This window comes from Adiantum capillus-veneris, chromosome 19, assembly GCF_014529385.1.
Source record: "Adiantum capillus-veneris isolate H3 chromosome 19, ASM1452938v2, whole genome shotgun sequence".
NCBI lineage: Eukaryota > Viridiplantae > Streptophyta > Polypodiopsida > Polypodiales > Pteridaceae > Adiantum > Adiantum capillus-veneris.
Window position 1 is genome coordinate 115,068,349 of NC_140949.1, and position 72,089 is coordinate 115,140,437.

At 41.7% G+C, this 72,089-nt stretch overlaps 2 protein-coding genes across 2 annotated transcripts; both read left to right on the forward strand.

Moving 5' to 3' along the window:
* The first annotated feature begins 24,054 nt into the window (after positions 1 to 24,054).
* On the forward strand, positions 24,055 to 25,808 carry LOC147434701 (chlorophyll a-b binding protein P4, chloroplastic-like). Its single transcript, XM_086491150.1, has 3 exons — positions 24,055 to 24,388; positions 25,009 to 25,424; positions 25,607 to 25,808. Exons 1-3 carry the CDS (start codon positions 24,183 to 24,185, stop codon positions 25,744 to 25,746), a joined length of 762 nt encoding a protein of 253 aa, XP_086347276.1. The 5' UTR covers positions 24,055 to 24,182; the 3' UTR covers positions 25,747 to 25,808.
* Positions 25,809 to 47,643: 21,835 nt separating this feature from the next.
* Positions 47,644 to 48,018, forward strand: LOC147434702 (sugar transport protein 9-like). Its single transcript, XM_086489667.1, has one exon. The coding sequence runs from the start codon at positions 47,644 to 47,646 to the stop codon at positions 48,016 to 48,018; it is 375 nt and encodes a 124-aa protein (XP_086345793.1).
* Positions 48,019 to 72,089: the final 24,071 nt, after the last annotated feature.

Consider the following 72,089-nt stretch of genomic DNA (forward strand, 5'->3'; position numbering starts at 1 on the left):
CAAGCTTTAGGTTTCTGTATAATTGTGAGAGTTCCGCTAAATTTTCTGAAGAGATGTTTGCGTTGGTTTGTGTCACAAGCGGCAATCGCAATGCAGAGTGTATTGTAGTGCCGCCAACATTGAATGCTGCTTTTCCTGTATATGCCATCAACAATGCCGCAGGGAGCTCAACGTCACCCTCGATACCTAGGTTGTAGTGACGAGTCAAGCCTTGAACTATAGCTTTCAATGTGAATGTTTTCCCTGTTCCCGCACCTCCAGTAAGGAAGAGGTGAATGGGTTGGTTTGGCTACAATCATTTTCGAATCATGATGTCGTCATAGAGGGCTCGTTGTTCTGTGTTCAAGGTTGCAACAAGTTTGTAATACTCTTCGTTTGGCAGTGCAAGGTTTCTGAAGAATGGCAAAGATCTTGTTGTGGTTTTAGTTCCTCGAAGATCAAGACCCAACTCGTAGTTGAAAACTTCTGGATGGTGGGAGGAGGATGTATCTGAGCTCATCTCTGATGTGCTCGAGGCATGGACGTCTAGCTTCATGAATTTCTGATGGTTTTCAGTTATGGTAGTGTTGTTAGTATTGAATCTTTCACACCAAGACTCGCACTCTGATTCAAAGGTGGCTTCATCACCAATGAATGGAAGAAACAAAAGACAAAGCTCGTGATAGTGAAGTTCTGCGTCTTGTTCAAGACTGAAGTTGGCATATCTAATGACACGTGGTTTTTTGGACTTTTGCAAGCGTCCAAAGATAAGTTGAAACTCACTAGCGTACTCAGCCAAGCATAAATTTGCTAGATTTGTTGGATGTTTTGTGTATTTTGTGACGAGGTAGTCGAAAAAAATGTTTGCGTCCTCAGGGTGCAAATCGTCTAGCATCGCTCTACGCTTCAATAACAATGTCCTTTGTGAACTGAAGTCTGCATTGATGAAAACAATTTGTCTGCTTGCACTATGCAAAGGCAAAGAGAGCGCTATGTACGTAGCTTGTTGTGATGTCATTTCTTGTGTGTTGATCAAGGCACTCCCAATTTTTCTCAAGCGCTCAAGCGTTGGGAGGTTGGTCTTCTTGCAATTTTCTAGAATGTTCTTGATTGCCTTGCTTGATGAAGTATCATTTTTTGTCATGTATGAAGTGCAATATGCAGCAGCTCCATGACCATTGAAAATGAATTGAATGTCAATATTTGCATCCCACAAAGTACATAATTGCTTATTGAAATTGTTTGTGTAGATGTCTTTTGGGTCTCTCTTCAAGATTAATGTGGGTTCAACAATTGTTACAGAAATTGATTCCATGTAAAGATCCTCATCCATGCCAATTGTAGCCAACCAAGTATCAAAGGAAAGGTCATTGTCGCGAGGCAAGGCAAGCAGTTGCTGATCAATGTGTTTTTTGTTCTCAACAAGGATCTGGCGCCTAGAATCAGGCACAGAAAGGGGAAACATGATTACTGTTTTTCTTGAAGGTGGCCGCGGAAATCCAAATCTACACAGAGTTTTTCGTTTCTTACATGTTTTACGATGAGAATGCGTCTGCACGCATCTGAGCGTTTCTTCTAAGTCATCTTTGTTTGTGCTGATGTACAAGTCGACAAACGTTATTATTTCATCAGTTGGTGCAATATCGAGAATGGGTGCATCCTTGATCCAAATCAATCCATGATCATGTTGGCTACCTCTATGCTAGAATTCAGTGACGAAGAAAAAGTCAACCACTTCACCTAGCAAGTGTTTATTGCGTCTCAGCTCCTTCTTTATCTCTTTGAATCTATGCACGTACTATCTTGCAGTTGTAAGAGGATCTGAGCGTACCAATGCTTGAAGGTAGGCGCTCGTATTCGAGTAGTCACTCTCTACAATATGGGGATTTAGGGTAGACAAGCAGTTTTTAAGAGGCTGCCATCTTTGCTCAGCACATGAAAAAGTGAGAAAAAATGTGGGTTGACCCAATTGTCGAATCATTGCAAAAACATTACGTTTAAGTTTTGCTTTATAGTCAACAGATGTTCTCAATGTCTCAAAGTCATGGTAGCCAAGTTGGGATGTAAGTAGTTGCTCTATGTTAGTTGTAGATTGCACATCTTTTGCTTGCAGCTTGCGACCTTGAAGCTTCCCTTTCCGAAGGCGAACCCAAATAGAGCCAAGAACTTTGGCAATTATAATTTTGATTGTCTTAAAGAAAAGATTCTCAATATCAACAGCAAAGCGTCTGTCCTCGTTTTTTAATTCCCACTGTGTCACTTTTTGATAACTTTGCTTAGCCAACGCGAAATATTTTCTGCTGTGACCATAGAAAAGTGTTGGGAATGACAACTCTTCACAAGCTTCATCATCAAAAATGCTTAAAGGACTAAATCCTTCACATGGAGCCACACTTGCCACATGTGCATTATGGTCCACTACTTGACTAGATGTATAAAGATTGTGCAATAGAGTGTCAGAAGGATCAATCGGGTCTTTAGCGTCATCTTCACCAACGCATGTTACGAGGTCTGCACTGAGTGCAAAGGCGTCACTCCATGACCTATTGATTGTTGTGCCATGTTCAATATACAATGGTGTTCTCACAAGTTCATGCAATGCTTTCATCACACATGCAGGCCGCACAACACCACTAAGATAAGCATGATCATATTCGAGTTTTTGTTTGATCTCCACAAGAACTGTAGCTTGGTCATTTGCAAAGCGTGGAAGCATGTTTTGCACTTTAGACAAATCTGACATGACATTCACCACACTTCCTTTGAGTCCAAGCTGACCTTCAAATGAAAGCTCTCGTATTTGGGCAAAAGGTATTCGCAAAGATACAAGACGACGCTCTATATCGTTAAGTTGTTGCACAACTTCATTTTTTGAGTTAAATTTCATCAACCCATGCATGCAAAAGAGAGGCTTGACATTCTTTTTTAATGCTGTTTTGCAAGTCTTACAGACTCGAACAGCCACAAGTGGAACACTCTTGGATAAATTTTTAAATCTCACCAAGGATGTAATCTCAATAGGAGGTAGAGATTGTAGAGTTTTACGAAAGACCAAAGAACCACATGAACAACAAGAAAAAGAGGGTGTGTCTTGGATAGCTTTTGCAAATCGTGAAGTATGAGAGCGCAATTGGGTTGCTGTTTGTACATTGTTTTGTTTTTTCCAAATACTATAAATCTTCGTTTGAATTTGTTTCTTGGTATAGGTAGATTCATGCACATTTTGAAAGATTGCAGTGATTTCAGGGGCACTTGCATGCGAATACTCTCGAATTAAAGACATTAAAAGACTTGTCACTTGTTCTGGCCACACACAACGAATATGCTTTAGACGCTGTAGAGAAGCAGGAATCCAAACAAAACTTCCCATTCTTTGCAACACAATCACCTCATGCAAGCGAGAAGAGGACGCATTATTCACTGCTCCATACCGCACAAGACTTTTGAAACGATTCTCCTCTTCAAACAAGAGAATGCTACATGAGTTATTCGTTAGCTAACAAACTAAAGAAACCAAGTGCATGGATAACATCTTTGAAGTGGACCGCGTTTGAAATAGAGAGTAAAGGTTCCTTTTTAGTGTTACAACACTCACGTTCATATCTACATGCCATGGAGAAATCCAAACGGAAAGAGTGTCAACATCTTTAGCGAAAACCTTTTGTAAAATCATTTCCATAAGTCTATCCTCAAATGCAAGAGACAAGCTTAATCCAAATCTAAACAACACTGCTTCCAAAACATTAGTATTGTTAGGAAAGCTAGACAAAAAATTTTCATCAAGGAGAACATTTCGCCTATTTACCCTTAATACATTAGGCATACCGTCCATCATTCCAAAATGTCAAACAGAGTGAGAACTCATAGACACAAGGCTGTCACGCTCGTATGAAACTAATTATGTAGCCTTGCTTATCTATCTCAAAGGTGCCAACTTTCTTAAAAACAGCCAAGGAAGCTTTCAAATCCAAAAGATTATGTTCATATATGTGCATGAAAGGTTGTGCAAAGCCAAGCACATCGTCGACGAGTCCACCTTGCAAGTTGATTGTTATGGCTTCTCCACCTTGGACAATCAGCTTTGCTTGCAACAAATGAGTCTTGGCAATAGATGACCTCTTGCCACATGTGTAACAAAATGGATTGGAAACTTGGCGACTCACGTTTGTGCCTTTGCAAGTCTCACATGTGTGCTGAATATCGAGGCTGTTGAGGTTGACAATTTCCAAAGTGCCAAAAATCTACAAGAAACAAGCATAAGAAAAACCAAACTTTAAACCCAATTAAAAAGTGTCATAATAATCAATATCTAATTCTCCTAAATGATTTTCTCATATTAAACTGATCATTTAATGTGGGGAAGTGCCAAGGGAGAAAAAGCTAGAATATTGGTTAAGTTAGCAGACCGGCCATAGTAGGGATCCAAAGGAGGGAAAATAGGGATCCAAAGGGGGGGCCATCTGCAAAAGAGCCATGTGAAACAACGGGCTAAAAAGACCCTAAGGTTCAGCCCATTAAGACTTCCAAAATGCTAAGGTTCCAAAATTCAAAGGTTGTGTCCAAAGGTCAACCTTAGGGAAAATTGGATGCTTAGTGTGTGTGCCCAAAAAGTCTTTCTGCATCCCTACATGGGAGGGGGCGAGCCCCAAAGCTAGGGGATGAGAGAGAAAACCACACACACACACACAGGCTCCCTTTACACAAAGGGAATGAGGGACACATGTCAGCTCCCTAGGCCAGATGCCCACAAGGTGTGCCCAATTCCTATTGGAAGACCCTTGAAGTGGACCAATGAGAATTAAGCTAGAGTAAATCTAGTTTAATTAATTTAAAAACATTTAATAAAAGAAACCAATAAGAATTAAGTGTCCTAGAAGACTATTGGGCAGTCTCCCAAGGGGTCCAATGAGCATTCAGAAGCCCCATGGCTTGCCTGATTCCTATTGGCCAGGAGGCAAAGGGGTCCAATGAGAGTTTAGTTTAATTATTTAATTATCTAAAGCTCTCACAAAAGGGGAAAGGGGGACACATGTCAGAAGGCTATCACTTATACTGCTTAATTCCTATTGGCTTGACCTGGGGAGGTCCAATGAGGAAAAAGCCAGCCTAACTTAGCAGCTAGGGCTCGCCCAAGAGAGAGGGGGGGCTGATTTTTGCTGGGCATTCACTCTCACACTTGACCATGTGTGAAGGAAAAACACTCTATCTCCTCCCAAGCTTTAATGGAGAGCTCATCACCTACTCCAAGCTTGTGAGATAGAAGCCTACATCAACACTCTCTTGGCATGTGGATGCAAATCCAACCAAGAGCCAAGCTTCAATGCATGCTCATCTTCTCTACCAAGCTAATTACTAAGCTAAGCTATGCTAATATGAGTGATTATGTGAGGAGATGTACTTCTTTCTCGTAAGATACTTCTTTTTCCTCTCAATCTACTCTCATACCCTGCTAGCTCTCACCATCTTCGAAGGTGTGTGAGGTCTTGGGTCTGAGAACGGGGATAATTCAAGTTGTGTTTGATTAAGTGTTTTGCTTGGTGTATGAAGCTTCCATCTTCATTGCACTAGCTAGTCTTGAAGGAACACAAAGAATTGTATTGTACAATGTCTCTCTTGATGGGAGAAACCATAATACAAAGCCTTTTGGAGGGGGGACCGGCTCCATGCAAATCCGGTCCTCAACTGTTGTCAATAGTTTAATTGCTCTCTCTTTTGAAAGTATTGTCGATGCTATCTAACTAGGTGTTATGCTTTTTGTTGCTCTCTCCACCCAAGCACTCTTGTAATTATCATTAGGAATCTATTCTAATGAAATGCCCACTATGTTCATGCTAATTTCCGCTACAAATAAGATTCTAGGCCATTAAATGTTACATTGGTATCAGAGCCCAAGGTTTCTCTTTTCTTGCTAAAGAAGGGAGGTCCTCAAGCTAGCTACAAATGGTTGGTATTATTAATTGCCTGTGAGTAAGTAGAATAGGGATTTTTCAGCCTTGCAGTGCGCCTGCCTTTGTGCAGTTAACGGGGCATCACCGTCGAGAGCTATGGTCTTAATAGTGGAGTCCTACGGGGCTTGCCTACGGCTTAACCACTATTGAGCTATTAGAAGCTTGACAGGAGCCGGTGCTGTTTTGGTGTCGAAAGACCCTCTCTTCTATTCCTTGCAATTAATGGTATTCGAGCCGCGGGTACAGTAGCTTGAGTGCTTTTTCTAAAGGGGTAAAGAGGAGTAGCAACTAGGGCTTGAAGTGCCAAAGTACACCTAAAAAGTTTACACCTAAAAATTGTTAGAATGGCTGACAATATTAAAGAGAGTGAAGTTAATGTTGATAACTTTGATTTTGCTCATGAGCAAGCTACTAATGATGCTTCAATGCTTGTTAATTATCTTGTTTCTAGGCTTCAACAAGCCATGGGCAATCCATCTCTCCAAAGTGAAGTGCAACGGCAGCTCCGTGCTCACGGGATTCTCCAAGCTCATCACCATGACGAGAGAACACCTAGGAAGCCTCCTTGTGAGACTACCAAAAGAGGTCTCTCTCCGATTCGGGAAGAAGAAGAGAATCCATATGAAGGGCTCAAGAACTTACTTCTTGATGATGCATCTCCTTCCCAAAGGAGAACTCAAGAGCCTCCACCGAAGGAACGAGAAAGAAGCGAGTCTCCCGCCACCTCGGCGGAGATGGCTCCACGAAGACGGCGGGCTAAACGCTCTCCATCACCACCAAAGCGGAGAAGACCATCACACTCTTCTCCACGCCATAATTCAAAGAGGGATGATAAAAAGCAAGAGAAGAAAAAGGCGAGAAAGAGGACACCCTCTTCTCCATCTTCTTTATCCTCTTCCTCTTATGAAAGCTATGGTGAAGACGACAAAGATCAAGACAAGAAAAAGGCGAGAAAGAGGTCACCCTCTTCTCCACCTTCTTCAAATTCTTCATCTTCTGAAGAAAGTGATGGTGCAACTTTTGAACCATCAAAAAGAAGAGGCCATAGGAAATCCTATGCCGCATGGAAGAGGTCGTCCAAGCTGAAGAAATTCAAAGAGGGAGGGAAGAGCATCTCTTTCCTTACCTATGATGGTACCTTTGGTGCTACAGACAAAGTTTTGGCCTTTATCCAGCAATTCGATGCGGCGTTTGGAGATGAGGGCTTCACGGAGTCCTCTAAGCTACGCCATGTAGCTATGCACTTTCAAAAGTCCGCCAGACAATGGTGGTCTAGCCTACGAGCCAACGGTGAAGCTCCACGAACATGGAAGGCTTTAAGAACTTCCATTATGAAGCAGTTTTTGGCCACCGATGCCAAAGACAAAGTACTCACCGAATGGCAAAGCTTAAAGCTCTCTCCCAATGAATCCATCCACAAATATGTAGACAAGTTTTGGGACTTACAACTCAAAGCCACTGTCTTCAAAAGGTTGGATTTTGGAGAGCAAAAGCAACAATTTTGTGCGGGCTTAACCGAAGAAATGGCGGAGTATGTCAACTCCCAAAGGCCACGTACCATATCGGCGGTAATACATCATACTATGGTGGCCTCGCGAATCAATTTCCAAACGGGGGGTAAAAGAAATAATAAGCCCCCGGAAAACAAGGGTTCCAATGAGCCTAAGGGGAAGGACAATGTCCAAAAGTCTCCTAAGGGCAATTCCAACAAAGCCAAAGAGAAGGGAGTTTACAAAGGAAAGAATAAACTCTCTCCTGAAGAGCTTGAGCGTTATCGTAAAGATAACCGGTGTTTCAAGTGCGGCGAACAAGGGCATGCGTACCGCGCTTGTCCCCAAAAGAACAACCGCCAAGATCCTCCTAGAGCTTCTTTGGTTGAAATCCAAGAGGAGGAGATTCACCAAACTCACCACAAAGGATCTCCTCTATGCCATGCTTGGGGAAAGGTAAGAGAACATGATGCTTTTATTCTCTTTGACCCTGGTTCTACTCACAATTTCATATCTATGGAGTTAGCCACCAAGCTAGGCATACAATCCTACGAGATGGGAGATATCCTATCCGCAGACAGTGCCTTCAAGGGGCAAGAAGCTTCAGTCACTCCCTTAATCGGGAAATTGAGGCTTCATGTCCAAGGCTATGTGGACAAAGAGGATTTCTTTATCTCTCCTCTCAAGCATGAGGATGTAATCCTAGGGGCACCATGGTTTGACCGTTTGGCTGCCCATGTTAAATTTCCTGAAAGGAGAATCTCCTTTAAGTTCAGGGAAAAGGACATGTATATAGATGCTAGGGAGATGGGTAACACCATCCCCATTGTACATACACCAGCTTTCAACAAGTCAATAAAGAGCTCTATTTCCGTGTACATGATTTTTGTTAAAGATTCTCAAAATGAACCTAATGCTTTAGCAAAAGAAAATAAAAGCAACCAAAAGGAATTAGAGTTATCCAATTTTCTCAAGGGGTTTCAAGATGTCTTTATTGACGACATCCCTTCTGAGCTACCTCCTAAACGAGGTAATGACGACCATGCAATTGAACTTCTTCCAGGAAGTTCACCGCCTAACAAACCTCCTTATAGAGTTTCTCAAGCTCAACAAGAGGAGATTATGCGGCAAGTGCATGAGTTAATTGAGAAGGGCATGGTTAGGCCTAGCTCATCTCCATTTTGCTCACCTGTGCTATTAGTGCAAAAGAAAGACGGCACATATCGTATGTGTGTCGACTATAGAGCACTAAATAGGATCACTATCAAGAATAGGTTTCCCGTTCCACGGGTAGAAGACCTATTTGATAAGCTACAAGGATCGACCTACTTCAGTAGGATTGACCTAAAAAGTGGCTATCATCAAATAAGGATAGTTGATCAAGACATTGTAAAGACCGCATTTCGTACTACATTTGGTCTTTACGAATACATTGTCATGCCTTTTGGCTTGACTAATGCACCAGCCACATTTAACCGCTTGATGGAGAAGCTGTTCAGACCTCATCGAACCTTCACTGGAGTGTTCTTTGATGATATTATCATCTACTCTAATTCATTAGAGGAACATAAGCAACACCTCCAGGTAATATTTCAAGTTTTAAGAGAGAATAAACTTTATGTTAATCGAAAGAAAAGTGAATTTTTCTTGCAAGAGATTCAATATTTAGGTCACATTATCTCTCAAGATGGAATCCAAATGGATCCATCCAAGTTAGAGGTAATAAAAGGATGGCCTAAACCAAGGAATCTTCATGAACTAAGAAGCTTTATAGGTATGTGTGCATACTATAGACGCTTCATAGAAAAGTTCTCACAAATTGCGGGACCATTACATGACCTAACAAAGAAAAATGTTAGGTATACGTGGTCTGCTAAGGAGAACAATGCTTTCGAAAAGCTTAAAGAAAAGCTTATCTCTCAACCTGTGCTTACACTACCGGATCTCTCAAAACCATTTGAGGTCCAATGTGATGCTTGTGGTGATTGCCTTGGGGCTGTTTTGCTCCAAGAAGGGCACGCCATAGGCTATGAAAGTCGAAGGCTCGACCCTGTTGAGCAAGCTCTAGGCATATACGAAAAAGAACTCCTTGCAGTTCTACATGCCTTAGACTCATGGAAGCACTATTTATTGGGGACTCCTTTCATTCTGCGAACGGATCACCAAAGTCTTAAGTACTTCATGACGCAGACCAAGCTCTCCGACAAACAAATGAGGTGGGCAAATTTCCTTTCGCAATTTCATTTTCATATTGCTCACATTGCTGGCAAGCATAATCAAGTAGCCGATGCACTCTCAAGACGACCGAGAGTGAATGCGGTTTCCATAGCAACTCACAATGATCTATCTTTAATGATAGATGAGTATGCTATTGATCCCGATTTTAGAGATGTGATTTCAGCCCTTGCCTTAGGGAAGAAAGAAGAACCATTTACTTTACAAGATGGCTATCTTCTCTATGGCAATAGACTCTGCGTTACTAACTCACTACGTGAGAAAGTAATGTATGAATCTCATGCTCCCCCATATGCGGGGCATAGAGGGATTCAGTCTACCCTAAAGGGAATTGAAACATATTTCTATTGGCCTACCGTGAAAGTGAACATACATGAGTATGTTTCCAAATGTGTGGTATGTCAAAAGACAAAATTTGATAGAGGGAAGCAACTTGGATTGCTTCAACCCTTGCCAATTCCTAATTCACCGTGGGAGAGCATATCCATGGATTTTATCTTTGGATTGCCTAAGTCTATCCATGGGAATACGGGAATATGGACGATAGTAGACAGGTTCAGTAAACAAGCTCATTTTATACCTGTCAAAAAGACTATCAAAGCCCATCAAATGGCAACCCTCTTCATTTCACAAATTTTCAAGTACCATGGCTTGCCAATGTCCATAGTGTCGGATAGAGATCCTAGAATGACCAGTAATTTCTGGAAGGGTCTCTTTGAGAATTTAGGAACAAGGCTAAACTTCTCTTCGGCCTATCATCCACAAACTGATGGCCAAAGTGAAATAGCTAACCTAACTATTCTCGATCTACTAAAAGCCTATGTAACGGAAGTAGATCAAAGATCCCAATGGGAGAAGTACTTACCCTTAGTAGAGTATGCTTACAATAACACTGTACATACTTCTACAGGAAAAGCACCTTTCGAGGTAATTGAGGGAAGATCAAAAAGTCCCTTGCTTCTTAAGGTACATGGGAAGATCTTCGCTGCAGATGAGTATAGCCGAGACCTACAAGAATCTTTCCAAAAGATTAAGGATGCTATCTCTATCTCACAGCAAAGGCAAAAGGCTGCTGCTGACAAGCACAGAAGAGCCCAAGCCTTTAAAGAAAACGATTGGGTCTTGTTAAAGTTTCCCAAGGCTCGATTAAGGCACACGACGGGCAAGAATCCTACGGGCCACCAAAAGTACTATGCTAAACTAGCAAAAAGGTACTATGGTCCCTTCCAGATTCTTAGGCCAATCAATGAGATGGCCTATCAACTTAAGTTGCCCAATCATTGGCTCATACACAATGCTTTTCATGTGAGCCTTTTAAAGCCTTACAAAGGAGAGCCACCTCAAGAACCAACTATTGAAGACCCATCGGAGATCGAGGACCACGAGGAGGTGCTGCAGCCCGAGTCCATTCTCCGACATGAAGACAAGGTATTAAGAGGCGGTAAGACTATCAGACGATATCTTATTAAGTTTAAGAATTATCCTTTTGAAGATGCTAGATGGATGCAAGGCATACAATTAAAGGATAACCTAAACCTTGTCAATGCTTACAATGCTTCCCAAGAGTAAGCAAATGTACAAAATGTTAAAAAAATGAACAAAAATTTTTGTCTTATAAGACTCTCTTTTTCTTTAATTGTGCACAAAAATAAAGTAGTATGCATGCTTAGATCAAGTTTGTGGAGACGACGTCTCCCAAACACCAAGTAGAGCTTGTCACTCTACTATGGAAGACTGATAGGACTAATGTGCAGACATGCTTGCGGCAGCCTCAGGCTCTCAAGCGCCAAATGGACTAGTCATCCATTATGGAATGATGTCGTAGGGTAACATAGGGATCCTCTACCCGCTAAGAAAAGGACTCATGCATATGCTTTATCTTCTCTACACCATAGTCGAGGACGACTATGATTTCAAGAGAGAGGTAATGTCATAATAATCAATATCTAATTCTCCTAAATGATTTTCTCATATTAAACTGATCATTTAATGTGGGGAAGTGCCAAGGGAGAAAAAGCTAGAATATTGGTTAAGTTAGCAGACCGGCCATAGTAGGGATCCAAAGGAGGGAAAATAGGGATCCAAAGGGGGGGCCATCTGCAAAAGAGCCATGTGAAACAACGGGCTAAAAAGACCCTAAGGTTCAGCCCATTAAGACTTCCAAAATGCTAAGGTTCCAAAATTCAAAGGTTGTGTCCAAAGGTCAACCTTAGGGAAAATTGGATGCTTAGTGTGTGTGCCCAAAAAGTCTTTCTGCATCCCTACATGGGAGGGGGCGAGCCCCAAAGCTAGGGGATGAGAGAGAAAACCACACACACACACACAGGCTCCCTTTACACAAAGGGAATGAGGGACACATGTCAGCTCCCTAGGCCAGATGCCCACAAGGTGTGCCCAATTCCTATTGGAAGACCCTTGAAGTGGACCAATGAGAATTAAGCTAGAGTAAATCTAGTTTAATTAATTTAAAAACATTTAATAAAAGAAACCAATAAGAATTAAGTGTCCTAGAAGACTATTGGGCAGTCTCCCAAGGGGTCCAATGAGCATTCAGAAGCCCCATGGCTTGCCTGATTCCTATTGGCCAGGAGGCAAAGGGGTCCAATGAGAGTTTAGTTTAATTATTTAATTATCTAAAGCTCTCACAAAAGGGGAAAGGGGGACACATGTCAGAAGGCTATCACTTATACTGCTTAATTCCTATTGGCTTGACCTGGGGAGGTCCAATGAGGAAAAAGCCAGCCTAACTTAGCAGCTAGGGCTCGCCCAAGAGAGAGGGGGGGCTGATTTTTGCTGGGCATTCACTCTCACACTTGACCATGTGTGAAGGAAAAACACTCTATCTCCTCCCAAGCTTTAATGGAGAGCTCATCACCTACTCCAAGCTTGTGAGATAGAAGCCTACATCAACACTCTCTTGGCATGTGGATGCAAATCCAACCAAGAGCCAAGCTTCAATGCATGCTCATCTTCTCTACCAAGCTAATTACTAAGCTAAGCTATGCTAATATGAGTGATTATGTGAGGAGATGTACTTCTTTCTCGTAAGATACTTCTTTTTCCTCTCAATCTACTCTCATACCCTGCTAGCTCTCACCATCTTCGAAGGTGTGTGAGGTCTTGGGTCTGAGAACGGGGATAATTCAAGTTGTGTTTGATTAAGTGTTTTGCTTGGTGTATGAAGCTTCCATCTTCATTGCACTAGCTAGTCTTGAAGGAACACAAAGAATTGTATTGTACAATGTCTCTCTTGATGGGAGAAACCATAATACAAAGCCTTTTGGAGGGGGGACCGGCTCCATGCAAATCCGGTCCTCAACTGTTGTCAATAGTTTAATTGCTCTCTCTTTTGAAAGTATTGTCGATGCTATCTAACTAGGTGTTATGCTTTTTGTTGCTCTCTCCACCCAAGCACTCTTGTAATTATCATTAGGAATCTATTCTAATGAAATGCCCACTATGTTCATGCTAATTTCCGCTACAAATAAGATTCTAGGCCATTAAATGTTACATTAAAAAGCACGTTAGATATAATCTAACCTTCTTGCCAAACCCTGAATTTGATACTTGTTTAGATAGATGTTGTCTAAAAACTGTCTCTAGACCAGTAGGCAATGGTCACAAGATAGTAGCATCCACAATAGAGAGTGTGTTTGTTTGTTGCTTGAACACGTTTGTGTTGCGGGCCACACAGGAATAATACCCAAGATCGTTCACTGCATTTGCAATTCTGTGATAGTCTGCCCGTCTAGAAGGCACAAAGAGCAACTACAAGAACAAGAGCGATTAAGGCAAATTCTTGCATACAATAAAGAGATGATTAAGAGATGAAATATACTTACACTTGCTCTATCGATGACAGCAGACCCATCAGCTATAGTCAACCGGCAACTGAAAGTACCATCACTTTTTGTAGCAGCATCAACTTTCACCACTGTGAATGCTATAGTGGGGATGAACTGGGCCAAAGCAGAAGTAGGCGCAGCCAATAGCTCTCTTATTCTGTGCTCTGGATAGAGAACTAAAGAACAACTAAACGAACTGATTTTCACCAATATGGTTGTTGCATCAGCATGTAAACTCCATGGACTTGTCCCTCCATCTCTCCACACCCTTCTTTTCAAGCTAACTCCTTCTAAACGAATGTAATCATCTACTTCAAAGAGATCAACGAAATCTGAAATGTAAATCTCAGAAACCACAAAGGTAACAGTGTGCTTAGATTCCTTATCTAGCAAATCTGCTCTAACAAACCGGCCAAAAGCTCCCTTCTCAATCTTGAAGGTCCCATATTTGCATAGCACCTTTGCATCTATAGCAAATCGAAATGTGATTGTATCTGACAACTCTGATATGAGTAATGGTTTTACAGGGGGAACCAAAGCTAGCTGAGAGTTGAAACTCTCGATGCTTGGAGTCTCGTTCAAACCATGCTCCACCTTCTCTGTGCTAGTAAAAGCACTACTTTCACCTATATTTCTCTTTGCTTTCTCTATCCGAACAAAAGCAAGTTAAAATCTGATCATGAAAATAATTCAATTACAAACAAATGTTACAAAGTCCACAATTACCTCGGACAACCTTTAAAGCTTTCCTCAAAGAAGACGAAGGAGATTTACGAAGCTTCAAGTTGGGAGAGAGTTTCTTGTCACGCAGGGCTTCATTTTTTAAAAAGGAAGGTGACATACAATCAACATTGCGCTTAGGAGAGACAGGACCACTCTTCGAACCTACGGAATTAGTTTCATCCTCTTCAAAATCATAAATAATAGCATCTGCAGATTTGAATCAGAAAAAAAATCAAGAACAAGAAGTCTCATGCTCAACAAGACAAGATGCTCTTTGAAAGCTTAGTAGACATACCAGCCATGTTTTCATCCATGCCAGCAGAATAGTGAGAAATACCACTATAGAAGAGGGGAGAGGTTGTAACAGAGCGCTTGTTAGTTTCAGAAGCGCTGAACAAAACATAGGTGATATTCAATGTGTGAGAGCATGAAGCAAGAGCACTTTTGAGGATGGCAAAGAACGTAAATGACATTTCTTACTGTAGCCTTATATAGATGTGTGGCAGATGAAGGGACATTGGGTAAAAGACATAAATGAAGAACAATGAGTGAGAGGAGAGGCTAATAGGAGAAGGGAAAAAGATTGTTAAAAAAAGCTCTCTCTCTCTCTCTCTCTCACACACACACACACACACACACACACACACACACACACACACACACACACACACACACACACACACACACACACACACACACACGAGAAGGGGAGAAAAGTGTCTAGAGACACTATTAGAAGAAAGGAAACATGAAAGTTTCACGTCCTGCAACGTAAATCAAATGATGAAATATATTTATCATATCAAAGCAAATCCTACAAATAAACACACAAATAACTACTTGCAATCATGTCTAGCCGGCCCTAAATTTCAACCAAATATTCAATCATGAAAGCCAACAAAGGGGAAACTGCAAAATTTAATGTTACATACAAACCGTAGGTTTCAAGCAAATAAAACAACAGTTAACAGTTCTTTTCAAGAAATATTTACCCAAGCCAAAATCTTGCTTAACTGTTCAGTAATCTTAACAATACCTTCCCAACAAACAATGTAAGGCCATGCAAAACTGATGAAAACCATGCAGCAGTGATACTTATGGCCGCCATACAGATCCGATGATTAGTGTAACTTGCAATAAAATTGAATCATGTGAAAGCATAGCATAACAAACGGTCCTCTATTGAAGAGCTCCGAAGTTAGCCAATCAAATTGAATCACGGGAAGGCTACAATATAGCAAACAAAACTTGTAAAGAAAGTACCAAATGCTGGTTAACAAAAGCACCAAACTGAAAGGAACACAGATAATCAGTGTTTCCGTTATCAAGGATTCTAAGGCTCTGCAAACACAAATCGAAAGAAGAATGTTCACCAACACGATAAAAACTCGACAACCAATTTGACCAGAACCTACAGCCAGGTCAAAACGACTCCATTCTTTTCATTCAAAGAACACTAGCCGAAATGTTAGACAACAGGTCAATTATACGTAAGAAATCCTGTAAAGAGGTAGAACCCAATAAACCTGAGCATAGACTCAGTTAGCTATGAACCGTGAGCAAGCAGGAAATGACAGCTGAGCCACAAGGGAGATGTCAAGCTTGACATATAATCTTCGTAGATGTAGTAGTTTTGCTATAGAAAATACCAGAAACTAAAAGAGTTGCGGCAGAATGCAAACACAAAAAAGCAGCACTCATTGCCAACAGAGCAACCAAGAATCAAGCCCGGCCGTTGCAGAATGCAGCAAAAACAACTTCCCAATCTGTGAGCACGCACCCATTTCAACTTCTAGACTCGCTCCACAAACAAAAAAAGGTCGGTGTATCCAGACAGGGGGCCGAGCAGAATCCTATCACGCCCACTTGTATCAATCTGTCGGCATCCCAAGCTTCACAAAAGCAAACAATACGAGTGAGCATTTACTGTCAGACACCAGAAGAACAAAACCTACCAAGCTGGGAACGTTACTGAAGCATCACAAATTACCTCCTGCTCCTAGCGACAGGTCATTGTCGAGGCCAAGCTCGCTGCCCCAACATGGCTGAGCGGGGCCATGGGGAAACGGCAGCAACAACAGCTCGGCCATACTCAGCGCAGCAATGCTGGCTGTGCTGGCTTTTCTGTGCTAACGAAACCCAGCAGGTCGTGAGGCAACAGCGGCAGCAGCAGCTCCGGCCTACTGAGCGCAGCAACGCTAACTGGGCTGGCTCTTCTGTGTTAACGAGACCGAGCAGGAGAAGAGGCCAAGCAGCCTAGCCTCGCGTAAACCGTGCGGGTGCGAGGCAGGAGAGAAGCAGCAGGTCCCTCCCACTCAGGCCGGCAACGCCCTCTAGCAGCAGATGGCGAGCAGCAGGTCCCTCAAACGCAGGCCGGCAACGCTCTCTAGCAGCAGAAGGCGCTACTCTGTCCCGGCACAAGGCAGTAGAGAAGGCGCTACTCTGTCCCGGCACAAGGCAGTAGTGGCAACACTAACCCCCTAGCCCAAGCATACAGCAAGCGGTTAAAGGGGAGCAAAGGGGGGAGAGCAGAAAACCGAGCAGTGGAGAAGAGGAGCAAGGGGGGAGAGCGTGGCAGAGGACACACAGATCCGTAGTAGGGAACTCATGAGGAGCTACCCAAACCCTAACTCCTCTACGTCTAGCCTCCAACTCTGGCTCCGTGAAAAGATGACTTCGAACCCTAAAGATAGGACACTATGAAGATAAGGCTCAAAAACAAGCCACGTATTTGAAACCACACCCTCTCTTCTCGATCCTACAACCACCCACTTAGGATTCCAATTTCCACCTTCTTGCTGTATCCGCGTATCCACCGTTCAACCAGCCTTATCATTATACATAGTCTTCAAAAACAATAATACCGCAACAACTAACTTTGAATTTTTAAAGTTTTTATGTTACTTTTCATTAGCAACAACTTACCATCATTATCAAGCCTTTAAGAAGACCATCATTAAATTTTTTCTCAACCAATAAGAATTTTTTTTGAATAGCAAAAGTACCTAAAATAGCATCCTCTATTTTTTTCCTATTTTTCATCAGCAAAAAGGATACCCATCTCTATAGCCTTTGCCCTTTGGGCAGGCCAAAAAGTGACTCTTGGGATTTGTGGAGCCTCTAAGCTTTATCATTTAACATATAAGGTTGTCAACGTTTCATGCTTTCTAAGACATTGGGCAACACAAAATCTTTTCTTTGATATATGAGAGTTCATTTCATTTTTCAAAATTAAAGACAAGTCCATTATTAGATTTACACACTTTTCATTTCAACAAGTGTCCACTATCTTATTTCAACCAATCAACATTTTAAGTCTATCAAAAAATACTTGAAAATACAACTCAATTTTATTCCTATTTTAGTCAGCAAAAAGAGAAGTGATCTCTATAGCCTTTGCCCTTTGGGCAGGCCAAAAAAGGATTGACTCCCCTTTTGAAGGAAGGTCCTTATTTCCTTTTGTATTCAGACCCATGTCACACACGTCCATCCGAACATGTGTGCAAATGAGTTGGCAAAAGAAGATTGATGGGCTGCAGTGTCTGTCAGAGTGCGAAGGCATCCCGGATGAACCCCTCGCCCATCATGAAAAAGCAGCGGACATGCACAGAAAATGCGCGCAAGCGGATTTGCGAGATTTGAGTTACGCACATAACAGTTGACTGCGTGTAGCCTTCGCCAATACATTACGTTTGATTGGTGACTGATAAGGTGGAAAGTTTATATATATGTTGACGTCCGCCTGTGTGTGATACTACAGGCGCCCACACATGCGCTTGTTGAGCTTGTCTGGCACTCGTGTGCGACAGGGGCCTTAGAGGGCTCTCCCATAGGCCCTTTAAAGGTGCAAATAGGGGGGCCTTAAAAAAAATGTACCATGCCCATACTCCCTTCAGAGTGGTATGTCAACCGCCTTTCGCAATCTAGGCGATGACTGCTACATTTTCGCTGGGGGGTGCCTCTACCACCCCCTACATTTGAGATCCACCATTTGCAACTGCCTACAATAGGTGAACCGGTAGCTCCCCGTGATTGACGCCCTATAAACGAAAACTTCTCACCATGCAAGACTGACGCGTTTCTCGCCTCTGTTCATATCGCAAGTGAAGGGCCTTGCTCAACATGCAGGTGATATTAAATTGTTGAGGTAGCATACCTTGCACAGGCTGAGGCATCTTCTCCAAATAACGAAAAAAACAGAGGTTGTCCTTCAAGGTATGATTTCTGAGTATTGCAGGTAAAGCTTTTATGTGGAATTTTGAAAAAAAGCTTTCTCTCTTCTTTCTATGTGCACCTCTAATTAATTTAGAGATTCATGCCTCTCCCAATTTCTGTTCTATGTACAGGAATCAAGTTTCATGGCTTCCAATATGTGTTTGATTTAATTATAGGCTGCTTGCTTGAGATGGGTTCATCTTGAATTGGTACTTGCAGAGATCTTAAAACCTATCACTCGCTTCCGATGGCTAGCCATGGTGCACCTGTCGACCTCAACAATGTGTGGATGGAGGACCCAGACATGGTGCCCTCTTTCGTCCCAGCAATGGATACGCAAATACATGAAGGAGTTGACCTTGAAGCAGTGGCGGCAATGCTGGGTATGCAAGACTCACCAGTTACCCCATTCTTCAACACTAGCGGGGTGGAGCGCCATGATCACATTACCTTCCCAAGACCTGGCACACAAACCAGCCCCTTCAATGTCCTTCCGGCAGCAGCAGCTAGCACAACCAATCCACTGTTGCACTGCTTGACGCCGGCGCGCACAGCTCCGCGTATCGTAAGGCCTCCGCCTACCCCTGCTATGCGTCCGCCCTTTCCCCCCACTACCTCTCAACCAAATCAACATAGGCCTCCTCCCATAGCACCACCTCAACGGGGTGTTGCTCGTGTTGTAGTCTCAAGCGATGCAAGCCCGGCAATGGAAGGTGCTACTGCACCAAATCCTTCTCAGTCCACATCTCGTGTCAATTGGCGCCTGCAAGAAATCATGGTCCTACTCGAGGCAAGGAAGGACTTGGAAGTGAGACAAGAAGAGGGTGGTATTTACATACGCTCTCGTGACCGTTGGCATACGATTGCGGAAACGTGTCGCATCCGTGGTGTTCATCGTTCTAAATCCCAATGCAAGACTAAGTGGGAGTGTCTTCACACACTCTTCACTAGGGTACGAGATCATGAGAAGAAGATCCCTTCTGGCACCAATAGCTATTGGTAGATGGATTTTGCCGAAAGGCGACTGAAGGGACTACCTACTGAAGACTTCCCGTTCGAGGTTTATGACAAGATGGATAACCTCTTTGGTGATCGGCGAAATGTTGATGTCAACGGTCTTTTGTATGATTCCCTTGATGACGATGTGACACCTTTAGCTGGTATGTTGTTGTTTCCCTGAAATTGTAAGAAGTGCATGTTTCCTTAAAAAATCAGTTTGTAAAGTAACATGTGATTAGCATAGAAAGTGTTATGCTGTTGTTTTCTGAAATTGTAAGAAGTACATGTTTCTTGAAAAAAAAAGTTTCTAAAGTAACATGTGATTGGCATAGAAAGTAACATGTGATTGGCAGGTGATGAGGGTGACAATCCCAGAAGCAATGATCAGCCCACCATGGACCCGCAAGCCCCTCCTCAACAGAATCCGACGGCGACGGCAAGTAGTGAAGCCACAACCGATGCACAATCAGCAGGGATCGCAAGGAAGAAGAGAGAGAGGACGAATGTCAGTAGCATGAAGGACATTGCAGAGTCCACGAGAAAACTTGTCTCTCTCATGGACAATACAGAGGGGAGAAAAGATGCACGAGACAAAGCTAGGGGGAAGCAGCTTGAGGAGATCGAAGTGGCACGAGGACATATTTCGCGAGAGAACACACAATCAATATGCTCTTCTCTCGACAACCTGGCTGATTCGATTCGTTCGCTCGGTGGCCTTCGAGACAACCTTCGCAGTCAGCAGTGATCGGTTTTTTAAGTTCGGTTCCATACTACATCTCTCTCTCTCTCTATATATATATATCTGGTTGATATGATCAATCCAATTTGCTTCTAGCCAATGGAAATGTATAGGCACAATCTTATATTGGCCTTGTGAATTGCCCCTCTGCAAGCTATTTGAACTGGTACCAGTTAAGTTTGTATAGGGACAATCATTCCAATATCCTTTTGTTTAAGCAATGAGTATTGTCCTTGTGCACTTGGATGTGAATCACCATTTTAATAAGTGTTTTGTACTCATGATTTAATTTATTGTATGGTGAGGCTAGTTCAGTCATTATTGCGTGCCTATTGACTGAGTATGCTGTAATGATAATCTTGATTGCGTGCCTTTTTATTCTGAACAAACTCATGATTTTAAGTGGGAAAGGATGTCATTAATTGGAAGTGCTTTTGTTGATATATGTTGACATCACATGCAACGATGTTGTATGTCCAATCTAATGAGACCAGTATTGTATATCTTTTGCCCCATAGTCCAACATAGTTTTCAGCCTGCCCTGATTTCCTTACGTTATGAAAGTTGTATTTGGCAATGCACCATCTGTGACTATTGAATGTTAATTTGCAATATGCACCCTTTATTCCTACCTATCTACTAATTTCAAGTGAATGAGAGGGCGAGTTACCAAAACTTGCATGATCGATACTAAGGCTGCCTCAAAATGCAATACGTATTGACAAACCTACGTTTTAGTACTCCTTGGATGCACCCTCCCCTTCTCTCACACGGATAGAGATGAATAGACTTGTACGTATGTGAGGATGTGATTGAAGTGGATACCAGGAGAGTGTTTGGATTTCTATAGAGAGCAACTTCGCCAACTAATATGTGATCAGACCGACCTATATGGAAACTCATTTATCCCATGGGATATGATCTGTGATTGCATCAGTTAGACATTGAGACTAGAAGAGTACTAGTAGAGGCCAAGATTTGCCAGTTGTGTCAATATATAGAGCTAGATTACAACACATTGGTCATTCTCTTCATACTGTGTGGTACGAGGCCGCTTTTATTCTCTATTCAGAAAGGAATTTGGACTATTGGCTAGAGACATGAGATATCACGATTAGAGATGCCAAACATGCCAAACATCTCTCTCCCTCTCTCTCTCTCTCTCTCACACACACACACACACACACACACACACACACACACACACACACACACACACACACACACAACCAAGAGAATTATAATTTAGACCCAACATGAAGAAACCCTTTTTATGGCATGGGAAGCACACAATCTCCAAACACACAACCATGTACAAAGCATCAATCCATGTGACCTGCTCGCATGTATGAGAATAGGACTTCCCTAGTGTCATCTAGTATGGCCTCCTCTGCCCTTGGGACATGCATCGTTTGCTCCTCGACTATCTCAGGCTCATCACTATCATACGTGACTCCTAATTGCAGCCAAATATTGTGTAGAATGCAACAAGTAGCAATTATCCTAGGCAGCAAATCTACATCTGGTTGTTTGATCCGCTGATGTAGATAGCCCCACATTTGCTTGAGTCGACCAAAAGTTCTCTCCACTACAATCCTAGAGCTTGAGAGCTTGAAGTTGAACTTTTGTGTGTGCTCATCAATGTTAGGTCCAGGAAATGGCGTGACCAGCCAGGGCAAATTCAGGTAGCCCCCATCACCAAGTATATATTCCTGTATGCGACGTTGCCTCCCGTACGGAATGGAAGGCCCATTCAAGATAGCATTACTTTGTGCCCGCATGTACAAATTGGAGTTTCTTAGGATGCGTATGTCATTGCAGACTCCTGGCATGCCACACAAGATATCCAAGAATCGCATGTCACTATCCACCACAACTTGCAATGTCATAGAGTAATTGTGATTTCTGTCATACCAATGTGCTTGCACTTCTCCAACTGGAAGTTCCATGTTAATGTGGGTGACGTCAATTGCACCACAGCAATTGGGAAAACCTTGCTTTGCCTTGAAGCCTCGTTTCACCTCCTCAAACTCGACAAGGTTCCGTGGCCAGTGTATGAAAGTAGACTTGTGTTTCAACATAGCTGTAATGAATTGGCGGAACACTCTACTGATCGTAGAGCGACCCAACCCATACATGTTGGCGACATTATGTATTGGCCCCCCAGTTCCTAGAAGATGTAAGGACATGGCCACCTTCCTCTCCACAGTCAGAACTCGAGAAGGAACAGCTTCCACAATTTGAGCTGGGATGGGCTTTTGTTGCAAGTCGACTGCCACCAAGTTGCAGACGTAATTGAAGCAAGCTCGAGGGATTCTCATATTCTCCTCGAAGCGGATTTCGTCTCCTTCAGTGTAACTGAGAAAGGTTTGCCAAAAGTGCCGACTGCGTGGCTTCACGTACCAAACTCCCACGGCGGAGCGCTTGCGAGCTCGTTGTGCAAGGGCACATGCAGCCGCACATAGCTGAACCACCGAAAGAACAACCTCGACGACGTCCTCATCATCTTCGCTGTATGTATCGAGCTCTACGAGCTGGGAGTCGCACTGCAGGTAAGACATTGCTTTGAGCCAGTGCGTTAGCACTATTCCTGTAGCCATGATCACTACGCCAATGGCTTGCTCGACGATTAGCAGCACATCCATAAAACAGTAGTTGGAAAGTAGAAGAATCTGTTTAGGAATAGATTGATGCTCCTTGAAATGTTGCTGCATGAAATGAACGTAAGTTCTCTGTGTGTGTGTGTGTGTGTGAGAGAGAGAGAGAGAGAGAGAGAGAGAGAGAGAGAGAGAGAGAGAGAGAGAGAGAGAGAGAGAGAGAGAGAGAGAGAGAGAGAGAGAGAGAGAGAGACGTGCTACAGTGCTTGCACGTAATCTTAATTTCTTCTCAAGAATTGTGTGTATGTGTGTGTGTGTGTGTGTGTGTGTGTGTGAGAGAGAGAGAGAGAGAGAGAGAGAGAGAGAGAGAGAGAGAGAGAGAGAGAGAGAGAGAGAGTCGACGAGCTACAGTGCTTGCACGAGATCCTTCTTCTCATGAATTGTGTGTGTGTGTGTGTGTGTGTGTGTGTGTGTGAGAGAGAGAGAGAGAGAGAGAGAGAGAGAGAGAGAGAGAGAGAGAGAGAGAGAGAGAGAGAGAGAGAGAGAGAGAGAGAGAGAGGTTGACAGTAAACGTACCCAGAACAACAGGGTGAGGTAATCGAGGCTTTGGCAGAGTTGGCGAAAAAGGTAGGAATTTTTACTACAGTATAGTAGGCAAGGTAATGCTTCGAAGGCAAGCTGAAGGTTGAGCTGTAGTAGCAGGTGATCCACGAGCAATAGTTGGTGGCTGGAAGGTGCTGGTGGTTGACTACCGGCTACGCCAACAGTATGGGGCGCTACCCTCCAGGTAAAGGGCCCTCAAATTCCCCAATGGCCATTTAAACGGACCACCCTTTAAAGGGCCTATGGGGGAGCCCTCTTAGTAAGTTTAGTTTGACTCTTTAGCTTTCCAGATTTCATCACGACTACTTTTGAGTTAATTCAAATAAGTAATGCCACTAATATTCAACAAGTAGGGGGACCCGGCTCTAAATATGCTGAAAATAAAGTTTGATCTGCAAAACATTCTGCTTAAGAATTGCCCAAAAAACAACACGAGTGCTTGTGAGTGGTGCACTTTGCAATTTTCGCATCAGGTATGAGCCACGAAAAAAAAAAAAAGCTCTAGGTATGAGCACGAAAAATAGCAGGGGACCGGGGAATTTTGCAGAAATATCTGGGTTCTGGAGGATAGAAAATGCGGATAGGGACCGGACGAATGAGATTGGAGGAGACAGAATGCGAGGGCCATACTTGCTACGCAGCCACCACAAGTTTACGCGGGCCTAGCTCAAGAAATAGAGGGAGATTGGATTTCTCGGTCAGTGCCGTTGCTTCTTCTTCGTCACGACTGTTGGGGAGGTAGCTTAAGCTTAGGCTGTCTTTGTTTGGGCAGTTGCACATCGTAGAGCGGCTCGCGACAGGTCGTGGATATGGCAGCCATGCAGGCAACCCTGGGTGTTTCTAGCCCCTCTTCTCTCTGCAAGTCTTCCTTCCTGGCCGGTTCTAGCTCTTCCCGCCTCTTGCGCTCTGCCGGTTGTGGAAGCCTTTTCGCCCCTTCATGGAGGTCTCTCAAGGTCGAGGCCAAGAAAGGAGAGTGGCTTCCGGGCCTCGCCTCGCCTGCCTACCTCGACGGCAGGTCGGTGCAATTCTGTTTTGAAGTAGTGCTCCTTTTTTATGAGTAATTTCTGTGATGACTGGACAGTGTGATAAAGGGTTGCATAAGCACTAGTGAATTTATTGAGGGGGAATGTGTTGATTAGGCGGCTTCTGGTTCGTGTGTGCAAGGGGTTTATCACAAGAAGATTTAGAAATTTTCTCATGTAGGAAAATGGAGTCTTTTTCAGTGTTTTTCCTACAATGCATAATATTATGAGCTTCTGCTCGTGAGGCACCACATACCTAGCTAGGTATGATTGGGGGCAGGTGACCACCGACCCCCCCACCGGGCCGGCGGTCCCCTGCCCCCAATCGTACCTAGCTAGGTATGCAGTCCCTCCCTCGTAGAAGCTCATGATGTTGATATAAGTCACAATGTGAGAATTATTGTGAGAATCTGTCCAAAATTTCTTGTGTATATATGTTGCACAAGCACATGGTATGTCCATCAATTTGGTCATGACTAGGGGTTGTGTACTCAGTGGTGGTTTTGCTGGGAATGATGAGTTGACGGTAGTTGCTCACACATGATGGTGTGTTTGTGCATCATGCTATTGCAGTCCTTATTGCTCAGGGCAATGTGTATTTTTCCTATTGCAGTTTGCCTGGTGACAATGGCTTTGACCCTCTTGGTCTTGGCGAAGATCCGTCAAACCTCAGGTGGTTCGTCCAGGCTGAGCTCCAAAATGGCAGATGGGCCATGCTTGGGGTCGCTGGTATCCTCATCCCAGACCTACTCACTAAAATTGGCATCCTTAATGTGCCAGCATGGTATGATGCTGGTAAAGCGACATACTTTGCACCTGCCTCTAGCCTGTTTGTGATTGAGATAATTCTTTTCCACTATGTGGAAGTTAGAAGATGGCAGGATATCAAGTTCCCAGGAAGTGTCAATGCAGATCCCTTCAACCCTCAACTCACTCTTCCACCCGGTGAGGTTGGATACCCTGGTGGAATTTTCAATCCATTAAACTTCCCAGCATCTTTTGAGTACAAGGAGAAAGAGATTGCCAATGGTATGTTCATGGGTTAATTCTACTTTCCATTGCTGTTGTTTTTGCTGTGCAATTAGGTTATTTCTAATGTATGTTGTTAGTTCAAAATTCTTAAAAGAAAGAGAAGTTAAATTGTTAGCTGTGTGGAGGGTTCTATGTAGCTGAAGCTATGGTCTAATGATTTTGTCTTGTTCTTTCCACAGGCCGCCTTGCCATGTTGGCCTTCTTGGGATTCCTGGTGCAGCACAACTTAACAGGAAAGGGCCCGCTTGATAACTTGTTTGCGCACATTGGCGATCCTCTCAACAATACCATTGTTCAGACCCTGCAGGGGCGCTTGTAAAATATTTGTTAGTGTATGATATGTTTTATTATTATGTAAAATTGCTGCCAAATCTTGCTCTATTGTGGTGTTTCTTACCTTACTATTCAGGTAAGGAATAATTGTGTCCTTGAGATAGCAATGTATGGAGAAAGTAATGTTGGTCTGTTGATTGCCAAGCAAACATACATGGCAGAAAATGGCTGGACTTTTGTGAAAGTATAAGGGTGTGTATATCTGTAATAAGCTGTGGACTTTTGTTGAATTGATAGTATCATCTGCTTTTTTTGAGGGGTAAGAGTGCCTTGTGGGTTAGGTCTTATGTACGGCTACCTATCTTTCTTGAAAGGGGGTGCACATGCATATGCAGATGGTCTTGAAGACGCTGGGTTGATTTGCATCGTAGTGTTGCATGTGTGAAAGTAGGGCTGTTAAGACTACTTGCTGTTGTGTAACCTGTGGATTTTGATGATGAGAGTGGAGTTTCAACATTGCGAAGGGTTTACGCGTTCGCGTTGCATTCATGCATCCGACGTTGTGATATGAATCTCGTGGCCAACTCAATGTTGTAAAAACAGTGGCTGTATGTGCCTATCTTTATCATGCTTTAACTCCCTCCAACTCTCTCTCTCTCTCTCTCACTCACTCACACAGGGAAGTGCTTGTTGTAAATTTTCCTCAAGTTCTTTTCCAATCGCTCCTTCAACGAAAAATGCAGCCTTTTTTTGATCAAGTAGACAATACTTCACTCTTTCGATCATAGCTTCTTCATGTGAAATTTGGTTTGGATGATTTATAGTTTCAAATGACTAGCACAACGCCCACTACGCATTAATTTAAAGACAAATAAAGTAATAGGTATGAAAGACATTTTTGTAGCAACATTTTTGTAGTGAATAAGTTCAATAAGTTGGCTCTCATCTTTTATTATACATACAATGTTGTCCGGGCTTCTCAAAGGTTCTTCTTCTTCAACAAAGTCCACAACCATTTGAGAAATGATTCAAAATCTCTTAGTGTGGAAATTCTAATACAGCCACTCAACCAACGTCATCAAAAATCATTATCATGACATTTGTGATATTGTTTCGAAAGATCGTAAACAAGCAAAGCGAATATTTATGAGCACTAGCAATGGAAAATGACACACTAAGGGTATTTGGTTAAGAACGAGGATCCGAAGTGGGTGATGAGTTGCAAACGATGCGTTTGATGCAACTTGAAGAGGACGCCAAGAAATATATACGTCCTCTTGTGAATCTAAATGCTTTGTAGCAACGCATGAGCAAAGTAGACCACGACCATGTATTGGAAGAGAAAAAATTTGACACCATGGGTTGGGATCTATGCGACATGAAAAATATATGCACAAGTAAGTTTTGGACTCAAGTATGTGGTAATAATGTGGTTCCTATTTCCTCACTCATGCAAACTATGGTTCAAACAAAGAATGTCGAGAATGTGGATATGGAGGAGTTGAAGGAATGGCAGCATTGTTCCAAGAACATTGTTATTCGTTGCATACCCGAAGAAAAGTTAGAGACACTTTCTCTTGCCATTGTTATCGAAGCTTTCTTCAAAACTCACTTTGACATGTTCGGAGTTATGGCCTTTGGAACACATAGAGTGGGGAAGCAAGGAGCTTTTAGCTCGAGAGAATGGCCAATTGTATGCACCATGTCGGATGAGACTAAATGAAATATTATCCTTTAAAATAGTTAGATCTATCTGAATGATACAAAATGTTTTGAATGTGAAGATCATATTATTAAGCAACAAAATATTTGTTTTAAAGCATATGATGAAAAGAATAAGAAAAACAAGGAAATCTCTCACGAAGAAAATGTGTCCACGGAGGAGGGAAGTCTCTCGAGCAAATAAGGATGTATGACCTATCAAATCGATGAAAGTATACTTTTGGAATTATAATGGATACTCATGGAATGCGAGGGTTGCCCACTACAAGAGTTTATGTGCACTTGTGACGCTGTTAGCGACGAAAATACATTGTGTTTTTATACTACTCGGCGTCGCTAAGATCGTCGCTAATAGCGTCGATTCGAGAACGTCGCTATGAGCGTCGCTATAGCCGTCACTATATAGCGACGCCTATAGCGACGATCATAGGGACGCTTACATGCCACCTATAGCGATGTTCGTAGCGACGTTGCAGAGCCTTATATAGCGACACTTAGCGACGTCCGAGAGAAAAAAAAATATGTGACAAGGTATTGAATGCACTGCCACCTATTTACCATATTGAATGTTTCAATAATAGAGTAAACCTAAATGAGTCCAAGATAAACACAAATTCACCTTTGAAAGAAAGTGAAAGCTTAGATATAGACCCAAAGTAGTTACCCACAAGACAATATAACCATTAACTCCATCATCCATAGTATTGTTTGCAGAATAAAGATATAAAACTGACAAAAGTAAATTGATGAAAATAAATCATTGACAATTGTACACATCATAGGCAAAATCACTTGATTGTTAAACTTTGCAAATGTAATAGTTACAACACCATTGTCATTTTTGAAAACATATACATGGTTTTCTAATAGTTACAAAAAGACGTATAAACGTCATCTCATAATACATATGCTATGACAAAAGGAAACTAATTCTATCTAGCTACGGTTAGACTGACGTCGTTTAATCAAACGTCTCATCGCGTCTAAGCGGCGTGTCTGTCAGATTCTGCAAAAAAAAAACAACAAAACAGCTATTGTAAGTATAAACATATAATTTACAAAACAATACAACAAATAGAAAAGAGTAAACCCTAATACTAACCATGCCGTCGCGAGAACTTAGAATGTCTATTAGGGCGTTAAAGCTCTTCCTGCCTGCGTACTCGTGCTCGTACAGTGTGGGATCACGTCCTGTCATCGACCACTGTCAAAACATACAAAGAATCCATTATGTTAGAATTTAAAAACCCCTAAACCTTAAACTATCAAACCTAAAGAGCAATGCGAAAACAAAAATCGGCCTCAAATGATGCCCACCCGCCGCTCCCTAAGTGGTGCGAGCTCCCTGTCTCTACTCACGCTTTGGCTGTCTCCTTTTGTTGCTTCCACTTGTCAGGATTCTCGCGCGCTGCTTTCTTCGTATTTTTCCAATCTGGTCTGTTCACCCATGCTTTATTACTTTTTGCACTTCGAAACGCTTGTGCTTGTAGTATTCGCACATTCGAACCTTCATTAGGTCTTCATTGAAGCGATCATCCCGTTTTGAAACGAAAAACTCGTCATGCAGCATGCTGATGACTCTGTCTTTTAAATCACTTGGTACTTCACTCCAAATGTTTAGTATGTAGTGTCTAAACACCTAAGAGTAAAGACGATGCATGCGTGAGATCACCTTCTTGCCTTTATCATCCAAGGTGATGCCGCCGCTGAAGTTGACGGAGTAAGGCAAGCCCTCTCGTCGGTGACGCGTGAACCTGTGTGTTCCGGTAGGGGTCTCTAGCGGCGTGTCGATGGGGGTACGAAGTCAAGTGTCTCCACTGGAGTCTGGGCCTCGAAGCGAGGAGTGTCGAGACTGGGGTGACTCTTGGAGGAGTAAGTAGTGGTGTATAACTGCTAGGAACAGACGTCATCCTCGCAAAACATGGCGTGAATGGCGATGTCGTGTGGCTGGTGTGGGGGCGGGCAAAGAAGGGAAGGGTAAAGAGTCTCGTCGAACACGAGGCAGTGTTGAGGCATCGGCGGTGGCATCCCCACAACAACCACCGTCACCACCACTAGAGCATCGGTGCCTAAACGAGTGTGAAGATCGTCTTATCGACACTGAAGCTTCGGAGCGTGCCGAATGCTCCGAAACAGAGGAAGAGGCTAAAGGAGTAAGAACGCGTTATGGTGCTCCAGAGCGATGACGATCCACGTACCACTGCCTCTGCTGGGGTGACAAAGAAGAAAGAAACTCATCATCGTCCATACCTGCATTAAACACACGAAGATTTAATCTTAATATTGAATGAATGGAGAAGAAAACATGGACAAGTAGAGAGAGAGAGAGAGAGAGAGAGAGAGAGAGAGAGAGAGAGGACTCATAAAGAGGAAGGGATTCCTGTGTAAAGAGATTTCGTTGAATTTCTATGAATTTGTAAAAGCACTGCGCGTGCAATGGAGACTAAAGCTGCAATCGCGAAGGTCTGATCATAGATGCTGCTTGTCCCACCACTAAATCTAGTTGATCGAGTGAAAGAGACGCTAAGAAGCAGTAGTAGTGCTTCTTAGCGTCTCTTTCACCCGATCAACTAGATCTGGCGGTGGGACGAGCAACTTCTATGAGCAGACCTTCGTGATTGCAGCTTCAGTCTCCATCGCACTCGGAGCGTAGTGCTCGTCGTCCTTGTTTGTGAGAACATACCTAGAGCATACGTACCTAGAGTGGACGCAAAGACCATTAAATACAATGACACATATAGACAGGAATGGACAAAAAGGCACGTGAATACAATATATATTATAAAACGGAGCAAAATTCTTCAAATACAATATTTATGGCTTTAAGAGGTCTCTCTCTCATCCTCGCAAAGCTCAGCATAACTTCCTATATCTATATAGAGCTCTCCGTTTAGACAGATGTCCTCCGTTTCATTTTGTAGATCCTCTGCATGCACCCCATAGAGAATAGCAGCTTGATGCTCGTCTGGCACCACCTCAGCGGCTTCTGACTGAGCATCTTCTCCGATCTCCTCCATTGATGCCACTGTGATTGGCACATGGTAGCCTTCATATGTCCGTGCACTACGAGGGGCTACCTCTATGACGTACCATCAGTTTGATGCAGAATTTGTAGGATGAAATATCACTTGCCAGAGCCACATAACTTACATGAGAGCTTCCAAGCACATAACTTCTAAAATTGGATGTTAACTATTTACATAATTACTTGTTCAGAATGCTCGGGTAGTACGAAAGTGTCTCTTAGGTCAGTCCATTTCTTAGTTGAATCCACCTCAAGAAAACCAGAGTCTCCTCTACGCACTGTAGCATTGCGGCCCTCCATGATTATGTTGAACCATTGCAGGTCAAACAAGTCGACAAAAAATCCTCTATAATCGATCCTTAAAATCTTTTGTAGCATGCCGAAGTAAGTGAGTTCCGCCACCACAGGATCTGCATCAGAGGACTGTCGTCGACTAGACTGTTCAAATTTTGCCATGATTTCATTATCTTGAGTAAAACGCTTTTTGTCGATCCGTTCCACCCTAAAATGTCAACCTTTACACCATGATGTTGTGTGTGACTTATACTACAACCAACAAAGATTATCAGTGGTGGCCGTTCAAACATCTAGAAAGTCACTGCAAACTTACCTTGGTCGCGCAACCCCGAGAGTACTCCCACTCCTCCTCCATCACTTCTTCACCGCACTGTTGTTGGAATTAGGGTTGCAGACAAACGCACATAGCTTGGAGAAGACAAAGGAAGCTCAAGGCACACAATAGAGAGTGTGTTACTTACTGTGCAATGGAAAGATAGATAGCCCTAGAGTGATGGACGTATATACAATGCTCGGGGGAAAAAACCTCCTAAAGAGGGAAAAAATGCCCCGGCGGTCCTAGTGTGTTCACACACATCGCTACCACATGTATATGGTAACAAATCCCCCCTGGAGTGATGCGGTGAATGAGAGCTGGCACATGAGTAAAGGGAAGTGCCATGCCCCCAAAGCTTTTTGGAAAGCTTCAAGCTTCTCATGAGACAATGCCTTTGTGAAAAGATCTGCAAGGTTGTTCTATGTTGGCACATAAGCCAAGCTGATCTCTCCTGCTAAGAGCCTCTCCCTGACATAGTGGTAATGCACTTCAATGTGCTTTGTGCGAGCATGAAAAACTGGGTTCCTCACAACTGCCAATGCGCTCTGACTGCCAGTGTAGATAGTGTTGGCAGTGTCTTGTCCAACACCCAAATCAGCCATAAGGCGTCTGAGCCATACACACTCAACCGTAGCTGTGAAGACTGCCCTGTACTCAGCCTCACAACTCGAAGTGGCCACAGTAGGTTGCTTCTTGCTTAACCATGATATGCATGAATTGTCAAGCATGAAACAAAAACCACTTGTGGACATTCGCTTGTCAAAACAATCAGTCCAATCTGAGTCCGAAAAAGCATGTAAGTCTAGCGACAATGATCCCCCCTTGGGATAAAACAAGCCAAGATGTAAAGTGCCACTAAGGCATCAATAAGGTTTCAAGGAACACAAAGACTGTATTGTACCAATTCTCTCTATGTGGGAGAACGTATAATACAAAAGCCTTTTGGAGGGAGAACTGGCTCCAAGTAAATCCGGTCCTTAACTGTTGTCAATTTCTTTAATTCTCTCTCTTTTACAAGTATTGTTCATGCCAAGCTAACTAGGTATAATGTTTATCTTGCTATCTTGAATCAAGTACTCTCTCTATGTTCATTAAGAATTCTCTTAAGGAAATGCTCACTATTGTCACTTTAATCCCGCTACAATCAATGTTATTAGCTTAATTCCGTTACATTGGTATCATAGTTATTGGTTTCTTTTTTATTGCTTGAGAAGAGAGGTCCTTAAGTTGTCTACGAAAGGTTGGCGTTGTTTGTTGAAAGAGGTTAAGTGGGACAGGGATATATTATCCTGGTTGGAATGAACAAAGTTCGAGGTACACTATTGGGAACTATAGACTTAATATAGGGATATCATCGATGAACACATCTTGGAATCCATTTAGAAAATTAGACAAGTCTAACTCTTCCTAACACTTTACTTTGTTAAACATTAGCATCATTTCAAGACTCTTTGATAAAAATCATGTACGCAAAAACTGAGCTTTTCATTGACTTATCAAAAGCAGGCGAATCTACAAGTGGTATAGTACGACAGGACTCATTAGCATCTATATACATGCTCTTTTCCATGTAGGTGAAGGGAACTTCATGCTGGCAGCCATGTTGTTGAACCATGGTGCCCCTAGGATAACATCCTCATGTTGGATAGGAGAGATGAAAAAGTCTTCTTTGTCGATGTAGCTTTGGACATGAAGCCTCAACTTCCCAATCAAGGGAGTAACGAGGCTTGTTGTCCCTTAAAAGCTGCATCGGCAGTTACAGTATCTTCCATCTTGAAATCTTGAATGCCCAACTTAGCGGCCAACTCTGTTGATATAAAGTTGTGAGTAGAGCCATGGTCAAACAAGATGAAGGCATCATGCTCCCTTACCTTTCCCCAAGCATAGGAGAGAGGTGGTCCTTTGCAATGAGCATACTCTTTTGGAGCTTTGATAGTGGAAGCTCTAGGAGTCTCATTGCGGGCTTTTCTCTCGAGGCAAGAACGATAGCCATGTCCTTGCTCCCCACACTTAAAACATTTGTGGTCCTTACGAAAAGCTTAAAACTCTTTAAGAGTGAGTTTATTTTTACCTTTGTAAACTCCCTTCTCCTTGGACCAATTGTTGTTGTTTTTGTTGTTGTTGGAATTGCCTTGGGAAGAGTTTTCGGCATTGGTTTTCCCCTTTGCATCACTTTTGTAACATTTAATGGTCTAAAAACTTATGTGTAGCGGAAATTAGCATGAACATAGTGGGCATTTCATTAGAATAGATTCCTAATGAGAATTACAAGAGTGCTTGGGTGGAGAGAGCAACAAAACGCATAACACCTAGTTAGATAGCATCGACAATACTTTCAAAAGAGAGAGAAATTAAGCTATTGACAACAGTTGAGGACCGGATTTGCATGGAGCCGGTCCCCCCTCCAAAAGGCTTTGTATTATGGTTTCTCCCATCAAGAGAGACATTGTACAATACAATTCTTTGTGTTCCTTCAAGACTAGCTAGTGCAATGAAGATGAAAGCTTCATGCACTAAGCAAAACACTTAGCAAACAAAACTTTAATTATCCCCGTTCTCAGACCCAAGACCTCACACACCTTCGAAGATGGTGAGAGCTAGCAGGGTATGAGAGTAGATTGAGAGGAAGAAGGAGTATCTTACGAGAAAGATGTACATCTCTTCACATAATCACTCATATTAGCATAGCTTAGCTTAGTAATTAGCTTGGTAGAGGAGATGAGCATGCATTGAAGCTTGGCTCTTGGTTGGATTTGCATCCACATGCCAAGAGTGTGTTGATGTAGGCTTCTATCTCACAAGCTTGGAGTAGGTGATGAGCTCTCCATTAAAGCTTGGGAAGCGATAGTCTTCTCTTTCTTCACACATGAGATTGTGTGAGTGTGTGTGTGTGATAATGCCTTCCGAAAATCAGCCCCCCCTCTCTCTTGGGCGAGCCCTCTTGCTATTTGCTCTTGCTATCTCCCCATTGGCCCTCCCCAAGTCAAGCCAATGATTATTAAGCAGCATAAGTGATAGCCTATTGACATGTGTCTCCCTTTCCCCTTTTGTGAGAGCTTTAGGTAATTTAATAACTAAACTAAACTCTCATTGGACCCCTTTGCCTCCTGGCCAATAGGAATCAGGCAAGCCATTGGGCTGCTGAATGCTCATTGGACCCCTTGGGAGACTGTCCAATAGTCTTCTAGAGGACTTAATTCTCATTGGTTCTTTTATTAAGTGTTTTTAAATTAATTAAACTAGATTTACTCTAGCCTAAATCTCATTGGTCCACCTCCAAGGCCATCCAATAGGAATTGGGCACACCTTGTGGGCATCTGGGCTAGGGAGCTGACATGTGTCCCTAATTCCCTTTGTGTAAAGGGAGCCTGTGTGTGTGTATGACTTTCTCTCTCATCCCCTACTCCCAAGGCTCGCCCCCTCCTATGTAGGGATTTGAAAAGACTTTTCGGTCACACACAAAGCATCCAATTTCCCTAGGGTTGACCTTTGGACACAACCTTTGAATTTTGGAACCTTAGCATTTTGGAAGTCTTAATGGGCTGAACCTTAGGGTCTTTTTAGCCCATTGTTGCACATGGCTCTTTTGCAGATGGCCCCCCCTTTGGATCCCTATTTTCCCTCCTTTGGATCCCTATTGTGGCCGGTCTGCTAGCTTAACCAATATTCTAGCTTTTTCTCCCCTGGCACTTCCCCACATTAAATGATCAGTTTAATATGAGAAAATCATTTAGGAGAATTAGATATTGATTATTATGACAACTTTTGTCTTTGCTCTCCATGGTCTTGGCATTCCTTCTAGCCCCTTGTTGGAAATTGATGCGCGAAGCAACCATGGTGTGGTGGATTACTTCAGTGATAGAACCAGGCCGTTGGGAGTGGACGTACTCGGCCATCTCTTCAGGTAATCCTGCACAGAATTGTTGCTTTTCTCGATGAAGTCTATCTTTTGAAAGACAATAGCCTTGAGATGTAAATCCCAAAACCTGTTCATATATTTGTGGATAGACTCATGGGAGAGAAGCTTCAAACTCCACCATTTGGTAATCACTTTGTCCTTTACATCGCTTGTAAGGAATTGCCTCATGATGGAAACTCATAGAGTTTTCCATGTCTTTGGGGCTTTGCTGTTGCCACAAAGGCTAGCCCATCATTGACGAGCAGATTTTTGGAAGTGCATAGCTACATGGCATAGCTTGGAGGACTCCATGAAGCCCTCGTCTCCAAAGGCCGCATCAAACTGCTGGATGAAGGGCAATACTTTGTCGATGGCACCAAAGGTTCCATCATAGGTGAGAAATAAGATACTCTTTCCTCCCTCTTTGAACTTCTTGAGATTTTGGGACCTTCGCCATGCAGGGTAAGATTTGCGATGTCCTCTCCAATTGTATTCTCTAGAAGAATAGCTATTGATTTCGTCGCAAGAGGAGGAGGAAGGTGAATAAGAAGGAGAAGAGGATGATCTCTTTCTTGCCCTTTTCTTCCTTTGTTTCTCCTCTTGCCTTTTAGAGTGACAAGGAGAAGGACTGTGGGTTAACCTTTTTCTCTTGGGAGGAGTTGACGATCGTCTAGACCGCCGTCTTCGTGGAGCCACATCTTGAGAGGAACTTAGGGATTCACTTCTTTCTTGTTCTTTGGATTCCTTCTCTCTTATGGGAGAGAGTATTCTTTTGGGGGTCTCATCAAGAGGCATCCTAAGCTCTCTTTCCTGTTGGAGAGGAAGGGGAATCCCATAAGCATGAAGTTGTTGAGTAACTTTGGCTTGCAAAGCAGGTTTGCCCATAGTTTGCTGCAACCTAGTAACAAGATAATTGACAAACATGGGGGCATCCTCATTAGCACCTTCATGTGCAAAATCAAAGTTATCAATGTTTATTATACTCTCTTGGTTATTGTCAGCCATGGTAATTAAACTTATGTATAGATTACTTTGTGCTTTGGTACCCTCAAAAACCTTAGTCGCTACTCTTCTTTACCTTTGAAAATAGTTCTCAAGCAGCCACACCCGTGGTTTAGACACTGTTGATTGCAAAGACTAGTGGAGAGGGTCTAATGTTGCTCGATTGATTATGGTTCCTATTGAGCTTGCTCGTAGCTAGATAATGGTTAAGACAAAGGCAAGCCCCGAGAGGCTGCATTATTAAGACTATAATTCCCAACGGTGTACCTCGAACTAAGTCCTTCTCAAACAAGATAATAGATCCCTGTCCCACTTACCCTATTGCAATAAACAGGCCCAACCTTTCATGGACAACTTAAGGAACTCTCTTCTTAAGCAAGAAAAGAGAAATCATTAGCTCTGATACCAATTTAATGGAAATGGCCTATGAACTTTGAGAATAGCGGAATTAAGAGAATTAGAGTGAGCATTTTTGTGAGACTACTTTGAAAACATAGAGGGTGAGCTTAATTTAGTGGTAGCAACATAACCATAGTACTTAATTAACTTGTCATGAACAAAACTTTTGTAAGAGAGAGAGTTTAGAGAACTTGACAACAGCATGAAGCAGTTTTTGGCTACCGATGCCAAAGACAAAGTACTCACCGAATGGCGAAGCTTGAAGCTCTCTCCCTACGAATCTATCCACAAATATGTAGACAAGTTTTCTAATTTACATCTAAAAGCCATTGTCTTCAAAAAGATGAATTTTGGAGAGCAAAAACAACAATCTTGTGCGGGTTTAACTGAGGATATGGCAGATTATGTTAACTCCCAAAGGCCACACATCATATCTGCGGTCATACACCATACCATGGTGGCTTCAAGAATCAATTTCCAACAAGGGGCTAAGAGAAATATTAAGCCCACGGAAAACAAGGACCGTAACGAGCCTAAGGGAAAGGACAACGTCCAAAAGTCTCCCAAAGGCAACGCCAACAACAACAAAGCTAACGAGAAGGGAGTTTATAAAGGCAAAAATAAACTCTCTCCTGAAGAGCTAGAGTGTTATCGAAAAGATAACCGTTGTTTCAAGTGCGGGGAGCAGGGGCATGCCTATTGTGCTTGTCCCCACAAGAATACATGTAATGAGCCTCCTAGAGCTACCTTGGTCAAAATTCAAGAAGAGGATGCTCATCACAAAGGATCTCCTCTATGCCATGCTTGGAGAAAGGTAAGAGAACATGATGCTTTCATTCTCTTTGACCCTGGTTCTACACACAATTTGATATCCACAGAGTTGGCCACCAAGCTAGGCATCCAAGCCTATGAGATGGGAGATGTCCTACCTGCTGATGGTGCTTTCAAGGGGCAAGAAGCCATAGTCACTCCCTTAATTGGGAAATTGAGGCTCCATGTCCAAAGTTACGTGGACAAGGAGGATTTCTTCATCTCTCCTCTCAAGCATGAGGATGTAATCCTAGGGGCATCATGGTTTGATCGCATGGCTGCCAATGTTACCTGTCTTTCGGTTTGTCCATCTGTCTCTGGATGATAGGCTGAACTCAGGGTTAATTGAGTGTCTAAGGATTGGAACATGGCCTTCCAAAACTTAGAGGTAAACTTGGCATCACGATCCTAGAAGGTATTCCATGTAATTTGATAATTTCTTTTACAAAAATTTGAGCAATATATGCTGCTGCAGAGCAGTGGTTTTGAATGGGACAAGGTGAGCTACTTTAGTGAGTTTATCCACCACCACAAAAATTGAATCAAAATTTCCAGCACTCTTGGGCAACCTTGTTACAAAATCCATATTGATGCACTCCCACTTCATTGCAGGTATATCCAATGGTTGTAGATTCCCAAGAATCTTAACTCTTTCAACCTTCACCTTTTGGCATACCAAATACTTCTTAACATACTCTAAGGTATCCTTTTTCATCTTAGGCCTGTAGAAATTTTGTCTAAGAGAAACAAACATTTTGTGATAACCTGGGTGAGCTGCAAGGGGAGTTTCATGAGCTTCCTTAGTACTTGCATCCTTAAGCATGTAGGTATGCACAATCAATTCTTGAAGAATAAGAGTCCATTTGAATGGAGTAGTCTTCCAAATATCATTTCAGAACTTGATCTTGGATTTCTTGGCTCAACAGACCAAATTGCTCATTAGTTTGGAGGGCGTTTTGAACTTCCACGGGTAGAGTTGAATGGACTAGCATAATGGCAAGGGCACTACTCATTGGCTCAGAGAATCTGCAGCTTGATTTTCCTTGCCTAGTCTAAATTTGATCTGAAAAGTGAACTCTTGTAGGAATTCGACCCATCGCCTTTGTCGCATATTGAGATCTTGCTGGGTGAAAATCCACTTGAGACTTTTGTGGTCAGTAACAAGCTCGAACATCTGACCTAAAAGATAGTGTCTCCACTTTTTGAGGGCATAAACCACAACTAGTAGTTCAAGGTCATGGGTGGGATAATTCTTCTCATAAATCCTAAGCTGTCGTGATTCATAGGCTATGGGATGGCCTTCTTGCTGTAGGATTCCACCTATACCTTGTATGCAAGCATCCACTATCACCTCAAAGGTTTTTCAAAAATCTGGACAGGTTCACTGCCCAAGATCTCCTTTAATTTGTTGAAGGCTCTATCTCTCTGGTCGGACTAGATAAAGGGTTCCTCTTTCTTAGTGAGTTAAGTGAGAGGACCTGCCATGAGTGCATAGTTTTTGATAGATACTCTATACCATCTTGTGAGGCCAAGGAATCCCCATACTTTTGAAACAGTCTTGGGAATGGGCCACTGAACTACAGCTTCCACCTTAGCTGGGTCGGAAGAAAGACCATCCTTTGAAACTATGTATCCCAAATAGGCAACCTTCTCTACAAAGAAAGAGCATTTGCTCCGCTTGGCATACAATTGGGCTTTTTTGAGAATCTCCAAGACATGGCTACATGCCGTCTGTGATCTTATCCAGTCTTTGAATATATAAGGATGTCATCAAAGAAGACTAGAACAAAATCATCTAACTCTGTCCTGAAGAGGTCAGCCATGAGACGGTTAAATGTGGCAGGGGCATTAGCTAGGCCAAAAGGCACGACGGTGAACTCATAATGCCCAAACCTTGTGTTGAAAGCTGTTTTTGGAATATCCTCTCTTTTTATCCCAACCTGGTAATAGCCTGAACTGAGATCAATCTTGGTGAAAAATTTGGAACCACCGAGTTGATCAAGCAGCTCATCTATGCAAGGCAAGGGATACTTGTTCTTGACAATGCACTGATTTAGACCTTGAAAATCTATGCAAAGTCTGAACGTTCCATCTTTCTTCTTTTGGAAGAGCACAGGAGCACCCTAGGGAGAGACACTGGGTTTGGTGAAACCTTGTTCCAAAAGCTGAGTCAATTGATTCTTCAGCTCTACGGATTCGGAAGGTGACATCTTGTAGAGAGTCCTTGCTATTGGTTGGGCACCAGGAATGAGCTTGATCTCGTGCACTAATTCCCTAGGCGGTGGAAGATTTGTCAACTCCTCTGGAAAAATATATTGATATTCATTTAGCCATTGGGGCTCCGATTCTTCTGATTCGGTCTCTGGCTTATTGAGTCTTATCATGAATTGATAGCCCTTTCTTTAACCCCTTAGCCAAACGACTGGCTTTGACCACCTTCAGGGGAGCTTTCCCTGTTCTGTCTTGCACTAAGACTTGTTCACCCTTTGAGTTTGAAAAAGAGATGCTTCCTTCATTGCAATGGATGTTGGCTTTATTTTTCAAGTTGCTCAGCCAATCCGTCCCTAGGATTCCTTCAAATCGACCCATCTTTAGGATTCTAAATCTTTGTTGGGTTGAGTGACCTTCTAGTTGAAAGGATAGATCTATCGTCTGTTCATCTGTCAAAATAGTGGATCCAGTTGTTAGAGAAACCCGTAACTTACGGCCTGTGGTTGGGAGGTGACTTGCAATCTTTTTACAGTGTTAGGTGACAAAAATGAATGTGAGATACCAGAATCAGAAAGAAAGGAAAGAGGTTTACCCTCATACTCTCCCTTAGTCTCGAGAATGGAGAATTATTGATTTTGGCCACTGGGATCCAAGGCAGTATAGATGTGGGCTTGCTCCTCCATCTCATCCTTTATTGAAATGAAGTTCACAGTTGATGTTCTAGGTGGGTTGTTGGTTGGATCTTGTCCACAAAGATGAGGCATAGGATTAGGTCTGCCTGTGCTCGATTTTCCCTCTGGTTTGAGGGTTTCTGAATTGTCCCCCTTGATTGGGTAGATCAGATGGTTAACATGGGGGTGTTGGAGTAATTTCCTTTAGGGCATTCGGCCTTCTTATGACCAAATTCTAGGCACTTGTAGCATTGAATTTGTGAAACTCATTCATCTTAGTGGTGGAGTAGTCTAGGGGAAGATAGCGTTCCTTGGGATGATGCTTTAACTCATCTTAACTCTGAGTCACCTCTGCTACTTGGCAAGTTTGACAGCTGAGCTTCCACCATGTTTTTGCAGGTCCTTCTAGCTTGGTTCTCCCCATTATCCCTTGAGCTACTGAATTGTAACCAGCAAGAGCAAAGTAGTCATCCATCTAAATTATCGATTCTTCTAGTAGAGTAGGCACATCTTCACCCATGCCTAAAAACAGATTTGAGAAGGGCCTTGAGATCCTTTTCACGTCCAAAATCCTCTACAAGGGCTGTAGCAAGCGATATTTGGTTGGGACGTGGCACAGGGGTAACTTGGGGTGTTGGTGGCTCTTGTGAATCGAGTGGTGTACGATCTAAAGTACTAACTGTTGGTAAATCCCGAGTAGCCTGACTTCTTGTGAGTCTACGTGGCATATTTTTAGGGCTGTGACAAAAAATATCCTTTCTCTTAGTAATCAAGTTGAAAAACCTTTCAGATATACAAGACTAATGAAATTCTTTTTAAAGATAGACCTTTCAAAAAGGTAAACTCTTTGTTATTTTTGTCTCTTTCAAAACTTTTTTTTTCTTATCATGCCAAAAAAAAATTTACATCTTGGGGAAATAATTACTGATATAGGCTTGCACTTCTCTAGTAATTTATAGACATCAAGTTCTTCCATCTCTTGCTTTGACAGTATGGACTTTAAAGCCCTAAGGTTACCAGTCACAAAAAATACAAGTCTGTGGACTCGAGAAGAAAGTGACTTGCGAGCACATATAGCCTCACCAACTTGTTTCCAAGGGTTATGTGTAAATGGTGTAAGTGCTGTTCTTTGTCGTGGGTAGATAAACATCTTATCATGAGGGAGATTGGTTATAAACTGATCATTTAATATGGGAAAGTGCCAGGGGAGAAAAAGCTAGAATATTGGTTAAGCTAGCAGACTGGCCACAGTAGGGATCCAAAGGAGGGTAAATAGGGATCCAAAGGGGGGGCCATCTGCAAAAGAGCTATGTGCAACAATGGGCTTAAAAGACCCTAAGGTTAGCCCATTAAGACTTCCAAAATGCTAAGGTTCCAAAATTCAAAGGTTGGGTCCAAAGGCAAGCATTGGGGGAATTGGATGCTTTGTGTGTGTCCCAAAAGTCTTTATCAATCCCTACATAGGCTAGGTGAAGATTATTAAGAAGGTGTTCATGGCCCCAAAAATTTATTTCAGTTATGTTGCATTGGGTCTCCCACATTTATTGAGCTCCCATTGTCCCTTTGGCAGGAGAGAGGAGATGAACAAAGTGTAGGCCATGCCCGGGGACCACCGACTGTACCATCTCCAAATGGATACACCGTGATCTCCGACATCCCTCCCACTTGAGACCGACACCAAGAGAGGAGTCGTCCTGCTCCTCGATGCCAACTCAAGGGGATGATAACATTCATTTTATCTCATATGGATCCCTTAGCCCCAAAGAACCTTTGCTTACCGGTCAAACTTACCAATTGAGGTCATTAGACTAACTTGGAACTCAACCTTCCAGAGTCAACTGGTGGGAGTTCTCTAATTCACTCTTGGTTCAAGGTCATTGACGCTTTTTTTCTGGTTATAACCGAGCATAGCTGTCAATGCGTTCCCCTAAGGTGAGTGTATTATAATCTACATGAATCCCTCGATCCCAAGTTGTTCTCTCACTCTGTAGATTGAAATCCTGTTTTCCCGCAACATAAAATTGTGTTCAACTTTCCGGCCAACAATTAACCCTCCGAAATCTGCCCACCCACCGAACCGTTTCAGAAATGCACCTTCTTAAGGTAATACTATGATACTAGAAAAAAACATTCCAATCATGTCGAACCAAGAATACATTTCAAGCATTTGAAAGCAGCATGCAAATTGTATACCCTTGCAAATGTGCATTTATCAGGTCGTTCCCACCTTTTTCCTTTACATAATATTTTTACTTATTTTTTTCTTTGATATTAGTAACATTATCTAGCTATCTTTCAAGCAATCACATATATTCCTCCAGGCATATCCCTATCCTCATCCCAGGACTCGGGTATCCTGTCTCCTCCGCCACTTGTGGAGTCAGCGCCTTTACACAGATTTCGATTCTTATTTTTCTTTATCTTGTGTGGGAAAGGTTTCAAAGATAATTTACTTTAGGTTTCTTTTAAATCAACAATCCAGAGAAGAAGAGCAAAGGTCTGATTGATGAGGACAATTGCGGAATAGCCCATTTAGGTTGCTAGCCTTTCCAAGATTGTTTTTTACCAAACAATTTAAAGAGTTCCTTAATTAAATCACATCCTCCTCCCTTATCATGATCCCTCCATGGATCCTTTTTCCTTCCTCCTTTTCCTGTCGGCATCAGGCCTACCCGGACTAAGCCGATTTCTAGACGCATTCGTGGGTCCCACACACACCAACGGTTATCAGTCCTAGCCGAAAAGGACCATCCCCCGTTGTGTCCCACAGGTACACACCTGTGCCGATCTTTTTCCAAACATGAAGATAATTTCACACTTAAATCTCTATATTATGCTAGGGCTATCCACGTCAATCTTCTCGGTAAATTTTTTAATCCTAGTTTAATTTTAGATTAAGCTCCTTGAGTTATAATCTCTTAATTCCTATTTCCTTTTGATTTTTTACTCAAAACGTGACCTTAAAAAAAGACGAATCTCTCGGGAGTTCAAGGTTTTGTCTCTACGTAACTTTCGAGTTAACCCCGACTTTGATGAATCCCATTTTTGTCCCTTTTTCATCATTTGCCATCTGTGGGACATCTCCATGGAAGCGATGGGAGTTTTATGTTCAAGCAACACGGTTACAAAATCCATGAAGCTATCCCCTTACTCCCCCCTTCGAATTTGCTAAACAAACTTGAAAGTAGACAAACTTGAAATGAACAATGCATGTGCTTTCTATAATGAGTTTTTCTTTGGTGTGTCTATGCGGGGTACACACAAAACTTCGGAATGCACCTACTTGCAATCTTGAACAATTTATTAAAAACTTCCTTTGAGTGCTTATATAAGAGTGAAACCCTTCTATGCATGGTAGTGTAAAAGAAGTTGCAAAGTTCCTAAGAGTGGGCATGCTAGTGTAATGAAAAATGCTCAAGTAATAGTGTATTAATGATTAACAATTCTCTTTTAAGAAGGGATTTAGACATACCTTTACTACCGTGGAGAGGATTAATTATGTTGGTAGAAGAGGTTTATGGTTTTGGAACTTCCCATTTGGTAAGAGATAAAGGAGGGGATGACTTTATGGAAAATCCTCTTTTTCAATTAACTTCCTTTGGTTATGCTAAAAAAATCTCACTTTCTCCTTGAGAAAGTTAAGTATTAACCTAATTTGCATTACTAAACAAAACCTTGCACATATACAACCAACCAAGAAGTTAACACCATACTAGAAGTTTGAGACTTTAGAACTAATTTGGGAATCACCAATGTCTATTGACAAATCTCAAATTGATTTTTAAGGCCAAATCCTTCCACAAAGTAGTACTTGAAAAGCTCTTTCAAGCCATGCTCCCAAAACTTGGGCTAAGATTTGACCATGTGGTCAAATCTCAAGCTTGTTTTGAAAGTGGGAATTGAAAAATTCCCAAACTCACTAATATGGTGTTAGTTATGTTTTTCTTATAAGCAAAAAGGATTGCTTATGAAAATTAAAGAGCTTAAGTGTGAATTTAAGTAAGCATGAAAGTAAATCTCTTTCACGAATGAGAAATAACAAGATAACCTTACCGTAGTGTGTATACGGTAGGGTCTTCTCCTTGGTTTATAAGAGCAATGAAGAAGTGTATTGACGTATCCGGTTCTTTTCCACTTCACTTTGCTTGAAAACCACCGATTTGGCTATGGGAATGAAGAGAGGTTAAGAAAATTCAAGTTATGAAAAGCTTGTAGGTAAGGAGAGAGAAGATGAAGAGTGTAATGGTAATTTGGATTATGGTTATGGCTTCTCTTGAGAAGAGAGGGTAGTGTAGAGGTGTGTGTGAAGAAGGATTAACTTTGGCTTTCATAGCTCACTATCAAGCACACACACACACACACACACACACTCACTCCAAAGCTCCCCCTTTACACAAAGGGAATACTGGACACATGTCAGGCTCCTAGCCCAATTGCTTCCAATCTCCCCTCAAATCCTATTGGATGGCCATAGAGGTGGACCACTAAGAATTAGGCTAGAGTAAATTTAGTCTAATCAATTTAAAATGATTGATAAAAGAACCAATAGAAATTAAGCTCCGTAGAAGACTATTGGATAGTCTACCAAGGGGTCCAACCACCAGCCCAATGGCTTGCCTGATTCCTATGGCCCGAAGACTAAGAGGTCCAATGAGAGTTTAATTGAATTAAAGCTCTCACAAAAGGGGAAAGGGGGAAACTTGTCAAAAGGCTATCAATTATGCTTCTAATTTTTGATTGTCTAAGCTTTACAGGAGCCAATGGGAGGCCTGCATGAGCAAATAGCAAGAAGGGTTGACCAAGATGAGAGAGAGGGCTGCATTTTACTCTAACACAATGCTACACACACACACACACACAACTCATGTGTGTAAGAAGAACTCCATCTCCTTCTCCAAGAATGAGAAGTAGAGGCCTACACCAACAACTCTTGGCTATGGAATGCAAATCCAACCAAGATCCAAGCTTCAATGGCTTGCTCATCTCCTCTACCGTGCTAATTACTAAGCTAAGCTATGCTATTAGAGTGATTATGTGAGGAGAATACTTCTTTCTCGTAAGATACATCTTCTTCCTCTCAATCTATGCTCATTCCCTGCTAGCTCTCACCATTTTGGAAGGTGTGTGAGGTCTTGGGACTGAGGCTAAGGACACTAGGTGTGTTTTTCAAGCATAATTTTGTGTATGAAGCTTCCATATTCATTGTACCAACGAGTTTTATCAAGGAACACAAGAATTGTATTGTACAAAAGTCTCCTTTGATGGGAGAAGCTATAATACAAAGCCTTTATGGAGGGGGAACCGACTCCATGTAAATCCGGTCCTCAACTGTTGTCAATTGTTCTATTTCTCTATCTTTTCAAGTATTGTCAATGCCAAATTAGCTAGGTGTAAATTGCTAGGTTGCTTTCTCAAATTAAGTACTCTCTCTATGCTCATTAGGAACTTGTTCTTAATGAAATGCTCACTATGTTATCAATTTCCGCTACACACAAGTTACTAGTGCATTTAATGTTACAAATCACGTAAAGTCCATGTGTTCTATAAGTGCATCATATTCTAATTGCATGACAACCATCCAAGTTTTTGGATTTTGTGCTTCATCAAAAGATAGAGGTTCCTCCACATCACATAAACTAGAAACAGCCAAAGAATAACAATATAAGTCAATGCATGGCGAGAACCTCAACGTGTACGACTAGACATAGGTGCATCCAATTTATTGTCACACAAAGTATACACCAGCCGTTTTGGTATACCTCTAGCCTCCTCATCCTCAACCCTTTCCACATCAAGTACATCAGCTACATATGCATCAATAATAGGATGATCAGTAGCATTTTTTGAAACCCCCATAGGCTATACATTTGCCTCATTGGAATTTACATTTAAGTTTCTGCCATGAAAAAGAGGCGACGATGTGTCATAAATTTCCTAAGCTCACATTATTGTCTCTAGTACATGATAACAAAGACTGAACATAATTTTCCACCAACACAACATTTAGGAATCCCAATCTCCAAGCAATCATATCCGATCGAGCACTAAACCGAGCACACTAATTCAAATAAAAATTAAAACGAAAACAATTACACCCATTGTTGTTAACCTTCAATAGGTTACCAAAAAAAAATCAACAAAATAATACTTACAAGGTGGAGCCAAAAGATTCAAAACTCCATTCTATAAAGACCTTGGATGACCATTGCTAAGAAATCTAAATGCTAACGAAAAATGGCTGCTCTCAAACACCCCTCTCACAAGGGAGCCGATTTCTTCTTTTTTACACTCTTCTCACACAAGGGATTCATCTTAAGAGTTTGCATACCCATCTCTTACATTGAAGAGTGAGCCAAATCAACTAGTGATTGGGCAACTGATGCAGTTGATGGTTGGCTTAAGAACCTCAAGATCATTAATTGCGAGACCGGTAGCACCCTTGCCCATATATAGAAATGACAATTGATTGACATTAACACAATGAAGAGTACCAAAACACCTATTAGAGCGGATGGTACCAAGAAAGAAATCACCACAACAAGTGACCATAGATAGTGATTTGACCTAGAAAGCATAGCCACTGATTTGAGTGATGGTCACCAAAGACTCAATTATCAATAACCTAGGTGGATATTTGAGCCCACATTGTGGTCACGCATCTTATTGAGCCGTATCCATTCTACAAAGTTTGTGCTTTTGTAACTATGCCAAAATGAGCATAATTGCAAAACGGAACCAAGATTGGCTTCATTGCAGCATACGCAGACCCTTGGCAGCCCTCACGTGGTCAAGGCAACAATCTGGCTTGGATGGACACCGGAACTTTTCAGGTCGCCGACGACCCTACCCCTTTTCAGGCTGTGTGTGTGTGTGTGTGTGTGTGTGTGTGTGTGTGTGTGTGTGTGTGATAATGGAGAGTCTTTGCATTGACAAACATTTGGTTATAATCAATCGTCATCAGGACATCAAAATTCACCTTGCAAATACTCATATTACATTCTCTTAGAGGTAAATAGAGAAGCAAAATAAAATGCCTAAGTGTCCTGTTAGAAAGAAGGATCACATCACCAGCCTCTTTGATCTTCTTCCCCACAAGCTTGGAGAAGAACTTAGCTTCCATGACCAGAGGAGTGGGGGGAGCATCACCTTTACCTAGCACCTTGAAATATCTGAATTGTGTGACATGCAACAATGGCCAGACTTCGCAAATTCGGGCAAAAGAAAGAAGAGTCTATCCACATTGACAATAGGACTGTGAAGCTTGTTCATTGTCTTGTGAAAGTTGTAGCGCATACATTGTACATTTTCTTTGCCATATTGCAGCAGGAACTGATGCAATCTTGTTACAATGGCTTCCTTTCTAAGAGTTGTCTATTAGTAGGACCTCAATGGGCATATTACTTGGGTGTTAAAATGTTTTGGAGAGGAGTTTCTATCATAGGCTTATGCGAGTGTGGAGTGAGTTGTTGAGGACCTTCACAAGTAATAAGCAAGGAAATGTCAAGGAAAATCCAATTTCGTAGGTGAGAGTAGGTTGGAAAGCTATGAGTGTGAACATCACCAACTGAAGCAAAGTGTAGAGATTTATAAAGATGGTGATGGCATCGCTGAGCATAGACAAGGTCGGTTATGACCAAGGGCGGCTAACATTGCACGTGGTATGGACGACTGTCGTGGCTGCCTTCAAGGGGCTCATGTTTGGCTACGACATCGGCATTACTGGAGGTGTGACAACCATGGACGACTTTCTCACGCTCTTCTTCCCGCATGTCCTGCGCCGCAAGAGCGACTACTGCAAGTTCGATGATCGCATGCTCCAGCTCTTCACGTTCTCTCTCTACTCGACGGCCATGGCTACCACTCTGGTAGGGCCGCGTCCGCTGATCCATTTTGCTGGCCAGCGCCTTTTATTCATTTTGGGCCTCATGTTGCATCTGTTGGTCATATGGCTTGACCGGGCGTGTTAATCTTGAGCTATAGTTTCTTGCCAAGACATGTCTAGTATACCTTGTGTGTGTCACACATACACAATGTCTTTATTTTGTATATAATTACAAATATAGTCTTAATTTGTCACATGTCATACGGCTTGACCGGGTGTGCCATCTTGAGCTATCGATTTTTACCTTCATTTCTTTTAGCTTTCAAAGTGATGTATGGGTCACATTAGATTAATGTATGAGCCTTAATGTGTTTACACGCAACCGAAAATGGTCCATTTGTGGCCATCAACATTCAAGCCTCCAGGTCCCATGCTCCCTACAAATAAGGCCTCAAAGTAGGTGATTGGACATATCTTAAATGTTGATTTCACGCTTGCACTTTTCCCATTGTGGTTTGGGTGAAGTTTTGCTTTGTTTTAAATGGTTTTCACATCTTTTGAGAGGATCTTGTCTAATCAAAAAGTGGTGCACTCCTTTTAAGGGTAGAATTAAGAAAGGGTGCAAAAAAAGAGGACCACCAATACTCACTAAAATGTTTGGCTCCTCACACAAATGTGCACATTTGACAAGCGTGGAAACAGGCCCTAAGTTAGAAGTGGCCCCCGCTCATTGACGTGGTGCCATGAACATTGGCTCTCCGTCACCATCGGCATCCTCGTAGCCAACCTCGTCAACTTCTTCACCCAGAACATCCACCCCTAACACTGGCGCCTCTCTCTCGGACTAGCCGGTATTCCCTCCACCGTCGTCTTCCTTGCAGGTCTCGCCGAGAAGCAGGCTTAGGCTATGAGGTGTTGTGCAAGATCCGCGGCAAAACTGCCTATGTTTTCGGCTTGACCAGAAGGATCACCACGACTACGCCTGTTTTCTTTCTTGCCTCCTACCTCACGCCTATGCCAGTCTCTCTCTCTCTCTCTCTCTCTCTCTCTCTCTCTCTCTGGCGCACTGTCTCCTATCTCCTTCTGGTGCAAGTTCGTGCTCTGCTAATGAAGTCTCTTATCAGTGCACGCCGGCGTGCGGCTCTTGTAGGAGATGAACTTAAGGAGTCAAATACAGTGGGATAGTTCAGTATGCCGGCTTGCTGCCTGCAATGGCACCTCTGGAATGAGCGCACGCCGACGTGCGATGTGCAACAGAGCGTGGTGCTTTGCAGCACGTGCAAGTTTAAGGTGCGGTCACACATGGAATAGTTAGAGCCACTTTCACGCCTTCATTCTCACTTTGAAGCATGAATATCGAGATTATTAAAGATGCAAATATTCACTGCTCAAAAACAGAGAGGTGAAAGAAGTGATACTGGGAAATATAATGCCTTCCAAGTATAAAAACTAAATTTTATCACACTCAGCAACGACGATGCCGTTGTTGCTTACTTGAAAGTTGAGGAAACACCTATTTTCACATGTAAATCTGAGAATTAACGCTCCATTTCTCATGTTGAGAAAACTTTTAAAACTTGATGTGACTATGTTTGGATGCAATTAATGCAAGCAATATTTCTCTCTACCGTGGTCACAAAAACTTTTCTTTGAAATGACTATGGGCACTAGAGTCGAGATGGATGAATCTGTAGGACAATTGTGTGTGTGTGTGTGTGTGAGAGAGAGAGAGAGAGAGAGAGGGAGATGAAAAGAGAAAGAGAGAGATGAAAAGAGAGAGACCTTGCATGCTGCTAGCCTGTGTAGACGCTACCAAATTTTGTACGCTAGAGGTAAAACTCTTTGGTTCATCCACGTAAGCCTGCAAGCCGCTCCTTTTCCACTTTAATGCTTCACTATGCAATGCACATTAACGTCAATCCCATAACATTATGCAACTATGCCAATTTCGCCATAGTTTCAAAATACCTAGCATAGTTCTACTAAGCTTGGCTAATATGCCTCATGTGACCATAAATGGCACATAGTTATTAAAAAATTAACCAATAAGTATGCCTCGTGTGACCATCGCATTACTAGTTATTTTTAACTATGCCTACTATGGCCCTCTGCATAGTCATCGGCCTAACAACGACAGGTGATAGGCTGCAAATTTGGGTTTTTTGTGCACTACTGACTAGTGGCATGCACTGGAGAGAGAGAGAGAGAGAGAGAGAGAGAGAGAGAGAGAGAGAGAGAGATTTTATATCATCCTTGGAGGTCAAATATGACCTATGGGACCAAAGTTACATGCGATGTAGTATGTTTATGGATGATGAGTGACTCTCGATGCTCCAAATTAATTGTGGTGATGAGAGCTACAATGGAGAGCCCACACTGTGGCTGGGAGAGGAAAGTGTGTAGGTCTAAGTCATGGCTGAAAATGTAAGAGAAGCAAGTTTGGATGTGCCCAAAAGCTGAGCACTCTTGTAGTGTGTAGTACTCAGACTCTCGAACTTGCAGTGAGCATAATGTGCTCAATCGATTTGACTCTTCTCCATTGCCTCAACGCTCTGTCTCGCATCGAAGGAAATGGTAGCTAAGTCGAATGGCTGCGATAGTGCATATCGCCGACAAGGGGATAGGCTGAAGCATGTAAGTGTGAGTACGGTTTCCTCTTTCAACGAAGAACATGGTTTTGTAGTTGGGGGCAATATGTGTGGTGTAATGTATGAAGCATGACCCACCAGATTTCTCCCAAGCCATAATACATTGGCGTTGTAGAAAAGCTTCATTCACTTGGGAGTCAATTGAAGCATCATGTAGCAAGTGTAATCTATTCCATTTCCCAAACCACTTCTTTATGTCTTGCATCCATCCCGTGCTCAAGATCTTGCTTTTATGCGTCTTTTGAACTTTTTTGCTTGCTTCCCATGTACTTGTAGGAAGTCGATGTGAGGGGTTTTGATGCATCTTTATCATGTCCTCCACAACCCTTTCCATGTTCATAACCTCAATTGGAAGAGATCCCGACTCATGAAGTAGGAGCATATATGGTGTTTGTGTCTTAACTTGGAGAAAGTTTATAAGAAAATGCTTTTGGACATTGACAAACTCTTTCCAAGTAGACTTTGATATGCTCCCGTCCCACACTTCAACTCCATAAAGAAGAACCGGTGTCACCAATGCATCAAAAAGGTACTTCTTGAGAATCAAACACTTGATGTTTCCCGCATTACACATGTTCTCAAATGCATAATATGCTCTCTTTCGCGCTTCCAAACGACGCATAGCACATTCATGCCACTTGTGATTGGACGGAACCTCAAGGCCAAGGTACTTAAAGCTCTCAACAACTTCAAGTGTCTCATGGTTGTACACAATGCATGGCTTCTCCTTATGGTTAGTTTTCACAAGAATAACTTTTGTTTTGGATTCATTTACAATCAGCCCACTATGCAAGCAGAAGTTCCCAAGGACAACCATAAGCTTTGTGCATCTTCTAAAGTGTGTGCTAGAGGCACTACATCATCCGCATACAACAAAAGCATGATTATCGCATTGCAAATAGTGACCTCTTCGATGCCTTCTTCTTGCATAAAGTCAAGTACCATTTGTTCCAATTGATCGATGCATAGACCAAAGAGAGTTGGTGACAACAGATATCCTTGTTTAACCCTAATAGTGCTTACAATTTTTTTTGAAATTTCTCTTCCCATGTGCAATTGACATATCATCTTCTCATAGATTTGGGAAACCGCAAGCATAAACACACTTTGGCACTTGGAATTCTTCCATCCTTCTCCAAAAATTGTTACATGGAATCATATCAAAGGCTTTCTTAAAGTCCACAAAACAACAATACAATCGCTTGCCTTTCAATCGACTTTCCTCCATGAGAACACGATGACAAGATGATCAATGGTGCTATGGCATCGACAAAAACCCGCTTGCGCTTGTCATTATCTTTAGCCCAAACACACAATTTCATCTCCATTATACACCCAAACAACTTTGCCATAAAAGACCCAATCATTATAGTCCGATAGTTATTTACATTCTTTACACCCCTCCTTTATGCAAAGACTTGACCCAATTAGTACTCCAATCATAAGGCATACCATGTTGAAGTGCAAGGTTAAACATATCACACATCCACTCATGGGTAAAATCTCCCGTCCATTTGATCATCTCCAGCTTGATACCTTGAAGATCTCCTACTTTGCAGATGGCCAACTTATCAAGCCCACCGCATACATCTTCAATAGTAAAAAAAGAGGGCATACATGGGAGTGAACCATAAAATGACATTTTTTCAGCATTTGGTTGCTCATATAATTGCCTACAATTTGTGTACATATCCACAAGACTCAAGTTACCAAAATTCTCAACCCGCTTGCCCCTCAAGTTTCTCCAAATTCTTCCACATGCACGTGCCTTTTCTTGGATTTGAAAAAGTTGTTGCTTTACTTCCCATATTCTTATCTTCTTTTGAATCAATGCCTTATATGTATGCAAATGACTTTGATAGTTGTCTTTGTCCATAGTTGCATCAAGGTTTATCAAGGACTTTTGAGCATCTTGACATTCTTTATCAAACCACCTTTTGCATGATCTATCTTTGTTGATACAATGGAGAGACTTTATGGCAAAGCATTGTTCTGCACAAGAACAAATAACTTTCTTGAAAGCTTCCCATTTAGTTTCCAATGGTGCATCATATTGAAGCTTTGTCATCCATAGCTTTTGCTTAACCATTTCAATGTACATTGGTGTCCATTTAAAATCCATACATAGTAATATCTTCTCTTTCCTTTGGCTAAGATTATCATGCTTAGTTGCTTCTCCACATGCAAGGTCAATACATAAGATCCGATGGTTGGCCAAAGATAAAACTCTTTGTGCGATACATGATGGATTTAAAGAGTAGCATTTATTTAATCACACTATCCCCATTACGTTTTCTACATGTAAATTCATTGGTTCCACTCTTTAAAGATACACCATTGGCAATGAGCATACCCGTGCTATTACACATGTGTAAAAGGAACTTCCCATAGTGATCTGGCTCTTTCTCATCCATTGAAGTATGATCATACAAGTGAACTTCTTCCAACTCCCTTGAAATGTATCGCAGATGAAATTGTTGAGTATCATGTTGCAATGTTTTGTGCGAGCATTCATATCCCCAAATACAATAACATCACCTTCACCTTTGAAATAAGAAATGTCCTCTTCTAAATCCAATAATGGCTAATCTCTATCCATGCAAGCATAAAAGGGGGAATCATGATGATGAATGTAGCAACCGACTACAAAAATGGGTGCTCTTGCTGGTGTCATAATTTTCAACCATACATAACGTTTGTACTTGTCATCTTTCACAATTGATACAAAATCTTCCAATTCTTTCTTAACCATTCATGCTACCCCTCCTTGCCCTCTTCGTTGCTTGAGATTCTTTGACCACATCAATGAATGTACATTGTAATCCTCCAAGCCATTAATCCTTTGTGTATCATGCTCCCAAGGACAACATCGACTTTTCTTGTTAGTTCATCAATGCCAACCCCCGCATTCCATGGGGATCCATTATAATTCCAAAAGAATATTTTCAATTGACCTCGGCCTCATAGGTCGCGCGCTGTCGTGCTGTGTGACAGGTACATAGTGGGAACGAATGCTACAAGATCTATCTTGCAACTTTTTAAATACATAAGTATATTTTCTATAATGTACATATGCATATCTAAGTATCGTAATAATCTTTCTATATCATCTTATTATTTATCTCAAGGGTAACATATTCTTACTTTACGATCAGAAAATACTAGTAGGAAAGCGACAATAGCTCCACTTCTTTAACTTGGGAGCAGAAAGCATTGGTTCTTTCTTTCTACTATCTTATTATCATCTCACATCCTAGCTAGATCCTATATCTAAAGTAGCTTCCAATATATATATACTCTATGTATTTTTTATATTTTTTTTATATTTCTTTTTAATAGCTACTGGGAAGGAATCAAATCCTAGTGGGACACTATCTTACATGATTTTCAAAGATACACCTATTTTAATGCATTATTGCAAGCATGATTACAAAACTTTGTCAAGAATCAATGTCATGCTTTCATATTGCATGAGGTGTCCATTGGAATCAAATGAAAGTCTAAGCTAACGGGACCACGAAGACTTTTGTTGCCAGAAATGTATCCTATTTTGATGATTTTTTTACACAAGGTTCCAATCTGAATGGGAAAAAAGTATATAAAATGGGGGTCGTAGCTTATGAGCTGAATTTTATGTCCCTATTTTTCTTTCTTTATTTGGAGCCATGGTTGAGGAGATATGATCAAAATGGTAGACCCCAGTACTCTGTCCACATCATGCAGGGACATCTCATTTCAAACTTTGCCAGTTCCTATTCACACTGGCTCTTCTCTTCTTGTGTAGCCCTTGGGGGTTCCCTTCACCTATAAAAGAGGACCTCTTCTTCCTTGAAAACCATTCATGAGGGAGTGAGAGGATTCATGCCTAATTGTATTTAGCTATAAACATAAGCCTAAGCCTACACTTGCTCCTAGAGGAAGGCTAGCCAATCTTGTAAGCTATCCTTAGAAAATCAACTCTAATCAAAGAAGGTCTTGAACTTGGTGCATCAATCAAGGCTTGAAGGCTTCCCTCTTCTTCTATCTCCATCAAAATGGTGAATAACTCTCGAAGAGTTTGTCAAGTAAGATGTGTTTTACTTTGATATTTTGTTTGTTTCTTGTTGTTTTCTTTTTCATTTGTAATGCAGTATATATATCTAATTTCATCTCCCTAAACATATCTATTTCTCTCACTCTTAGAAAGTCATTTTCTCTACAAATTCTAGGTTCTCCTTGCTATAGGCACATCTTTCCCCGCAGTATCCTTATTGCCTACGGGCAAGAATAGGGCTTGGAAGAGAAATTCTCTTTCCTTTACTTCTCTCATATCTACAGTCTTCACATACTAAAGTTATCATGGATGAATAATCCACAAGATCTATTGCTCCCATCATAGTATCCCTTATAGAATATAAATTTTCTTTTGACATAAGTGTAGTTATCTTGCTATGAACCAAGAGGATTTGTACACATGATTAATCCCAATCACTAGACAAAACATATATATTATGGTAAGCAAAAAATTATAATTCCAAAGAACGATTTGTAGCCTGTTTGATCGGCAAAGATTGAATGCCATTAACTCATCTATTAACACTAGAATGGTAACATGACACTTTTATGTCCTTGGACACTTTTGTGTACTGTTAAGTGACCATTTTGCTTGAATTATTTGAAGACTATGAAAATGAATTTCTAGGTGCTATATATCCACAAAGTTGCCTTATGAGCTGAAAAGAACTTCACTTTTTTTGGAATATCGATCTCACCATTAACCTTACTCTTACACAGCTTTTTTTTTGAACCTAAAGTGTGTGAAAAAACGGGTCCTATTTTTGGTTTTTTCTCAAATTTTTGTCACTATACCACTCTAAACTTCATGTTTGTGAGGTTTAGATTGCTAGAGGATAAGCCTTCATAGTTCTCAACATGTTTTGATGCTTCTAGGGAGAACTAAGTGTTAAAATTGAAAGTTACGACCAACTTTCAAGAATTGCATAATCCTGTTTTTTGGCCAATATTAGCACTCTTATGATTTTTTGGTGGCTTTCTTGATATACAAATGCAATTTTGATTGTTTAAGTGACATGTATAACATAAAGCTAATCTTCCTTGAGTTTTGAGGGACCTAATACGCTATATAGCATAGTATACGATGATGGTTGAGTTTTTTGATTGTTTGCTGAAGAATACGAGACATTTTAGTGTAGCAAGTATAGATTTCTCAATATTGCTAGTTTATTAGGCAAACTCTGTGTATATTGTAGGTAGTAACCATTTTTAATCATAAACTACAAATTTGGCTAGATATTGAGTAGTTTATATGGATTCTAGAGATCATAATGCTAAACCTAGTTTTGTCATGTTTGCTGTATTTAGCACTTCAACATTGTTCCCAACTTCCACTTAGTAAGAGATCCATTATTCTTTTGACATGTTCCATGGCTTCTTTTGAATCCAATGGCCCAAAGTGAACTAAGAAAACATGTATATAGTATCAGTATTGAGTGTGACTATAGAAACTTTGATGACAGGTCCGCAGAATGGCAAAAATGCAACTTTTTTGTACTTATTTTTTTGCCCCCAAAAAAATATTCAGACAAAAGCAACCATATTTTTTGATCTCCAACCCATTGAAGTTAACGGGGCATTTTATCCCATGTCCTACAAAAATCCCCACTCTTATTTATATGCAATCAACCCTAAGAAATGGTTGTTTTGGGCAAAATGCATTGGTCCATCAACTTTGGAGGCTTGCTGTGACAAAGAGATGAGAAATTTTACAAGTTTCTCATTTTCTCCATAAGTAGTAGTCCTTGTACTATACGCTCATGAAAGGATTTTTCAAAATGAGTGGATCTACTATGGTTTTAATTTTTTTTCCCAAAACACTAAAATGACACTTTTATGTCCTATTAGGTTACCAGACTAGTGTTAACCCTTTCATATTACCCACGATACGATACGACCATTACCTTGATATTTTCATCTTAGTGTTATTTTGATAATTTATTTTGTGTTCTTTCCTTGTGTGTGTGAGTGCAAGAGAGAAAGAGTGGGGCTTTTTTGATTGCTCTTCCTTCCAAACCCTAGACTTCATGGCATCCATGGTATAACTCCTTCATACAGTTTTTGGAGTTCTCTCACAAACTCTCATAGCCAAAAGCCCGGTGCTTTCCTAGCAAGACCGCAAACTTCTCGACAACGCGTCCCTATTTGCTTGAGGAACTTGCCTCATGGCGTCTTCTGGCCAGTGTTACACCATGCAAGCCTTTGTAGTGCTCATTAAATTTTTATTATTATACTAATGTCACTAATACATAGGTGGACCCGTCTTACCTTTGTAGATATACCAGTTTTGGTATAGTTACAAAAGGATCCATAGTTTTGCTTGACCTACATAGTTGTTGCGAGCACATGAATGTGCATGCCTTAGACTCTGACCTTGATAACGAACCATCACATGGGCTAGATGCATAGGTTTTCTTATTCATAATGCTAGTATTGTTATTCTCAATAACAAAATGTTTTATTGAGAAAGAAGTTGCAAATGCTGACAATGCTAAAGCCCATGCATCATCCAAGGAGGCAAGAGGCAACTTGTCCTTGGAGACTACCATTATTTCAAGCTATTTTAATAACTCATGAACATCTATAAGCATATTGTTTATTAGGTTTTCAAAATCAACAAAATTGGAATCGACACCCCTCATATATGCTGCCTTGTTGACAACATGTTGCATTTCAAATTGGTATGGCTCAATAAATGTAGATAAAACTTCCAATTTGAATTCAATTTATCATTACTCTGGGGGTTACATTGTAGAATGGCCCTTGTCAATCGATTCTGGCAATGTAGTTAAAACTTCCACTTTTGACTCTAAGGCTCTTTCCAATAACCATTATGGTCATTTTGCACAGTAGATACATCTGATAGCGTGCCACATGCAAGCGTGCATAGAGCATTGGACATTGGCTTGTTTGGTTTTGATATATTTTATATAATGAGAAATATGCCATTGATTACACGTGAGATGTCCCGAGAAGGGAAGCAAGGCATCGATTCAAAAGGGTACTCTTGGAAGATAGACATGACCATCCCTTCCAAGTATAGCCTATTGACTGGGTTTCCAAAATAATCTTATTTCCATGTTGTAGCAATGCACGCCAACGGCCATGCATTATCTCAATGCATTTTTTGGGGGATTATATTACCATTTCTTGGGACTTTAGAGTGTGTTTGCAATCCTTCATGGGTTCCAGTTCATGATCACATGTCTCAAGTATGCTCTAGTATTACACCATACACTCATGGGGGAAGGAGCGCATCATGGGCTATGCATTTTATCTTTTGGAAGACTTCCCTTTGGTGGATTGCATATGGAATCTACATCTCTACCTTGGTGGGATAATTCTCCCAGGACTGTGTTCGTGCTCGCGTCCATTTGGCATTCTCGATGATTGCATATTTTTGATGGATGCTCATTATGGCATCTATGACAAGTGTGTGTTATTTGTTTGATTTCATGCTTCATAAATCCATGTGCTCTCTTAATTATTTGCTCAGATTTGTATTCTGTTGAAAAATATTGCTCGGGCTATGGTAAGACTCATATACATTTTTGTTTGCGGATGGTATAACTTGTAACCTTTGCTTTCAGTATTGTACCAACAAAAGTGCATTTAACAGCCTTATCATCCAATTTTTTGTGTTGCATTGGTGGCACTAAAGCATAAGCTAAACAACCAAAAACGTGCACGCGATCAATATATGGCTTCTTATCTTCATAAGGAGTTGTAGCACACATGATAGCCTCAAGCCAAAACAAATGTAACAAAGCTTGACTCTTGACCATACATCGTGCCATCTCTATAAGCAGTTTGTTTTTCCTTTCAAAAACACCATTTTTTTGAGTTGTATATGACATTCTACATTGGTGTTTTATCACCAAGATCAACCAAAAATGCTCATATACTCCCCTCCTTGATCTAAATGGAGGGTGTCTGTAGTACATTTAGAGACATTTTCAACCATAGCCAGAAATTACTTGAAGCACAAGAAAACTCTGGACTTAGCCTTAAGCGGATACACCCATGCATGCTTGGAGTAATCATCAATGAAAGTCACGAAGAATAGGTAGTTGCCTAAGGGCGGAGTTTGCCTGAGCCTTGGGACTTGTGCTATCGTGTTGTTGCCTTCCCAACCAGAGCCTTGCATGATATAATAGGCAATATACTTGGGTGTATAATTGGCGCAATCACAATTATCTTCAATGTTTTAGTCATATTAAGTGGCATTTTGCCTGTGTATTTTTTTATCTTCAGTGCAAGATTTTCCCCTCCAATAGGGGTCATTCCCCCGAGCTTCTAGTCCCATCTTCCCCTCATTAGTGATTAGATCTGCCCGGAGTTAAAAATGGAGTCCGAAGCCCTAGCTACGGAAGAGGACATTATCATGTTCTCACAAAGAATCGCAACCAAAAAAATGTTGGCAAACTGATGGAGCAGCTCCGATGGATGAAGGGGAAGGGACGTCTTCGGGACCTTTGAACAAGAACATGATGAAGAATGAGGCTCCAACAAGGGGTCCGGCCCAATCGATCAATAATACTCTCTCAGAGGAAGGTCCTCTCGGTGAAAGAAAAAGGAAATGTGCTATCCCACTGCTCAAGAATTCAACTTTGAGAAGACCCTCAAGGCGGGTCTGTCCCAGGGACATGGTGATACGAATGTGAACAAGGGATCCACGATCTCTACTGCTCTCAAACTAGACGTCTCGTTTGCAAGCATCTTGAAGAGTTCAAATCACAAAGACTACACTAAAGTCACAAGTGTTGAGACATCAAGTGAGGGGGGACCTGGAAAAATTAAAGAATGATAAAGATTGGCTCGAATAAGAGTTGAAAGAAGTACAAAGTCAGCTAGAATGCAGCCCAACTGTAACAAAAGAACTTGCTCCCAAGGTAAATGCAATGGGCTGCCTGAAGAAGGGCAAGAAAATTGAGCCTTTAGTGCTTTAAAGAAGTCTCTGTTTGCAGCAAGTGGAAGTTGTAGAGGCTATCACTGTTGTGATTCCATCAACACTCATAAAAAGTAGCTAGCCATGCAAGCTAAGCTTACGCTCGTGTTTGGATTCAGTGGGAGAGTGCCTAACATATTTGAACTGATCCAATGGATCCAAGGACCGCAAATTCTTGGTCATGAGGGGATGATCGAAAACACCAATTATCTAGGCAAGGGCTTCTACTCAGTTAGATTCAAGGAGGTATCCAATGTGGCAAAGATTCTAGAAAAAGGCTCCTTGATATTCAATAGGACCATTGTGTGTGTGGTGCCATGGGAACTAATATTTGATTCAGCAGAGTCTCTTCAGGGGATTCATCATGTCTAGGTCGAGTTCATAGGTTTGCCTAGCTGGCTATGGGATAACATCAGGCTGCTTGCTAGCCAACTAGGCATCCCACTGTTTGTCTCAAACAAGAGGGGTCTTGGCAGATTCTCTAACCGAGTGTGTGTAGGTTGGAATATTTCTAAGACACCACCTAAGAACATGGTGATGAATGTTGGAACTGGGCTTATTACTATTTGGCTCAATTTTGGGACGTCCTTTGGGGCGTGCTTTGAATGTAACAAGTTTGGGAACTTTGCCAAGGATTGCCCCATGAAGATTAATGGGAATGCTGATTCTACAATGCAAGATGCCAGTGAAGGGCTCGACAACCAGGCCCTTGTGAAGGGAGCATTTGTGGAAGAGAAGGAGAAACATAGGAATAGTAACGTGGGGAAAGGAGTAGATGAGGAAAAAGAGGCTATGATGTGCGATAAAGAAGCCACTAAATTGCAGGAGAAGTCGTTAGGAAATCGGAGTTGCACTCTGCAACTCCCTAAAGGCTCATGTAATGTTAAGCTAGGTTTTTTCCATGCTTCAACACCTAAACTTCTGAGAGTGACAACCTCGTTGGCTGTGCAAGTCCCACGTTTGAAGAGGATAAAAAAGGTGAAGGAAGTGGCAAGAGAATCTACATCATCAAAGGATACTAGAGCCTTGGAAGGGAAATTCCCCCCCCCCCCCCCCAAAAAAAAAACTAAAGGGAGGACTTGTGCACTCACGCTCCACAATCCCTTCGAAGTGCTTCAAACGAAGGATCCCTAGGTTGAGGGAGATCCCCATGACTCTCCTAGTTCCACGGAGGCGGAAACGCAGATGTTGAAGAATTCGTCCCTCTATCCCAATGATGGGAGATTTTCCTATCCAATCTTGGAACGTGAAAGGAGTGAAGACCCGGAAGAAGCACACACTCTTTGGGGAGGAAGGTAGAAGGATAAGGAAGTTAATTGATGGGCCATCCAAGAACATCATTTGGACGCTCATAGTAAAAGAAAATAGACATTGGGGAAGACGTGGTGTTCTATGGAGAGGGAGTGGATGGGTTCAATGGAATCTCTCTATTGTGGAGCCCAAAGTGGAGGCTAAATCACCCTTTTGGGAGGGTCCTAGGAGTGATAATTAGTTGGGTAGGTCAATATATAACCCCAATAAAAATTTATGGCCCCTGCAATGCTAAGGATAGAGCCAAATTGTGGATGCACCTTAGGGATACCCCTATTGAAGGAGAGTGGCTATTGATAGGTGACTTTAATATGGTGGAGAAGAGCAAGGATAGAACAAGCTTAGCCAGTCTATTGACACGTTCCAAAAAAGCTAAACGGCTGGATCTCTATGAGAAATGGGCTATGGTGGACTTATGGGAGGTGGGTCCTTGGAATAGCATGCCCAACTTCACGTACACAAGACTATAGTATGTCCGCATGACTTCTAGGCTTGACAGGTGCTACTGCTCTCATAGGCTGAGTGGATTCCGCCGCTACTTGAGATGAAGGTGCTGCCAACAAAGAGAATGTTGGATCATATACCTCGACACTTAAACTCAAGAAAGCCAAGGGGGAGGAGCAAGCCCCCACAGGGTGTAAGAACTTGCTGGTAACTAGGGCACACTTGTTCAAAGAACCTCTGTTTAGAAGGCTTACCAAGAAAGCTGTTAGTAAACTCAATAAATATATCAATCTTGAGGAACCTAAAGCTTGGGATATCTTTGCTCAGAGTATACATAAAGCGATTAAAAGCATGGGACCTCGGATAAAAAAGGCCCAAGAAGAGCATTGGAAGAATCTTGAAGAAGAGGTTGCTAGTTTAACTTCCAAATTATCTGTTGGGTTAGCCTCCAAAGAAGAACACAAGAGGTGGCTAGAAGATAAAGCCAGCCTGGCTGAGCAACAACTTGAGGAGGTCAGGAGGGTGAGGTTGATAACCAAGGAGATCTTCCTCTAGCTAGAGGCCACTAATCAAGCACATTTCTTTAGGGTTTTGCAATGTATAAAATGTATTAGCTGATGTAAGAATTCCAAGGGCGAATGTATTGTTTAATCTAATTTAATCTAGGTGGAGCTCGCTTCAGCCTAACAGCAGTTCCCTTTAGTTTAAGGCTTTGTTGAGTATCCCCCAGCCCAAAAGTAGATACGTTCAAGCACTTCAATGGTGTGGGAATCATAGGTGGAATTCCGACAAAGGTCACCTATCTGGAATTCCCCGTTATTAATTGCAATATTAGAGAAAGGAATAGTCTATCAATATACCAAGCCCAAAATCTTTAGAGTGTGATGGTGGTTCCGTCCACTCGCTCACAACAGATGAGAATGGGAATGCATCAATGACCAACACAGAATGGCCAAGATGATGCTTGATCATCTAAGCCAAATTATTGGTCAGCCAGAGAACCACTCTTAAGAAGTGGAAGAAGCTAGAGCAACCTTTCTTGAGGGTGTCGATAGGAAAATTCCCCAACCTGAAGCCAATTATGTTGAGATGGCCCCCTTTGAAGAGGAATGCTCACTTGCACTGCAAGCTCTTAGCAAGGAGAAGTCCTCTAGGTGGGATGGCCTGACCACATAATTCTTCATGGAGTTATGGGAGGAACTCTTTACGTATATGGCTAACCAAGATTTTGTCAATGGGTCGTTGAATCCCAGTGTGAAAAGAGGCCTTATCAAGCCAATCCTGAAATAGGTTTTCTGCTCGCATCTTAAGTAGTGGTGTGACATGTCCCATAACTATGATGTCTATGGCATACAAAATCATTGCCAAGCCAATCTCTCTTAGAATTTCCCTGTGTTGGATAGAGTCATCTCTCCTCATCAACAATGATTTATGAAAGGAAGGTTGATATATGACAATATCTTGACGAAATGGTGGGCATTGAGTATGCAGCCTTCACAAAGCAAGAGTGTATTTTTTTCAACTAGACCTGGACAAGGCTTATGATAGAATTATGTGGTCCTTCATTGAAAATGTCATGAAAGCATTCGGCTTTGGGCCTAACCTCCGTCGACTTATACACACTCTGGGTACAAGCAGCCAATCTGAGCTCTTATTTAATGATAGAATTGTGGGATCCTTTGAAGTCAAAAGGTCTATCAAGCAAGGGTGCCCGTTGGGCCCTCTTCTATTTGCTATTGGGTTGCATTCTCTAATTGCAATGCTCAAAGCTGCTGTTGAGCGTGGCAAATTCAAGGTTTAACTTTGCCTAGTAACGACCAAGTTTTGGCTAAGATGTTTGTAGACGAATCCCTCCTCTTTTTGAAAGCCTGCCCTTAGGTACTCAGGAAACCCCTTAAGATTGTGTAGACATTTTCTTTGGCTTCAAATCTCTCTGACAAAAAATGACACATTTGATCCATTGGTCTAGTCAGGGGAGACTGTGTCTAAAGGAAGGATCTTTTGGCATTTGAGCACCCCCTTGGGGGTGGATGTTACACACAAGCAAAGGTTCTAGTGGGTCCTTGAGAATATCTTTAAAAAAAAGAGAAGACCGGAGTATCTGTTGCTTCCCTTCTAGAGTCGGCCGAGCGATCAATTCATTTATGCTTCCCCTGTATTGCCTTCACCAGTCCACTCCTCAAAATAGCCAAATGTAATTGGAAGGAGTTTTTGAAACCTTTTAAAAGATTCTTATGGAGGAACAACACTAAAGTCTTGTCACTATGGTGGCAATGGGAAAAGTGGAAAGGTATCGCTCGTCCGTTGGTCCAAGGTGGCCTTGGAATTCTCAACCCTGTGGTTCATATTGAGGCCCTCTACGCCAAGTTTGTGGTCTCAATTGCAAAACAAGACCAGTCTTGGGCTGTCATGACCAAGGATATGATCGACAAGGCAAAACTTTGCTCTAGTGGAGATCAATGGAAAGGGCTTGAGGTACACAATAAACTATTAGCCCCGAAGTGGTCTAGTCTAAGATTGGGTGGCATCACAAGAGAGCTGGTGCGAAAGTGCAATAGAGCATCAGGGATAGTAGAGTGGGGCAAATTAACTAGATACTTCCAAAACTCCATCTGGGCTATCTAAAGCTACGGGTGTAATCCTGAACCCTTACTGGAGAGAAAGTGCAAGGAAGATCAACAATAAAGGACTCCAGTGGTTGATTTACTTCTGGGATAGAAATAACAAGTGCTAGAAATCCATTGACCAGGTAATTTCAAGTCAATGCATTGAGAGGCTGCTAGTTAACAGAGTAGTAGAAGACCTGGTCATGAAGATCTCTGAATCTGCTTTTGAGGGGAAAACTTGGAACTGGTGTTTCAACAACCATTTCTTTAAACCTTAGACCAAGGGCATCTACCAAGTGCTAATACATGAGGTTGATTGGTTCACCCCATTGAGCAAGCAGTGGAAGAAGCAATTGATGGAGGCTAGATGGGTTGAGGTCACGAAGAGCATTTGGAATCCACAGTAGCCTAGTTTTATGAAGATATTTCTATGGAAGGTACTTTGGGGGGCCTTGTTGATAGTCATCAAGATACAAGCACCTAGTATTGGGTCTGATAGATGTTTAGGGTGCAGATTGGCTAGTGAAGACCTCACGCACCTATTCATAGAATGTCAGGTTATTAGAGGCCTAGTAGGAAAAGTGTGCAAATGGATACAAAGAATGTGGTAGATAGGGTTTTTCAAGAAGGATCTGTGCCTTGGTGGGAAGTAGTTTAGAAGTTTTGCACTGCTTATCTGTACTCAAATTGTCAGATATTATTTCTTCACCAATATTTGGAAGGCCAGGAGTTACCGCGTATTCTAGAGAGACCTTTTTGTGGCTAGATTTTCAGAGATTGTACAGGAAAATAAGGAGATTATATGTGTGGTAAGTAAAAGGTATAACCTAGATGATTGGATTAGGACAACTTTCACCATCCGATGGGTTTGTGTGGCTAAGTTCTGATGTAACCTTCCGTCCCTTAAGGATCAGCATGAGCTTGAGGCTCTTTGTAGTTTTCTTTATGTCATTTTAATAGAATAATCACTCACAATTGTGAGTTTTACCAAAAAAAGAAAAAAAAGGAGCACAATTTGTGCCTTAAGGAACCAAAAGATGCATACGGGGCGTGCCTTTTTCTTTGGATAGCCACTTACACATTTATAATTCAAGATGTGATATGACTACTTACTGGGAGCCCTTAGCAAACATTCTTTTAATAGCTAGGGGTGCAGGTCTTTGCCTTTTGATAGCCACTTACACATAGTGAAATTGGTTCTCTCCACTTAACAAGCAAAGGAGGCTACAGTGGCATGGGTCAAAGTGGGTGGTAGTTGCAAGTAACATATGGGATCCTCTATGACCTTGCATAATGAAGTTCTTCCTTTGGAAGGTGCCATGGGGGCCATCCTAACTAAGATCATGATTAAAACTAGAGAAATATTCATGGACCTATGCTAAGGATGCAAAGCGGCAATTGAAGATAAGATTCCCTAGTCATGAGAGGTCTTGCAGGCAAAATTTGCAAATGGGTGCAAAAGACTTGGAAGGTTCCCTTCTTCAAGTATGATATGCTCCTTGGAGGAAAAGTTGTTGAAAAGCAAGCCATTTTGGTGTATACAGAGATTGTCTTCTTTGCTATCTCCAGTCAACCTAGAAGTCAAGAAAATCTTGAGTTCTTGAAAGAATCCTTGCAATAGTTGAATTCAAAGAAAACATACAGAAAAGAAAGGATTGTATTTTCATATTGGTAAATACAAGAACAAAGATGATTGGAAGAATTCCGTTGCAAACTTCTCTCTTGTTTTTGTAAATTTTGTATGTCCCAGCGGTGAGGATGATGATTGAACATCACACATGTCGACAACTGGGAGTATCTCACTCTTGATTCCATGGATGGTGATGATGTAGAAAGTGAACATTTTAGAGATGACGAAGGATCATATTTGCCCATGTATAGTGGGTACCATGACACAATCAGTGATGGACTATGCATTGGTGATAACTTTGCCACCAATGCCAATGAAGATGGAGCTGACTTCTACCTTTTGAAGTGCTCAAAGGAGAAATACAAAATAGCAAGAGCCTCGAGGGATTGCTGGGGAAACATAATTTCAACAAATTTCTATTTGGTTGAGGGGTACTACTATGAGCTGGTTGAGGGTCCTGAAGATGTTTATTACATACCTGTTAGTCAACCAAAAGTGATTCTGGCATCACATTTAATTAGATCAATTAAGATACCCTTGGAACCCTTAGAAGGAGATCCACATAAGTTCAAACTAGTTGTAGAGGTATACAAAAATGTGTACAATAGCGTGCCAATATCAATGTAGGTTGCATATGGTCACTTATAAAAATACCAATCTGAAGATTCAGAATACTGTCAAAGATAGTGCACGTGGTTTTTGTAGGAATCTGTGCAGTTTTACAGCACATTACGTGCAGTTCAATCCAGCATGTTCTTGTAGACAAAATACTCGGCCAGCCCAAAATACATCTTTTTTGACTCAATCCTTGGAAATTAACAGTTTTACTGCACATTACGTGCAGTTCAGTACATTATGTTCTTGTAGTCAAAACATTTTTGTAGCCCAATAAATATACATCTTTTTTGACTCGTTTCTTGGAAATTTACAGTTTGAAGCTTCAAAGTGCCTATACAGGTCCTCAATAGATGGTTTCACCCTAAACCCAATGGCAGAGAGTGGGCTTGAGCTGCACCCCACGTCTATATTCCTCATATGAAGTCTTCTTGAAACCTTTACGGGTCGCTTCATTGACGTATATGTCATCTTGTATAGGCCTTAGGGTGTTGAAAGACTTAGCCAAGCACTATCGATCCGTGGTATGCTGCCACTTTACCAGCCAATAAATCCCTCGACAAGTATTGGACATGGCGGTGCTTGATATCAGGTACGACGATGTAAGTACCAAGAAGATTGTAATGTCATTTAGAAAAGGTGTTTTCAATCAAAAGAACGCTGCGCACATCATATCGATGTAGCTCTACCAAAAAATTCTGCAAGACTTTGAAAAAAGCTGGTCTTCCACCACCACCAAAACAATAATTTCCCACATCACATAATTGTTGTCTAGCCTAGCCACTGATATACTTGGGAACTTGTGGAAAACATCTCAAGATCCTTGCCTTAACTTTTCAAAGCGTTGCACTGCTCCAAATATATACATTTTCCCACGTCACAACCCATGCAATAAACTCCTGTGCATCTTCTAGAACAAACAAGTACTTGCAAAATGTAGTGCTTTACACTCAAGTAGAATGCACAGTACATATGTTTCCGCTTACAAAACAAAACGGATCGGTTAATTTGCCAAATTCCTCCTCGTTTTTGTCAAATGAGCAGGCATCAATATCGGGGACAACTTTAGGGTTGTCTTTGTTAGGTGTACACAAAAGAAAGAGTACACCATTCAAATGTAGTATAAGGGCCGACAAAAATTTTACTTTTGCATTCAAAAATCAAGAATCATAGATTCTTGTCATTACAATTAAACAAGACTAACAATGTCACAATTTCTTGCAAACTCAAGGCTTTGGGGGTCGTAAACAGTAGAAGGGTTTGAGGAATTGGAAACAGTAGAAGGGTTGCGGAGGGGAGTATTCTTCTTGGGGGTCTTCTTTATGGCAGGAGGGGAACTGATGTCATAAGCCCACACACCAGTCACAAGTAGTCATTGTCTATAAGTTGACAGGTCCAATACCGTTACCACTTACCATTTTCTTTTCTCTTGTGCTTCTTTGATGCCTTCATCATGTCACTCAGAAAGATGGCAAAATCTAGATTCTCATCATTGCTAGCTACCATACGCTGCACTGCATCCACTTCCTCCTATGCTACTACCTCTGCAAGGTCAATGTTTGCATCTTACTTTGTACTTCTTTCACCTGGTTGTGACTCAGCTTCTGCCTTTACGGAGGGCTCCACCTCCACAACTGGAGTGCCGTCAATATCCACATGCGACTCTTCCTTGCCAGCTGGAGTAAACAAGGTTGATGCATGTTTCCCTTGCTTATGGGAGAGCAAAATGCCTATTTCTTGGCCAATGCGAGGCTTTTTGATCAAACTTTGCATCACTAATAGGTGCAAGAATTTTACTTAGACCTTCAACCACTCTATTGACAAGAAGACTTTTGTTTTTGTTGAGGCTCTATTGGATGGTTAGCTGGTTTGCTGTCTTCTAGCTCAAGCTATTTCTATTTTAGAACCAAGTTAGATGAGTTAATCCTTTGTTTTTTTGTCACCTTGAATCTTAGAGAGCTAGGGGGACCAATGGGTCTTGAAGTATCGGTTGCCTCTCCCTATTCAAGTGCTTCTAATGGTTTGTCACATTTATGCACTAGGCCATCCGTGTTGCCACCTAGGTTTGTATGAGCCCAGAGTGGTCCCAATAGTTTATTATGAGCTCCTACCTCTTTCCATGCGCTCCCTTGGGAGAAGAGATTTACCTTGTCTAACATATCCAATGTTGTAACAACCTAGGCCTAATTTTGATTCGCTATCGACACCACAACCTTAGCACACTTGGCCTCCATATACATCATCAAGTTGAGTATCCCAATTTTGTAGCTCTCCTTGGGTCTAGAAACCCACTCTCATCCTCCCATTGCCATGATATCATATCTTTTCAATTGTTCTTCCATAAGAAGCATTTGAAAGGTTTCAACAACTCTTGGTCATTTTTTGTATGGGAGAGAAGAAGGATAAGTATCGGATCATGAAAAAATTGATTACCTTCACCCTTTTGTGGAAGGGAAGGAGTACATACTTCCATCTTTTCATTTTGCTCCTAATTTTGCCCATGATCCATTGAAACTTTTTCTTGTGAGAGATTCCTACCCCTACTGGGTCCCCAAGGTGGCAAAAACACCGTGCCTTTAGAGTGAGTTTATATAGAGGGAGATCAGCCTTGACTTCTCAATGTTTCATATAGTGCCTGAGGTTGTGGAAAATGTTTGCTCAACCTCAAAAGACTTCTTGAGTGTCTAAGGGGTGGCTTTCAAGAATAGTAGAGAGTCAACAACAGATAGCTTGACTAGGAGTTTCTTGTTATATGATGGGAGAGAGTGATGGGAATGAGATCATGCTAGCTAGGGTGGATGAAAGAGAAACATAGTGCAAGTGTGTGTCAGCAAGATTATCACTCAAGTGAATTAGGCTCCAAGATGGATTAGCTTGGACTCATAAACACAATCTTGAGTATTGACTTAGCTTAGCACAGGCTCACCATAGACAAGCATGTAGTGCAATCTTGAACTGTATGTTTATTCATGAAAGTGAGGTTTAAGTAAATCTACAACTTGACTCCATTACATGTGGGATAATCCCTCCTCTTCCCTCCTTCACTCAGAAATTAGGACAAAACCCACACTTTAAATTAGGACAAAACCCACACTTTACAATCCTCCCCTTGGGATTTGAACTAAGACAAAATATTAAAGATGCAATATCCACTAAGGATGATAAGTTTCTATCCACATAGGATGGCACAATCCACACAGGATGACAAAATCCACACAAGATCATAATATCCACACAAAAAAATAAAAGTCCTCCCCTACAAGTAGAGAGGTTTCATCTTCAAAGTATGTCGTCATTGAAGACAAGGTTGTTCTCGACTTCGTCTTCTTCTTCGTCTTCTACCATGTGAGCTGATCCTTTGATAAGTCTCTTCCTTTCGTAGCTTCTGTTGTTGCTTCTACTATTGCTTCTTTCTTCACTGCTACTGCCTCCATTTGAGTAGCATCAAGAAGGAGGATGTCCCTTCCTACCTCATTTTTTGCAAGGTTTTTTGTGTAACAATCTTTCCCTACGTGTCCCATTCTTCCACATTCATAACACTTTCTCCCAGTTGATGATGTCAATGGAAAATATCTTCCCCTTGAGGATGTCGTGACAAAATCCCCTCTTGATGATGTTAATGAATCTTTTTTCTTTCTTTCTTCTGCTTGGATTGAGGTTATGACATCTTGGAAATGTGGGGCCAGTTCTTTTTCTTCAAGAATAGTGACTAAGTGGTCATAAGAGGGTGAAAGTGTACTTAAAAGTATGGCCACTTTGTCATCTTCTGGTACTTTGCATTGGATTTAAGTGAGTTGTGTGACAATGCTCTTAAGCCTATTTACTAGGCTAGCAATGTCCTCCCCTTCAACCTTGGTGATCTTGTAAAGTTTTTTTTTGAGACTAACCTTACTTCTTTTAGCTCTGGCTCTAAAGATGCTTTCTAGGACATGCTAGGCTTCATGTGCTTTCTTACATTTGTCTATGAAATGCACATAGTTGTCATGCAAGGAGGTGATGATAATTCCTAATGCTTGTTCGTCTTTGGCCAAATTTTGTGCACTTGCTATGAGTGTAGATGCCCTAGTGTGCACTCCATCGATTTTGGCTTGTTGTTCTAAGGTAGTGCTGGTAAAAGACCATAAGTATTTTTTCATGAGATATCTACTTAACTTTGTTTGCCAGGTGTCAAACCCTTCCCCGTTGTACTTTTCAATTTCCTTCCCCCCCATTTGTGCTAATAGAGGGATCTTAGCTCAGGAGATTCTCCTAGCCCGTGTCTACCTATTTACAAAGGCACAAGTATCCAGAATTGAAGTTTAATTATTGTGCTTGGATGGATTTATTTTATTGCAAGTTGAGAGAGAGAGAGAGAGAGAGAGAGAGAGAGAGAGAGAGAGAGAGAGAGAGAGAGAGAGAGAGAGAGAGAGATTTTTTCTTTGTCGAAGTGAAGCACCTCTTCACCGAAGTGAAGCCCCTCTTCATGTCTTTTGAGCTTTTCTTGAAAGGGCCTCTGCTTAAGATTCAAAAGTCACTTTGAAGGCATTTGAAATAACCTTCTCAGGCTTGGAAAGCCTCTTTGAATGTTTGTAAGAGCCTTACCTTGAATACTCTTCATAAGTACCTTCCTCCACAGTTCTCCCTTTGCTCCAAGGAATGCCCCCCTTTAGGAAGTTCTTAAGGCCTTGAGCCAGGCATGCGGGCAACTGCTTTTGCTTGATTCCTTTGAAGTTCAATGGTGAAGCTTTGAATCTAGCTCCCCTTTGTAAGCTTGAGAGAAGCTCCTCTTGAATAGCTTTACTGCAGCTCGGTGTGAGACACCCCTTAAAAAAGGATTTGGATGCTTAGCTTTAGGCCAGGATGTGGGAAGGAGTTCTTATAGGGTCGGGTAGGGGTAGCAAGGCCAGGCAGGTGGGGGCAGGGCGGTCAGTTTTTGGGCCAGGCTGGGTCAGAACGGGTAGGTGCGAGCAATGGGCAGGCCTTCAGCAGGGCGGCGGGCAGCTTTTCACCTTTTTTGTGTGTGTTCCAACACCCTTTAGGGGCTACTTTTGACTTTTTTTAGGGGGGGGGGGGGGGGGTTCCCACCATGTGGCTCTACAAGCTTTAAAAAAGACTATGAGTTTGTTAAGCAAAAGGGTGGTGAGCATAATGCCTTTCATACACACACACATAGGTTCTGCAACAACAGATATTTCAGAGGTTTGATAGACTATGGAAAGCTAAAAACGGAGGGATTTTGCGAGCTTAATAAGATAGCCAAATGAAGTGCGATATAATCATGTGAGAGCTCTGCAAAACGATGTTGATTAGCACTTTGTACACACACAAATTTCAATAGCTAATGGTGGCTTTAATGGGACAAATTTTGCAATGAAGTAAGCTGGAAGTGAGTACAAAAACCACAAAAATATATATTAATCTTTTCCTTAATCAAGCCTACCTAGCCATGGAGGGTAGTGACCTCTTGGGTGTGCCAAGGATGTGTCCACACATAGCTAGATTAGGGCTTAATTAGTGAGAGAAGCAAATAGTTATGGAGAATGCAAATGGATCGTAATGATAATTGAGAAATACTAATCCCTTTAGTGGAGATACTAATTACTAGCACACTAATAACAAAAAAACCTAGCTAGTAAAACCATGGTGCTCTGATACCACTGGATGGGAATGGGATCATGCTAGCTAGGTTGGATGAAAGATAAACATAGTGCAAGTGTGTGAGTGTGTGTAAGCAAGATTTTCACTGAAGTGAATTAGGTTCCAAGATGGATTAGCTTGGACTCATAACACAATCTTGAGTATTGACTTAGCTTAGCACAGGACCACCATAGACAAGCATGTAGTGCAAACTTGAACTGTATGTTTATTCATGAAAGTGAGCTTTAAGTATCTCTACAGCTTGACTGCATTACATGTGGGATAATTCCTCCTCTTCCCTCCTTCACTCAGACTTTAGGACAAAACCCACACTTTACAGAGAGA

Excerpts from the sequence above, each read along its gene's own strand:
- LOC147434701 (XM_086491150.1), top strand. The coding sequence starts at position 24,183 with ATGGCAGCCATGCAGGCAACCCTGGGTGTTTCTAGCCCCTCTTCTCTC. Across the intron at positions 24,389-25,008 it reads CCTGCCTACCTCGACGGCAG|TTTGCCTGGTGACAATGGCT; the intron begins GTCGGTGCAATT and ends TTCCTATTGCAG. Across the intron at positions 25,425-25,606 it reads GGAGAAAGAGATTGCCAATG|GCCGCCTTGCCATGTTGGCC; the intron begins GTATGTTCATGG and ends TTCTTTCCACAG.
- LOC147434702 (XM_086489667.1), top strand. The coding sequence starts at position 47,644 with ATGGTGATGGCATCGCTGAGCATAGACAAGGTCGGTTATGACCAAGGG.